The sequence below is a fragment of the Rhinolophus sinicus genome, chromosome 18 (assembly GCF_057876585.1).
Source record: "Rhinolophus sinicus isolate RSI-liver-muscle chromosome 18, RSI-T2T, whole genome shotgun sequence".
Lineage (NCBI taxonomy): Eukaryota > Metazoa > Chordata > Mammalia > Chiroptera > Rhinolophidae > Rhinolophus > Rhinolophus sinicus.
In genome coordinates, this window is record NC_142518.1 from 67,305,190 (window position 1) to 67,375,915 (window position 70,726).

The window sequence follows — 70,726 nt, forward strand, 5'->3', positions numbered from 1 at the left end:
AAACACCCTCCCCTCCCATTTTTATTCTGGCCAAATTTGGCTTTCCTCCCCCCAGGCTCTAATGCCGACCCAAAGAGCTGTTGGACCCTTTGTGAGGCTATTTACATCCCTCCCTCCCCAAAACTGTTTCCATTCCAATTTCAGTCTGTCTTAATACTCTTGGGAAATTTCCTCTCTGGGGGACAGAACCAGGCACAACAATTCCTTTGCTCAGAAGGTACTATCCCAGGGAATCAAAAAAAAGAGGCAGTCCTAGATGTAGAGAGGGCCCTTTGTGTATTCAGCGAGAGCACAAAGGCTCCAGGGCCGGTAGCCTGGGTTTTCCTCCTAGAAAGTGAAATTGGGGCTTGTGGAGGCGAGTAGAACTGGGAAGCTTATTGGCGAGCTCAGGATTCTTCATCCATGACATCTAGAATATTGCTCAGAAGAATTTTGAAAGTGGGACGTTCATCTGCTTTCTAAAACCAAAGAAAAAGTAAGAGTGTTTAGTGGGCTAGAATCCAGAATTTCAGGGAAATGCAGTGAGTAAGCAGCAAGTGTTTAAGTATATACTCTATGCCCAGTAACATAACCTGTCGATTACAAAAAAGGAAAAATAGTAGTGCTCCATAAAATCCTTGTGCACTTTCCATCTTTAGTAACTCAGGTCATTAATGTGATGAGGACAATTTGCAAATTAAACTGACAAACATATTGATTAAAACAGGGCAAATTCGTTACATAATTGTACACCAATGCATTCTTATTTTGGCTCCTCAACTGAAAATGGCTACCAAAAAAGTTTAAGTGGTCGACAACTGAAATCCTATAAACTCTGATAATTTTTAGTTTGGTTTCAAACACTGTTTCTATCATTCTCATAGCCAAAGTTAACAAAAGAACGAACATTTCAAGACCACCGGCGGCATCACTGGGCAGGGATCCTGAGTACCTGGGACCTTTCATTACCACTGTCTGGTCTCCAGACTAAGGCTCTTTGTGACAGCCATAGTCCATAAGCCCCTGAGGTATGTGGTGATTCAGGGCATATTCATGCCAGAAAGGTCTCAATGCATCAGAATCAAAAAGCCATCAATTTCTTGTTCCTTTGAATCAGTGGTTCTCAAACCTATCTGAGTATCAGAATTTCCTGGGAAATTTAAGAAGACATTTCTGGGTCCCTCTCCAGATACACCTAATCAGAATCTCTGGGGATAAGACCCAGTCATCTGTAGTTTTAAGAGTTCCCCAGGGATTCTGATGTGCAGCCAGTTTCAAGACTGCTACTTTAAACAGGCCGTGGAGAAAGTGCCCATCTGAAACAGCTGACTAGCAGAGTGAGGGTACCCTAGTTTGGAGGGAGCATAGCCAATCACCCTGAATCCTGAGGAGAGAGAAGGAAAATGGCTCTATGGGGTCCTCCCTTTCTCTACACTTTCTTTGGGACCCCCGTCACTTGTTGAAGGGAAATGTGCCATGCTCTAATTCAGATCCTCAATTTTTCATGCCACCAAAAGGGCTCCAGATTCACATGCGCTTCTTGGACACTTTTCTTATTTTAGAAGGGCAGAACTAAGAGCTGAACATTTATTTCCTACGAGAGATTTAGGTTGCCAAATTAAGGTTGCCAAGTAGCTACTGAAAAATGGAGAAGGCACCATTGGAAGAACCCAAGGAGAGAGCAGCAAAGCATTTTAGTAATAGTGGGACAGGCTCCTTATTTTCAAAATACCGCATGCCCCATATTGCACCACATTTTAAAAAAATAGATCACTACCTACTTTAGTTTCCTTTCAAGTCATAGGGTTGTTTTTGTTTGTTTGTTTGTTTTTAAATCTCACTTAGGACCACAGCCAGAGAAGGTTGGCAGTTAGTAAAGTAGAAGAAAGGGTCAAAGACTCCCAAAGGAATCAACACAAATTTTAATGACTTTTCTTTTTTAATGTCTATATATGTAGTTGTCCGAGTGCCTTTGGCTGCCTGGGTAGGCTAGGTGACATGGTCTCAGGGCAACACCTCTCCCTAAAGCTCAGTTGCTATTGGGGTCTGCTAATAATACTCTAGTGAGACTGGAGTGGGCCTGGGAAAGCCTCTGGCTATAAAAGGATTGGGGTGCAGGCAGAGGTCTAAGAATGTGTACAGCTCCATGCAGCCAGGGAGAGTGGGGACTGGGGGCCTGACCGGCTAAATGGGAAAGGAGGTTCAAAGAAATAATTTAAGAGGTCCCAGTAAAACACTTACTTCATGCCAACAGCTGTACATGATGGTATATACCCGCTCTGAAGCTAGATGAGGCCTGTAGAGACGCAGGCCTTGGGCAATGTGTTCAGCGGTTTCACTGTTAGTAAATCTCTCATATGGCATCTTCCCCAGAGAGTAAATCTCCCACATCAAAACCCCTAGAAAATGGGGGAGAAAAGTATTAAGTCAGTTTGCAGTCTTTTTTGGTAGTAGAGATCCTAGTCTTCCTATAGCAACCTCAAAGATTAGACTCAGCTGATTCCCCCCTCTGTGTGTCTTGCATTTTGATCAAACTTCTGCTATAGTACTGACCACACTGGAGGTAATCAGGGTTTGCACTGCACCATTAGATCCTCCAGGAGAGAGACGGCATCTTATTTGTCTTTGTGATTGTAGGGTCTGGCAGAGTCCCTGGTACATAATCAGTATTCAGAAGCTGTCGAATACTGAACGGTTGGTTCCCGTCAATATACTGTAAGTTCTAAGAAGGCAGGGATCGTGTCTTGTTTACTGGTTTTATCCTCAGAAACCCTGTGGTGCCTGACATAGTAGGCATTCCCTAAAGCTTAGGTGAATTAAAGCAAGAAAAAATAATCTCTCTGTGCAGGTTGCAAAGTGTCAGTTTCCCCATTGTGTTCCTCCTCCTTTGAGCTGCATAATCTGTTTAATCTTATCCACTCACCAAAAGCCCAAATGTCAGATTTGCTGCTGAACTTGCTGTACATAAGGACTTCTGGTGGAGACCACCGGACTGGAAATTTGGAGCCTACTGAGCTTGTGTATTCATCATCCAGAACATACCTACAAAGGATTCAGGACTTGTTATGGTTCGGATTTGAAGAGCTTGATATTTGCTTAAGTTTTCCTGGCACAGTCACAAGAGTTGTACAAATACATACATGCCTACAGGCCAGCCAGTGTCTTTTACAAATGTTATTTTTAATATATTCCTATTTTTATGTCTGATTTAGCTTTCCTGATTAACAATATAGTTACAGCAAGGATTGAGTGAAATAAGATGTAATACGTAGTCCCTTCCTCTTCGTTTTCCTTTCTCATTTTTTCTCTTCCCCTTCCTTCTATTCTGCAATTGTCAGTGGTACTTACACTGATTAGGAAAGAAGGCAGGATGGAGTAAAGTCAACAGGATTAACAGATCACAATAAGGTATTGGGAAGATTCACTTAAAAAAAAGAGGGGTGGGGAAAAAGGAGAAGAAAAGGATATAACAATAAAAAGGATGAAAGAAGTGATTTAAATCATTCAGAGAAAGAAAAGGTATAGAAAAATGTTGGGAAAAGACTAGAATGAGAAAAAAGAAAGGGAGAGGATTGAAAACTATAACGCCTCCTCGTGTTTGTACTGTGCTATTTGTACCTTTAGAGGGAAAGATGAAAAAGGCACACTCACCTGGACAGGCCGAAGTCAGATACTTTAACAACTCCTTGATCGTTTACCAAACAGTTTCGAGCTGCCTGTAGTGCAACGGATAGCAGTGAGACTCCATCCCTGGCACATAGGTTAAAGGCACAAAGCTTCTGCCCACCAGGGAAATGAAGCCAGGACGGCTTCATCACCTTCAATTAGAGACACCTTGCCACCTAACAGGAGTCACATGATGCCACTGAGCAATGGTGATGCATTTCCACCACATGGAAAGCCATGTGCTGTGAAGTCATAAGACACTGAGGACGTGAACAATGATTTCATTCACATTGACAATTCCATGACACCCCTTCCTGCACTGAAATGCTGAGCGAATTAAGGGACAACAACAGAAGACAAGTGTGTTTTCTTTTTCTGCCAGTGGGACGAGGGCCCTTTGAGCTTTGGCCTGGCTGAAATAAACAGGAGCAAAAAGTCTGATGCCTCCAGAGCAGGCAGGCAGTGATAGAGTGAAGGGGGGTGGGCGGAGGTTGCGAGAAAGTGGAGAGCATGCTGCTGGTGTAAGGGAGGCAGCTGCTCCTCAGCTCCAGCCCACTGTTAGATGGCCTATGAGATTGTGGATCCAGGGTTACAAGATAGTCTAGATTTTCAAGAGAAGCTGGACATTCAGGGTTTTTTTTTTTAATGTGAAATGTTTCTTTTTGTTTGCTAACTAATATATAACATTTAAAAAATCCATCCACAGGTCCCCAGTTTGTGACTGTGATGTAACCAAATGATGGCTCTGTGCCAGGAGCAGTCCCATTGGGAAGCAGTGTTGCCCGTCTGCCCCTGAAAGACCCCCCCATTTCCTTGGTGTGGCAGGGGGCTGTGAGTGACTGCCACCATGGCAGAGCTCATGGTATTGAGGCTGGACATCCTTGACTGGCTGACCACTGGGGCAGAGGCTCACCTAACTTTTAGTGTTTTGGTTTTTTTTTAGATAAAACTGAAATGATGGCTCCAGCAGCCCTCCTTATCCACGTATGATATGTCTTCCTCTGCGACTTCCCACCCCCTGAGCCCTTGGTCTCAGGCTAATCCTACTGAGGACCCACCAGGTCTCGGTGTAGGAACTGCTTTGACTCCAGGTATTCCATGGCTTCACAGACATCCTTGCACATCTCCAGCAGCTGCTGAGTCTGGAAGCGGCGCATCTCCCTGAGGTAGTTCAGGAGGCAGCCATTGGCCATGTACTCAGTGATGATGAAGATCGGGCGCTGTTTGGTGCAGACGCCATACAACTGCACCAGCTTCGCATGGGAAAGATTCCTACAGGAGAGGCAATGAACCAGTCCTCCCCTTCTGGCTCTGCATTCCAGTCAGAAAGGGACTGGGGTGAAAAGGGGTTAGCCTGGGCGTAGAGTGTCAGATAAAGGACCCCAGTAGCAAGCTGACTTTCCTCCTTCCCACCCTAAACCCCAAACATGCCTAATATATGAGGGTGAGCAGGGACTTGGAAGCCATTAATAGATCAGAAACAACCCCAGAGCTGAATAAACACTAAGGCTAAATCAGAATCAGTCTTCCTTTTGAAAATCTCATTTTTTACAACTACCCCAAATGCTACTAAGATGGTAAACACCCATGATCAACACTAATCTCAACCAATATCTAAGGCAGATAAATGATTACCTTAACAGTTAGGACTCCCACCTGTCAAAGTTTGAACTCAAGCCCTGGTCTCAAATCTCTCTCACTGAAAGTCACCTTAAACCACAGTGAGTTGTCCTCGTAATTCCTAGACTCCCTCAACTGGATTGAGAGTTGAGTTGGATTGTAACTCACATCATGACTTTGGCTTCTTCAATGAACTCATCCTCAGACATGGAGCCTTCTTTGATCATCTTGATGGCCACGTCATACTGGCCTCTCCATTTCCCATACTTCACTACCCCAAATTGTCCGGTCCCCAGCTCCTTCAAGAAGGTCAGATCTTTTGGATCAATTTCCCATGATCCTATAACAACAGAGCCTTGGTGTGAGTCTTTGGGAGTCATGTATGTATAATTTCTACAATAGATAAGAATCCCTACTGGGTGTAGAAATAGGCAAGCAGTAAAACGGAAATTCTCAAGAATACTAATCCATCTTTGCTCAGGTAAATCTCAGGGACAAGGAGTTACTTGTTGAAGTAATCTGGGAATTTTAGGTGCAAGTTAGCCATAAGGCAAGAAGATAGATTAGACGACCTCGTAAAACCCTTTATGATTATGTTTTCTTTTTACCACAATTAAACCTTTATGAATCTACATTCTTGCAGTCCCAGTAGGAGCCACCAGAGGGAGAAAATTATTAAATAACCTGTTGCACTCTGTCTTAACCTTCCTGGAGTCATCTAGTGCAGAAGAGTGTGCTGCAAGGACTCTGGTGAGGCAAGTCTAATTGGATCTGCCAAAGGTAGTCCTTGCAACTGGCCCGTCCACCCTACCCCAGAGAAATAAGCAGTTACCGTAGCCCAGGCCTGCGGTGGAAGGCGCATTCTTGTTTTGTTGAGACACTGGATATTTGAGCCTAGATATGAGTCCTGAAACATACAGAGAGAGTCATGCTGCTAGTGCAGTGTAGGGTGTAGGCGGTGGGACACCTCACACACCCTCACTTAAAACCTCACACTTCCGATGTCCATTTTTCTAGTACATTTTGAATCCCAGAAGATTTCCACAAACCCAGTTTTTTTCTGGAAGTTTCTCCTCTCATAAGAGTTTTCAGGGACGAAAAAAGAAGAGAAAACGCTAGTGGAAAAAGACTCCCCAACTAAATACATCCCCAGCTCCCAGCCCAGGCTTAACTCACATTCTACCTTCTCACTGAAGCTTTTCCCCTCACCAGTCTCCCAGTTTTTAGAATGTCTATACTAAAGCAGGTCCTCAAATAACGTTGTTTAATTATGTTGATGAGATGCCCTAGGAACTTAAATCTTGTTTATCTCAATTAACCTATGGTAAAGTTGGTTTTATTATATGTCATTTTACTTAAAGCCATTGAACTTATCAGCAACGTTAAGTGAAGACTTAACTGTACTTGAAAACTGTCTTGTCTCGTCTGATGTTTTCTAACCTGTATATTCTTTGAGAGGGCAAGGATCTCAGTTAATAATTTTCCTCTAATACCAAGGAAATTGCTGACTACACAGTAGTAACTCAGTGAATACTTGCTGATTGATTAATCACCAGTCTCTTCTATGTCTTCCCTTAGCACTGAGCATCAATCATCAAATAAGAGATCAGTCCCTATGGGTATAAGGTTTGCCTTTGACCACCTGTGTAGTTGACCTCCGGTTGACTTGCACAGCTACGGTAATTCTTACTGCCCTGTGAGGCTTATTCTTTCCCTCACCACCTTGTCCTCAATTGCTTCTCCTGGTTTCTTGTTACACCCTTCTTCTCTAGTGCCACTGGTACTCACCTGCAGAGTTATGCTGATGGTAGTTAATGAGCTCTGGGATGGTGCTGAAAAGGTGCTTCTCAGCCAGGTAATACTGGTTCTGAGGTGTGGAACACACAACATAATGGCGTATCACCCCTTGAGGGTCCCTGAAGAAGTGGATTCTGAGTCAGCAACTTGGGAACAAGGGTCAGTGGAACCCAAGAAGTGAAGTGAGATAAGTTTAAGGGACAGAGGAAATAGGAGGGTCAGACCATTAAGAAGCTGTTGGGTGGGCACCCCTGTCCTTTGTCCCCAGGGCCTTGGAACAGTAGCACTCACCCTGTAGATTTAGCGAACACAGACACAGTATATTTTCCAGCTTTGCTGGAGTCTCTGACAATGAAACCTCCTTCCTTCCCCTGAAACAATGAAAAAGAAACTGATTGTAAGGAAGCGGTGCTCACACTTGTGTCCTAGTTGCCCAAACCTGGGAGAAATTAGAACCCCTGATTTCACTGCCAAATGCCATGTTTCAGCTGCAGCCTCATTGCTTTTGATATTGAAAAGTGTAATTGGGACTCCGTAAAATGATGTTCGTGACACTGCCTTGCCCAAAGGTGGTGGACAGCAGCAAGCCCTCAACTCAGGAGCCTCACTTGTGGAAGGAGAATGCTGTTTGCTTGTGGCCACACACTTACCTCTTGCTTTAGCAGTTCTTCAGCTTGACTCCGAGTCATGTGTTTGGAATACCACCTGTAAAGAGAGAGTGCTTGAGTGACTCCTAGGCCATGATGTAAGTGACTCCAAGATTAAAGTGCCCTCCAGGGCTCATCCATGCCAGTGATTCAGTCAGTTCACTGAACCCCTATATACTGAGTTCTTGTCTTGTGGGTAACACAACTGCTTCCCTTTCCCAAACCCCGGTTGGCACTGAAAACTCATGGAAATGGAGAGTGGAGGGCAAAGGTAAGTGGCAGAGGTTGCAGGGAAGGATTCAGGGACAGGGCACTCAACAATCCACTTCCATGATTAGGGAGAGAGGACAATGGCAGAAGTTTGACATAGTCACCCTTTCAAATGTTTTCTATTAGGTTGTCAACTCTTTCTTTGAGTGTGGTTCTTCTGGATTTGGGGGGCATGGCGATCTCTCCAGCTCTCATAAGCAGATGTTGTTTGGGATGAGGATAAGCTGAAGGTACTAACTTGGGGTGATGGCATCATTTGACCTAGTTGGCAGTGACTTTAATAAAGTATCTTGAAATCAAAATTTTGTTGAAACTACAAAAAAGTATACACTATATTTTATTTCTCCTGGAAGATCATGCACTGGGAACATAAGCATACTCACTCATACATTTCAATGGAGTCTTCTGCTTCAGTGACATAGTTATTAGGGATGTAGCCTTCCTGCCTGTAGAGGAGACATTGTGGTAGATCATCCAGCACTCCCCATCCTGGGGGAGAGACAGAATCATACGCCCGTATCCCTGCACTCAGAACCAATCTCCAATGGAGGTACTTAAGCCACGCCCCTCCCTCGAAATGGATCATATCACTAACCCATTGCTAGGCCAGTGAAGTATGTAGCTTCTGCACGTGCAGCATTGATTACATGTGTATGACAACATGTGGGCCAGACCCTACAGGCTCAGAGAGGTTCCTAGGTGTAGGGCTGGTGTGGACTCACCCATTTTTATCTCGTGCTCGCCACCAGGGTAAGTTGCTCTCCTCCAGGATAAAATATTCATCGCCTTTCCGCAGCTGTAGATCATTTGCATTCATTGGCATGTAATCATAAAGGGCTACAACCTTTTTCAGTTCACTTGAGATGGGCACGGCTGTTGGCTCGGGGGGCAGTGGCTTTTTCAAGATCTGTGTAGGTAGTAGAAAAAAGTAGGGTGGTTTGGCTAGACATCAAGTACTGGCTCCCAACTCTGGCTTCCTAGAGCTACCATTGTAATTCAAATCAGGCATAGTGTTCAGCATCCATTTTTTAAGCACTTACACAGGAGTTCTCAGCCTGGAGTGCACATCAGAATTGTGTAGAGAGCATTTAACAATCCTGACACCCAGGCAGTTTCCCAGACCAATTACATCAGAATTCCTGGGGATGTCACCCAGACATCAGTATTTTCTTCCAGGATAAAAACCATGTACAGATATGATCGGGAAACCTATTTGGCACTAAACTGGTACATGGGTCTACTAAGTGGCTTTGAATCTCAGTTTTCTTATTTGTGAAATGAACATAATAATTCCTGCCCTACTTTATCGCACTTTATAAATGTTGCATTTTTTTACGAATTGAAGGCAAGACCCTCCACCAGCAAAAATATTACAACTCGCTTTATTGCAGTGGTCTGGAACTGAACCCGCAGTATCCCTGAGCTATGTCTATATATGAGGAAGGGCTTTCTAGATCTCAAAAAGTTACCCAAAATATCAAGTTTTAAAGTAATGTATTAGTGGTAGGATCAAGGTATTGGGTATATGGGTGTTTACTATTAAATTCTTTCAACTTTATGTTTGAAAATATTTTTCATTTTAAAAAACTGGGCTTTGTTTTGTTTTAAACAGGCGATTGGATTAAATGGTTGCCAAGAGCTTCCTAATAGCCCTCTCTCATTCCACTAAAGAGGAAGTCCTAATTAGAAGGACAAATTCCCTGTCTCAGCAAGAACACCAATTAACAGTGCCAAGTCCCAGTGGAATTCTAAGACTCTGGTGTGTTTTCCCTGGTGACTGTAAGTTTCTGTTTGAGCAGTAGTAGCACCCAACTTCCCTGTATACCTGGTCCTCCTCAGGCGTAGGAGGAAGAGGCTTTTTTGTCTTCCTGTGAGAACTCCCAGGTTTTAAACCTGCAAAATAAGAAACCGGTGATGATACAGAATGTATCCTAAGAAAGGGCCCGGGGACAGGTTTGGTCAGGGACTTTGCTCTCATCCACAGTGCCTTTAGCAAGTTAGGAAAAGTCTGGGTGGATACAGCCCCATGCCAGGTCGCACGGCTTGGAGAGTCGGGCACTGGCTGAATTTCGGCCCCCACTGATTTCCTCTCCCAGGACCCTCTGTGCAGTAGCCAAAATGTACAAACCTGGGTTTGATAGACCCTTGTGAGTGGGTGATAGAGTCAAAGCAGGGAGAAATTATATTGATCAGATCTCTTACTTCCATTCCTGTTCTCCAAAATTTGGCAGCCCATAGCATTTTTGGCTGTCTGAGAGCAGCAAAGATACTGCCCGTCGATCCAGAAGCAAGGGTGGTATTTCTGTACGAGATCACTGTTGTACCGGATTACTGTAACAGGAGAGAAGAGAAGAGAGGGAGGTCACATCTGACATGTGGGAGAATCCACCATTTCCATTTTTTCCTCTTTGAGCTTAGTGGTGAGCTTCAAACAACTGCCCTGAAGAGAAGCAGACAACAGGGCCAGTTGGCTCACATGTGTGGCCCTGGAGAGTTCCTGTGCAGTTCTCTTCAGTGGTCAGTCATGATGACTATCTCCTGACCAACATGATAAGAATATCTGATGTCTCCAGAGCTCAAGAACAAAAATATGTTATCTATGTTTTCTCGGTAGCCATTACAATCTTCCTGTAAGGCAGTTGTTGATTGTGGTGTTCTTTTCCAGATAAGGGACACAATTTGCTCAAGCCAAACTCTCACTCCAGCTTTCAATACACCAATGTCCCAGCTCCCTGAGTGATCTTTTAGAGATATTTGCCTTAGTGAGAACTTCTGCATCAGGCTTTCTGTATTCATAGAATAGTCAACAGAGAGAGCTCAGGGGCAAATGAAGTGATTCTGCCTCTAGAATAAACATGGTTTCAATCTTAGGGCCATCAAGGTGGGTTGTGCTCATTGCGGGATAAACACAGCAGCTCCATTTCCCTCACAGGGTTGTGAGGCTCAAAAAATCTCTTAGAAGACAAAGTACTTTGAAAAGAATAGCATGGTCTGTAGGAAGGAGGAATTGGTCTTACGGTTTTTAATACTGATGTGCAGGCATGTTAGGCATCTCAAGAACCTCAACATGAAGTCAGACAAGTCATCCTGGGATCATGTTTTCAGACAACAGAAGCAACGACAACTGAAATAATTGACAATAGCTAGCATTGGGGCAAAGACCTAGGCTGGTCTAAGAATACGCACATTGTAGGACATACACATTTCAGCCTTTACTGATACGAAGAAGCCCTGCATAACTTTTGTAAAAAGATAGAAACAAAACAAAACAAAACCTTCCTCTATAGATACCAACTCCAGTTCTTAAGAGCTTGCAAGTCACACTCTACTCACTTAAGGTTTTGGGGGGAAGCCTAGAACCTTCTGGTGGCCAGGTGCATTTTAAAGGCAAAGGAACAAAAGTGCTGTCCTTTTAAAACATGCTATCTTCATGTTTTCTAAACATGGATTTTAAGATTTCTAACCACTCTACCTTGTCCACCCTCACCCCTCACTTTTTCAGCACTCCACTACTGCACCAAGTGTAGGGTGGTGGGAGCTGTTCAGATGGGACGCAGGCTATAAGGGGCTGCATGGTCTATAGAGAATTTTAAAACAACAGTAAAACCAATCAAAATTCTGACTTTTATTATTACCAGGCACTGGGAATTCTGAATAATATTCCATATACTCCTCCCAGCAAGGACTGACTGCTGCCATCACCTCCATCCTCTTCCCCTCCCCCCATTACACTACTCTTCTCCCAGGGTTTTGCAGACCCTCCGGTGCAGGCCTGGACACCAGTAGATATGCCAAGAATTCTTGACAACTAACTACTCTGATGAACTAAGCTATGCTAATATGCTAATGAGGAGCCATAAGGCTTCCTGCCCTCCCCACCTCCAGCACACTCATTACCAAATAATGTCTGCCTCTTAAGAGTTCCCTTTAAGATGATAGTCCTTTTCTTATTGGCTAATCCAGAGCTGATATTTCCAGCTACTTAGGAGAGAATTGCAAAAGCGGAGTGTCTGTTATGGACTGAATGTTTGTGTCCCCTCAAAATTCACATTATGAAGCCCCCAAGGTGATAGTACTAGGAGATGGAGACTTTGGGAGGTAATTAGGTCATGAGAGTAGAGCCCTCATGATGGAATTAGTGCCCTTAAAACAAGAGACTCGAGATTCATTCATATCTCTTACTCTCTCTCTCTCTCTCTCTCTCTCTCTCTCTCTCTCTCTCTCTCTCTCTCTCTCTCTCCCTCCCCCCCATGTGAGGACACAGTGAGAAAGTGGCCAGTCTGCAAGCCAGGCAGAGAGTTCTCACCAAGAACCAAATTAGACAGCACCTTTATCTAGGATCCAGCTTCCAGAACTGTGAGAAATAAATGTTTGTTGTTTAAGCCACTCAGTCTATGGTATTTTGATATGACAGTTCGAGCTGACTAGGACAGTGTTTAAGTGGGAAGGCTAGGACAGACTGCTTACTTCACCAATGCACAGGGCCAGCCCTATACGGGAAGCACTAATGGTTGGTGCACGTTCTCCGAGTACTTGATGGGCTGGTGTCTCATACCCATATTTATTAGGATAATGTCTAGAATTCTGTTTCAGGAATGAATGAATTATTCCTCCCATACTGGTTGTTGGAGTTTTGCCAAGGCCACTCATTCATTTTGGTGAGGTCGCATCATTTGCTTATTTTTGAAGTTGCAGTTAAAATAGGCTCAATTGGGCTTGACTAAACAAAGATTCTAGAGTAAATATGGCCAATTACTTCCTTGTATTGTAACATAGAAGTATCCGCTGCCATGTTCAAGGAAATGGAAGGAGAGAGCCCATAGCTAAGTTCTCAGGCATACAATCTTTGCATGGAAAGTGCCACTGGAAAAAGGTGGCAGCTGGATATGAGGTACCTGAGGCCCTACTTTTTAAATTGAGGTAGAACTTACATATCATAAAGTTCCTATATCTAAGGTATACAGCTAGCCACATTTGTCTACAACCATTTAGCCACCACCCAGATCCAGCACCTCAGAAGGCTCCCTCATGCCCCTTGACATCACGAGTAGCCAGGACACTGATGAGATTCCCATTTCATGTTAGTGATTTTTAATTGGTGCATTTTACCCTAAAATGGGATAACATCACTACAATGGGATTTTATGGCTCCTAGACTATCTCACTATTGACATTACTAGCACCTGGGGCTGTTAGAACTTGTACCTAAATCTCCCAGCAATCATGGTCTTTGTTGAAGGGCACCTACTTTTTGGCTCATGTTGTCAGCCCAAGCAGGTTCAACAAGACATACACCCAGGACTGGAACAACTGGAAAAAAATGCCTTCGGTAAAACATAAGGGAAGGGAAGGCAAAATTGCATCTACCCACACTAATGACCCAACTGAAGTGGTGGTGTTTTCTGTTTGTTTGTTTTAGCTTTATTTCTACTGTAATTTTACTTACCTAATGACCTTTAATAGCTGTGCATAATCAACATAGTAAGGCTAACATCTGAGTCAATAAGCCAAGTTTACAAGCTGGATATTCTTATCCTTGGTCATTACTCATACCTTGAAGATAGTAGGCACTCAATAAATATTTGTTGTGCTGACCTATGACTGGTTTTTATTAGTATTTGAAGTGTAAAGGATATGCTAACTTGTACATGCCACATTTTCTTCCTCTTTTGTTTCTCCCTCAGCTAGTATATGAGTATCTACCTTCCCCTATTTCCAAACTAAATCCTAGGTATCCATCAATGTGGAGCACAAGTTGGTGGTTGTTGTGTAATCCCACAGAAAAGTCAATTAACACAGCTATTTATTGGTCCCTTTCTGTGTGCAAGGCACTTTATGAGGCACTGTGGAGAGAACCAAAGGAGTACAAATATATATGCCCTCTGGAGCGCCTATCTCAGCCTCTGTAAGTATTTCCCTGGCTTGGAAACAGCCTGTTCATTCAGAGCATGGAGTTCAAAGCCTGACCCTGCCACTGACTGACTGAGTACCTTTGGGCCAGTTACTTAACCTCTCTGTGCCTCAGTTTTCTCATCTGTAAATGGGGATGATGAAAATAACTGCCGTATATGGTTAATATGAAGAAGAAATGAGTTAATACACGTAAAGAACTTGAGGATCCTGGATCATAATAAGCACTACTGAAGCATTTGCTTGTTTTGTACCCCCAGAGCTAAAGAAGGCCTCTTATCTCAAAACATGCCAATAACTGAACTGTGTGGTGCAAGATATCACCTACTCATAATACTCAGCATAGGCTTACTCTAGAATACAGACTTGCACCGCTTACCAATGGGGATATATTCTGAGAAATGCGTGATTTAATCGTTGTGCGAACATCACAGAGTGCACTTACAAAAACTTAGATGATAGAGCCCACTACACACCTAAGCTATATGGAATAGCCTATTGCTCCTAGGCTACGAGACTGTACAGAATGTTAGTGTACAAAACTACATGAGATTAAAGCAAGTACAAGAAAAAATGATGCAATAGAAAGACGTGATAAGACGTATGAGGTTGCTTCTGGCATAACATGGCATACCGTTTTACAGCAAACTTCTTTTTATAAGTAGAGAAAGCGTACTCTAAAATAATAATATAAAGTGTAGTAAATACATAAACCAGTAACATAGCCATTTTATCATTACCAAGTATTATGTACTGTGCATAACTGTATGTGCTTTACTTTTTTATGACTCGTAGGCTGGTTTATACCAGCATCACCACAAACATGTAGGTAATGCATTGTGCTACGATGTCATGGTGGCTACACTGCCAATAGGCAATAGGCATTTCTCAGCTCCATTATAATCTTATGGGACCACCATCATATATGCGGTCCATCATTGACCAAAATGTCTTTATGCAGCACATGACTGTATCTTGCAGCCAACTACAGGTGCAAATTCTGGGCTTGAGAACCAAGCAGCATAAAACTATATAATAAGCTTACTCTCTGGAGTCATACAAACCTAGCGATGTGATAAGAATCCAGGCTTCCCCACTCACAAGCTGTGTGCCCTTGAGCAAGTTACTTAACCTCTTTGAGCCTCAGTTCCCTCCTCTGTAAATAGGTGAGTAATACATACTTCCTAAGCTTACTGAGGATTTAATGAGCTAGTACGTTTGAAGCACTTGGCCCAGGGTCTGGTACATAGTAAGTGCTCATTAAGTGTTAGTTATTATCGTTGTTGTTTGCTCAAGGTTGCCATGAGAATTACATGAGATAAGGTATCTAGCTTGGTGTCTGGCACATAACAAAAATTTAATAAATGACCCTTCTCTTCCCACTCCTTTCCTCTTTCAGCTTGAAACATTTGGTAATTTTTATTTCGACCAATTGACTTGCATTCAAGGGACTGAGCAAAGCTGATATAGCCAGCCACCAAGTATCAGAATCTAAATGTTTATTAAGACAAAGGGCTGTCATGCAATAACCCAACCATGCTGTTATCAGTCTGCCATCCTTCCTGTTTCTCTAGGCACTCTTTCCTGATGTCAACTCAACCAGTTAATCTCTCAGTCACTTGACATGTGGCTATATATATACACAAATATGTGTGCATGCATCCTGTGCTACAAGCATTTACAGTCAAGTTTATCTGAACACATTGTATGGTCTATATGAAATGCTGGAACTAAGTTCAGGTTTAGGTCCTCAAAGCTAGGAACATGAAATAGTTACTTGGACAATATGTATCCACCATAAAGATATGTACAGTGCTTTCTTGTGCAGTGCTTTACAGTTTTCCACATGCTTTCACATATATTACCTTATTTGATCTTTAGGACAACCTTGGAGGTAGGTACGTCAGGCATCATTATTATTCCTATTTCAATTGAAGAAACTGAGACTCGGAGAAACTTGTTGGCCTACTTGCCACAGGTCATTCAGCTTATTAGTGGTAGAAGGGGGTTTGGAAGCAGGTTCTCTACTCTGGCTCCCATAATTATCTATTTAGTTTTTTGGAACTATGTATTGCATACTTAGGATTCAAAATATTGCAATAACCGTTGAATGCCATAACATACCACCCTTATAATCAGTGTAAAGAATGGGACTTTTTTATAAATAGAGAAATGGAGGTACCTACAATTACAAAATTATACTACAGAGATAGTGGTAGAACTGGGTTGAAAGTCTAACATATGACCTTTTATTCATATGATGCAATATTAAACTCAACTGCATCACTAATATTAGAAACGTTACTTCTTTCGTCCCTCTCTCCCTTCTCTCTCTCCCTCCTTCTCTTCCACTTCTTTCTCCTTTCTTTCACTTCCCTCCTTCCATCCATTTTTCTTTCCTCCCTCCCTTCCTTTCTCCTTTCCCCCTCTTTCTTCCTTTTTCTTTCCTCTCCCCTCCCTCCCTTCCTTCCCTTCTTTCTTTCTTTGGAAACATGCATATTTTCCAAATAATTCTCACCATTTTTGAGCTGGTGAATCCAACGCTTCCTCAGTTCTTCAGTTGGGGAGAAGACATAGAGAGGCCCTTCATCATATACAACCTGGGACAATGGACACACAGACTTCAGCGGTTAGCATTCAGAAGAAAAAAGAAAGAAAGACCTTGAAGGAAATAATCTTCAGCTACAACATTTTATATTCATAGTAGAAAATAAAGAAAGGCAGAATCATCAGTCAGCAGCTGAGCCAGGGTCATGTGAACTATCTGCAGAATACCTAAGCAAATCATGTCCAGGGATATACAACTTAGAAGGTCTTAGCTTATTGAATATTCCTAGGTTCTCTTGACTTATGTTTCAATTTGTGTGTAAACTTAGTTCATGTTTTCCTCATCCCATGGTGGAGAAAGGATTTTTGTTTATCCAACAAAGGGTATTTTATGATCTTAAACCTTGACTTTGTATAGAGAAGAATTGAAGTAATGATTTATATAACTTAAGTCTTGGTTAATACATATGGATTGTTCACTTGGATAATATGGAGCACAATTTTAATTCATGGCTAATTTCCCCCTCATTGTCTAGTGGCTTCTCCTTGCCAATATTTGCCACAATAAACCAAACTACTTTAAAAAGAGTAAAGTATATATTAAGCACTGTCATCAAATTAAACAGTCAATATTTTTTTAAAACCTCACATAAAACATATAATATATTTCACAGACTTACTAAACATCACATAGTAGATTCTAAAGTCAAATGTAAATTAATTTTGAATTATCTACTGTTTAGCATCATCCACTAGCCCAGCCAAACAACGTCATCTTGTTGAAACACAGCGGTAGCAAACGTATGTCTAAAACACCCCTCCTTCACAGGTTTTGTAAACTTTGATACAGTCAAAGACATGAACAAGATCCTTTTATATTTTTCTTTTTGCTTGTTAGTCTTTCTGTGCTCATAAATCCATGACAGAAAGCCCCCTCCCCTGAGACTTTCCACTTCCTTTTCTGGCTTTCGCCGTTGCAGAGGCTGCTGTATTCATGACATGTGGCCTACAGAGTTCTCAGGACATAAGCAAGCCACACTGAAGATCGAATCTGAAGCTCCTGTTCTCTTTTATGGCTTACAATGCATCAACCAAACAGATGTCTATGTGGCTCTTCAGTTATTCCAAACTACATTCGAATTTAGGTTTATGTGTGTAAGTTTAATAAGTCTTCCCCATACCAAACTTCCTAATACTACTCCTTTCCACCCCTTTTCTGACTTTTCAACCCACATGACCACCATTCGACAGATAGGCTGAACCAGAAGGAAGTGAAATGCTCACTCAACAAACAGAGCATCTTTCTCAATGTAGTTACCATAGATAAGGCATACCATAATAGAATTAGTGCCTTTATGGAGTCTCTTTGAGGTGTAGAGACTAAAAGAAGCTATGTTAGATTGAGAAAATAGAAAAAACAAATGCTCTGAGCTCATGTCAGTCTCATTTCTCAGTCCAACCACCTTGTCCACCTCAGCTTCTGTTCCTTGGGACTTAGTATCCTTCCCTTTGTCCCACACCCCATCACTAACAATTACGTTGCAGGTCCCTTTGAGAACTGGGGAGAGAAAATGCCTCACCTGGAAGGGGTAAGGGAACCTTTCAATGATTGAGATCTGCTCCATTTCACCGGACTCTTCACCCCTTCTCTGCAACAAAGAAGAAACGGTTATTGGTCGATACATTGTTCTTTCCTGGATTTTCTTATGTACTGGGAGTGCTTTGCAGTAGCTCCAGAAGGCTGTCCTGCACAGACAATGCAAATTCTTAGTGCCTGCTGCCTATAACCAAATAAGGACACATATCCATAGGATCCAGAACATACTCATTCAAAAAAACCACAGGCAGCTTGAGGAAAGGGAGGTTACTCAATAAATGGTGCTGGAACATTTAACCACTAATATTGGCGGGGGGGGGGCAGTTAGGTAGCTATTTCACACCACACACCACAGTAAATTCTGGATGGATTCAAGAACTTAATATATGTTTAAAAAATGAAACTGAATGACTGAGAAAAAAACCTTTATTTTATATAATCTTGTGGGAGGCAAGGCCTTTCTAATATAATGCTAAAAGGTCAGAAGCTTGAAAAAAAAGGTGAAGTAGTTTGATGGTATAGATTTTAAAACCTAATATAGTACAAACACCATACACAAAATTCAGAGATAAATGAAAAACTGGAAAAATATTTTCAACATATTATTACAGTTAAAAGATTAGTATATCAAGATCTCTTTAAAAGTACTAGGAATAGGGGCGGCCGGATGGCTCAGTTGATTAGAGCGCGAGCTCTCAACAGCAAGGTTGCTGGTTCAATTCCTGCATGGGATGGTGGGCTGCACCCCCTGCAAATAAAGATTGAAAAACGGTGAGTGGACTTGGAGCTGAGCTGCGCCCTCCACAACTAGATTGAAGGACAACGACTTGAAGCTGATGGGCCCTGGAGAAACACACTGTTCCCCAATATTCCCTAATAAAATTTATTTTAAAAAAATGTTAAGAATTGGGGTTGGCCCGGTGGCTCAGGCGGTTAGAGCTCCATGCTCCTAACTCCGAAGGCTGTCGGTTCAATTCCCACAGGGGCCAGTGGGCTCTCAACCACAAGGTTGCCAGTTCAATTCCTCGAGTCCTGCAAGGGATGGTGGGCTCTGCCCCCTGCAACTAAGATTGAACACGGCACCTTGAGCTGAGCTGCCTCCCGGATGGCTCAGTTGATTGGAGCGCATCCTCTCAACCACAAGGTTGCCAGTTCGATTCCTCGACTCCTGCAATGGATGGTGGGCTGCGCCCCCTGCAACTAGCATCGGCAACTGGACCTGCAGCTGAGCTGTGCCCTCTACAACTAAGACTGAAAGCACAACAACTTGAAGCTGAATGGCACCCTCCACAACTAAGATTGAAAGGACAACAACTTGACTTGGAAAAAAGGCCTGGAAGTACACACTGTTCCCCAATAAAGTCCTGTTCCCCTTCCCCAATAAAATCTTTTTTTAAAAATGCTAAGAATTTTTTTAAAAGTACTAGAAATACCCTGTAGGTCCATCCATGTTGTCTCAGATGGCAAGATTTTGTTCTGTTTTACAGCAGTGTACAATTCAGTGGCTTTTGGTAACTTAAAAAAAAAAAAAGTACTAGGAATAAGGTAAATATGTCAATAAAAAATGGGCAAAAAATTAACAGGCCATTCACAAATGGAAAAATATAAATGAGCTAGAGACATAATTGTTCAACCTTATGAGTAACAATACGCTCAAAATAAGGCAACAATGAAATAGCATTTTTCTTGGCTGCCAAATTAACAAATATTAAAAATACCTGGTATTGAAAAGAGTGTAGAGAAATAGAAACAGTTTGTAGGAGTGTATGAAATCAAATTCCACTTTTAGAAAACAAAATAGAATAAAAAATATTTATAAAAACCAAAAGTGCACAGATTTCATAAAGAGAAGACAAACTTTACCTCTAGGAAGTTATTATAAGAAAAAGAATAACAAAAGTATGTAAAGATGCATGCAAGGATGTTCCTCCAACATGTTTTATAATATCAAGTAATTAAAACAACTTAAATGTGCAGTAATAGGAAATGGGTTAAACAAATTACAATATAGTACACCCATGATAAGGAATACTATGCAATCATGAAACTCAAGTTATTAAAGAGTATCTACTGTCACGGGGAAAAGTTTTCATATATTGTTAAATTGAAAATGTAGGTTGCAAAGCAAGATGTGTAGTATGATTTGTTTTAAGTATATAATACACATACTAGTGTGGTTGTATGTGTTGCTAGTGAAGAAAAACATCTGTAAGTCCATACAACAACATGTTAATAGATTTTTTAGCTGGATGATGGGATTATGCATGATTTTATCTTCTTTGTGCGCTTTTTTTATATTTTCCAGAGTTTTTATAATAAATACTCATTACTCTTCTAATTAGGGGGAAAATAAACGATATTTCAAATAACCAAGTCAGAAGGCAGTATGCCCCAGAGAGGCTCTGGGACATGACAAGAGAATAAACAGTGTGAGCTATTTAAAAAATCGTATGTGACTAAGAGTCCTAGGATTCTGGCTGTCAGACTAACTCAAGCATGTAAATCTGATCCTGACAACCCAGGGAGTAAAACCAATTATCTCTGATCAGTTTGAAAACTTGACATGATGTCATCTTTAAAATGGTGTTACCAAAACAAAAAATGGTGTTACAAATTTTCTAGGTTAAGTGAGTTGTTCTGCGTCTGGGGGAAAGATGCTGAGAGTTGGTATAATCAATACACAGCAGAGTGAAGAATTTTATAAAGAAGCTTTTCTGTGTTCCACATTGCACAGCATCACCAGCTTATTTACAGAGAATTGAAGTGTCCCAAGTTTCTTAACAGCTCCCCCACCCCCTCCTCTGACAATGGTCTCTTCTTACCGGAATCTGTCTTTCAGGGGGAGGATTTTTTTCAGGAACCACTGTTTCAACGCAGGTGATCTTCTCAACATCTATTGAACCCTTCTTACTGCCTCTTCTCTGAGAAAGAGAATGAGGAAGAAAATGGAGAAAGATTAAGAGTGATTAAGCAACCAGATGGTTAGATTTTGTTATCTAATCATTCTACGTAGTGAGATGACACCCATATTCTATCATCAGGACCTGTCATTTTGAAAAATACAACTTCCAGATCTATTAGTCTAACCTTTTTTGACTACCAGATGGAGGGCAAATACTGTGGAAGAGTGGATGACTGTGTGTCCTTATCATAAAAAATAAGGAAGCAATTTCCAAGTCTTGGATTTCATTCTCAACAATCATTTAATGAGTGCTCACCAGTGGCATTCTATGGTAAGACTTCCCACATGGCTTCTTAGCACTTTTGAATTTTTCTTCCAGCATAGCTGTTCTAGGCTAGGAAACATTTTGCTAAGTTTGAAATGTGCTTAGGTCCCTTCCACCTCTCTCCTCCAACCAAAAAGCCTCTACTTCTTCCCCAACGAAGATCTGAGGCCAAGTCCTTGATACTCAGGTTTCAAAGCAGAGAAACTTACCCCACGTTCAAAGTCATACTCATAGTAGGAAAGTTTGTGCATGGTCAAGAGAAAGAGGCGCTTCTTGAAGTTTAAAGGTGATGTTTTCTTTTTCTGCTGGGATCGCTTCAAAAAGATGCTCTCCAGTATCACTGCAGCCATAGCTTCTTCTTTCTGGAGTTCACTTGTTTGCTGTTGATAATGAAAGTTCTTGACAACCCAGCACATTAATCCTCATCCCTCCTGGTTCCCCCTCAGCCTAGCGACCTAGTTTCAAATGGAACAGAAACATGCAAAGCTAACAAAAGACCTTCTTCCTACTTTGCTGTCCTCCTTCCACAGCCCCCATCTCTGTTAGTTTTCATGTATAGTGGACACATTGAATTGGGAGGATTGGTTCTGCATTGTGAGCTCACGTATACTGAGTTCTTGTGTAAGGCAATGGAATGCTCTGGAAGCCAAATGACATGTACCTGTGTGCTTGGTAATAATGTCTAGAGGCAAATACATACTAACCACCCTTTTATGATACATGAAGAATCTGTGAACAGCAAAAGTCTCTGTGTAGCTGTTGACCCTGATATCCCCAGATGGGATAATGCAGGTGCCAGAACTCCACTGAGGCAGATATTGGACTTTCAGTTCCCAGTTTCCTAGACAGTGAATGTAATGTTTCAACCTTTGTGCCACTGTGGTCTGTAACCAAGGGGTCTAATAAGGATATGGAGGCTGCACCTGCAGTTATGGACGTGTACTAACTGATGCCCAACCGATTTAGCCCATCACCCACTGGTTGAGCTACAAAGGATGGAAGCTTTGTTCTAAAATTGAAAAATAATTTTTTGGGAGGGAGTTGTTTTTGTTTTTGGCTTTCCCCCACCTTTTTGCTTAGATTAGTTCTTGTAAACAGCATCATGCAAAAGATGCAACTGTCTTACTCTTATGGGTGTCATCTCTGATCATTTATGAAAAGTAACTCTCTTGGCCTATCCAAACTTACAGTATCCCAGAAAGATTCAGTTTAGGTAACTGAAGTATAGAAAGGCAAAGAAAGTTGCAAAAAGTCACCATTGGTCTTTTTATTCACACAAAACAACACTTCATATCAACCGATCTTATATTATTAATTCCAAACCTTCATTAGAAAGATAAAGTGAAAATATAAATATTGTCACAAAAAAAGGAGCACTAAATAAATACTGGGGAAAAAATCACCATTCCCCTTCAAGTTTTGTTTAGGGTAGGATTTGTCTTGGCGGGGGGAGATTTATTTTTTTAAACTAAACTCCTTATGCCTGTGGTGGCACCAAGGAAGCAGAATAAAGTCAGCAGGTATTTTTCTACTTGTGAAGCGCAGATTGTTGCTCACACCAGGAAAGCAAGGGAGTGGTTTTTATTGAAGCCTGAGGCTATCCACATTGTTATTTTGCTCTTTCCTGTGGTGTGAAAGATTCTGGTATCATACTGGGGAGACAAAAATAGGTTAAAGGAACACCAGGGATGTTCAGAATGATCCGCTATGTAGATGCCATTTCCTTGTGGTGGATGACTTCAGTGGTTTGCAAATGGTCTTTTTGAGAAAAATTGGGCAAAGGAATAAACCTTTCCCTACACAGCTCTTTTCCCTGACTCCCTAATTTAAATGGTCTCTCACAGGGGTGACAAACTGATAAGGGTTTACAACCAAGGAGAGTCCTTTCTAACATTCAGGTTCAACTCAAACCCCAAATAGATTTCTCTGACCATTGAAATTATTCATTTACCCAGAAGCAGTGGTCACCAAATAATAATACTCTATTCTCAGCAGCTTCCAACTCTTCGGGATCCTGTAATAATATCACATTTGTTCCTATGGTGAATTCCAATTAAGTACCTCTTCACAATTAGAGACTCAAATTACAGAAGACAAAATAAAACCCTAAAGGAACTGAGTAGCATAACCAGTAAATTGGATTAGAAGCTACCCACCAAACCACATCCAGTTGTGCTTCTTTTCACTGAATAAAGCACATCTAGCATTTTGCCTTTAGTTTTTCTGCGAACTCTTGGTGAATACACTCCTTGCTCAGACTGAACATCTGCTTCAGTCTTGGTCTCTGTTCTTATTTCCTATAATACAGGTCCTTCTGGAAACTGCCTTTGCTCTTTTTCATTTTTAGAACAAATCCAGTTTGTACAAGAGGAAGCCTTCCTCCCTTTCAAATATCTGTGTTGGGGCAGGGCTTAGTGTTGGTCTAAGTATGAGGAAGTAAGCTTCTCACCAGCCATTGCCTCTGTGAGCAAGGGTTGAAATGTCCTCTACCTCTAGATCATTAAGCTTGAGGATTACTGGGATTTCCATGGCCTGGTCACCACTTCTTTGACTGCTTTCCTCCCATTACTTGTGATCCAGTCCAGACACACACAGCCTGAAAATGTGGTAGTTCTTAGTCACCGCTGCTTCATCCAGTAATAGTGTGAAAAAAGAGGTATGTATCTTTACGTCTTCCTGAAGGTTGGTGTGTAAGGGACACACTGTGTTACAGGGCTGTTGCAGCTTCTTTGGGTCCTTATTGTAGCAGGTTCCAATTTTTTTTTCTAACAATTTCAGCAGCTTACAGAGGTGATTTGACCACAAAAGATGCACTATGAGGACTGACCCTGCACCTCACTCAGGGGGTGGAAATGGAAGTGACATGAATGTTACACACACACATGCACACACACACGCACACACACACAGTTCGTATAAAGAAAGAAAGAGGAGGAGGAAAAATAATAAAAAGACACAGAGCTCTTTGTTTAAACATAGAATTCCAGCATTATGACATTCTCTTTATTAAACTACAAATGCAAGGATTTTCATGTAGCCACCTTTTGCATCCTCCCAGCTCCCTATGGAGCAGAAGAATTCAGAAAGAGGATGTTTGCTAGTAAGAGTTCAGCCATCTTACAAACTGCACTATGCCAAGGAATTAGTCTAAACAGCACGCGCAGAATCAGTAAACTAAACCACCCTTGGTTCCTATCTTTCTCATGCTGAGATAAAACACTATTAGGGACAACACCAGAGGACAATTGAGAAAACTTTATAGCCTGCTTATTATTGGGAAGAATCCAGATGTTAGTTAGAAATAACCAGTCAGTCATAGTACAAATAACTGCTTAACCAGAATATCGAAGAAGCAGTGTTTCTTTTTATTTCTTTTTTAAAGCATTACTTAATTGCCCAGCACGATTCTGGCCATTACCTTTTCTCCCCAGAGAAATGGAAGGGAACTGTTTCTCTCAGTGCGGTCTACCTGTCAGGCATTTTATACACGTTATTTCATTTATTCCTCACAACAAACAGTGAGGAAAGTGAGACTCGTGAACATTATGTGATTGCCCAACCTCATCCATCTGGACTCCCCAACCCTTGCTGTTTCTGTGATAGATACCTCATTGCCTACCAGAGGGATTTTTTTTTTTTTTTTTTTGCCTTCAATGAGGTGTAATGCCATCCACCTCAACATCCTGTCATTTCCCATGGCTGTCATCAAACAGCAGTTGGGATAGACCTTCTTCATCTTCTAGGAACATTCAGCAAAAGAGGAAATGGTGGGTAAGTACAGGGGATAAGAGAGGATCATGGAGCACTTTCCTCTGCAATATTTCTCCAGGCTGGAAAAAATGATTTGTCCTTGTTAACTGTCAACTGTACTTTTTCCCACATGAGGACTCTTCTCAGTCCCACCAGGTTTTCTTACATTTTCCTTTAAATCTTCCACAAGGAGATCCTAACTAGTGGATTCCTAGTCATTCACTCTTTCCTTTTCAGGATTTTTCATTGTTGATGGGATAAAAGCTTGGGGTTTAGGTGGAACACCTACTTTATGTCCCTTGGATTGTTAATACTTACTGTTGATGTAAAACTTCAATTGAACACACTTTCTTTTATATTATGAAATATTGTGAATAGCCAAAAGTACAGAGAATAACATTACACTCAAGTATTCACTGCTAAGCTCTGTAGAGTCCTAACACTGCACCATAATTGCTTCTAGTATTTTCAGAAATACTATCCAGAGTCAAAACCTTCTTGTGTCCTTCTCCACAATCAGTCCCCTCCCTCCTTAGAAATTACCACTATCTTGATTTTGGTCTTTGTCATTCCTGGCCATGTTTTTATATTATTATTATTACATAGGTAAGTATCCATAAAAGACATTTAGTATTGGTTTGTATTTTATATTTTTATGTAAGTGGTACAGATTCTTCAGCAACTTCCTGTTTTCCCCCTCAATGTAATGTTTTAAGATTTATTTTGGTAACTCTAGTTCATACATGTAATTCATTTTGTTATATGCATAAAGTATTTTATATACTGACTACATCACGCTTTATCCAATCTCCTATTGATGGATATTGAGGTTGTTTATTTTCAATTATGAACAGTGCTGTGTGAATATTGTTTTTTTATTATTAGTTACAGGTGTACAAAGCAACGTAATAGACATTTAAAACCCTCATAAAGTGATAACTCACTCCTCCTCAAGCTACTACTCCTCTGACATCTTGTATAGCTGTTACAATACCATCGACTATCTTCCCTATGTTGTACTCACATCCTGTGACTATATATACCTATATATTTAGTTATAGTTGACATCCAATATTATTCTACTTCAGCTTCAGATGTATAGTGCATTGGTCAGGTATCTGCACAGTCTATAACGTGATCCCACTGATAAGTCCTGTGCCCATCTGGTACCTTACATGATCTTTACAACATTGTTGATTATATTCCCCATTCTGTATTAGCTACCAATTTGTATCTTTGTATTTCTTAATACCTTCACCTTTTTCACCCTGCCCCCAATCCCATTCCCATCTATCACCCTGATAAATCTAGTACCTATCTGGCATCATACCTGGTTATTACAATATTATTGACTATATTTCTTATGCTATACCTTACATCCTCATGACTGCTGTATAATAACGAATTTGTACTTCTTAATCCCTTCCCCTTTCACCCATCCTTAACCCCCCTCCTATCTTAAAGAAGTTTCTCTAAGATTCCTTGTAATACTGGTTTGGTGATGAACTCCTTCAGCTTTTTCTTATCTGAGAAGCTCCTTATCTGTGCTTCAATTCTAAATGACAGCCTTGCTAGGTAGAGCAATCTTGGTTGTATGCGATTGCTTTTCATCACTTGGAATATTTCCTGCCACTCCCTTCTTGCCTGCAAAGTTTCTGTTGAGAAATCAGCTGACAGTCGTATGGGGGCTCCCTTGTAGGTAACTAACTGCTTTTCTCTTGCTGCTTTTAAGATTCTCTCTTTGTATTTAACCTTTGGCATTTTAATTATGATGTGCCTCAGTGTTGGCCTCTTTGGGTTCACCTTGTTTGGGACTTTATGTGCTCCCTGGGCTTGAATGTCTATTTCCTTCACCAGGCTAGGGAAGTTTTCTGTCATTATTTCTTCAAGTGGGTTTTCAATTCCTTGCTTTCTCTCTTCTCCTTCTGGTACCCCTATAATGCAAATATTGGTATGCTTGATATTGTCCCAGAGACCCCTTAAACTTCTCAATGTTTTTGGATTGTTTTTGCTTTTTGCTTTTCTGGTTGGGTGTTTTCTACTACCCTATCTTCTACATGGCTTGTTTGATCCTCCGCTTCACTTAATGTACTGTTGATTCCTTGTAATGTATTCTTCATTTCTGTTACGGTAGCCTTTATTTCTGGCTCATTGTTTTTTTTTTGGTTTTCATCTCCATTTTTATGTTTCCTATCTCTCTGTTGAAGTTCTCCCTGAGATCACTGAGCATTCTTATAGCCAGTGTTTGGAACTCTGCATCTGATAGATTGCTTATTTCTTTTCACTTAGTTCTTTTTCTGGAGCTTTGTTTTGTTCTTTTATTTGGGACATGTTTCTTTGTCTCTCCATTTTGCCTGCCTCCCTGTGTTTGTTTTTATGTATTAGGTAGAGTTGCTATGTCTTCTGGTCTTAGTAGAATGGCCTTATGTAGTAGGTGTGCTGTGGGGTTCAGTGGCACAGTCTTTCTGGTCACCTGAGCCACACACTCTAGGTGTGTCCCTTGTGTGGGTTGTGTATGCCCTCCTCTTGTATAATAGTTGAGCCTTGGTTGATAATTGCACATCAATGGGAGGGACTGACCCTTGGGCTCACTGGTTGTGAGGACTGGCCTTGACTACAGTGGAAGGGTTGTTGTGCAGGGGCTGATCCTATGGAGCAGGATCCACCTCAACAGGACTCTGGTGCCTGCCCAATCTGCCCGTTGGGTGTGTCAATCTAGGAGGCGGCTGGGTGATGCTCCAGCTTGTTTTGAAGCTGGCCTCCAGGGGCGCCAGCCCCAGGACCACCCTAGAGGGGGTCCGCTGTAGGTCAAGTTCAGCCACAGTCTGTGTCCCACCCAAGGCCACCCAACAGGAACCACAAAGAAATCCACAAATGACTACCATCCATGCTGTGCTTGGAAGCACTTTGAGAGCACAAGCTGCAAACCATGGCTAGCTGCCGCTAGTGCCGGCTTAGGGTTCCTCAGCCAGAGGCACAGGGCATGCCAAGCCAGATAGTGACTGGCTGGGCTCCACAAAACTTTGAGAGTCTAGGAAAGTCTGCAGCTTGCACCAAGGCAAGCAGCCTGCACGAGAAAGCCACTGAAAGCAGCCCGGGTGTGCCTGAAAGTTGGGCAGGGTCAGGTCTCGAATCGCGGGGGTTTGGAAAATGAACTGGGGAGAGTTAGATATGGTGGCCGCTTGTGTTCGCACGCTGGGAAGGGGGAGGGCTCAACAAAGAAACAATGGCCTCCACCAGCTCCCCAATCCAGGAGAAAGACACCTCTCCAGACCCCGTCCCAAGCCAGACAACTCAATTCCCCAACAGCTGTCTCTGCTGCCCTTTCAGCTTTTGCCCCAGCGCTGGAGCTCAGAGTGAGTGATCCATTGGTGGGCAAGTCTGCGCATAGTCCCCTTAAGAAGAGCGCCTGTGAGTGCAGCCGCACTCTCACTCAGTCACAATCTCTGCCGGTTTTCATAACCAAAAATTATGGGACTTCTCTCCCCGACACTGGGACCCTGGGCTGGAGTGGGGCTGGGATCTCTCGCCCTTCTAGGGGATGGGGAGGGACCCCCACAGCCAAAATAGCCTTCCCGATCTTTAATGGTCACACACGGGTGTGTGACCAGCCCGTTCCTCGTTTCTGACTTTCCTACTTGTCTGCAGGTGGCTTCTTCTGCACATCCTTAATTGAAAGCCTTCAGTTCAGTTTGATTTTAGGCGATTCTCAATAATGGTTGTTTTATAAATTAGTTGTAATTTTGGTGTGGCTGTGAGAGAAGGTAAACACAGAGTTTACCTACTACACCATCTTGGTTGTCTCTCTGCCAAGAACATTCTTGTACATGTGATCGTAGTTTTCCACTCTCAGAATGAATTCTCAGTTATTGAGACAAAGTGGCAAACCCACGTCTGGCTTATCTGTTGGACTAGAAACTTTGTGCTATCCCTTGTTCCCTCCTCAGTCCTTATCTTCCTGGTGCTTTACTAAGAAATCTGATAGAATTATCAACTGTCTCCAATTGGAGTATAACTGATGGGCTAAATGTGGCCTACCAAAAATCTCTCCTCAGCCACAAGAAGCATCTCTCAGGTTCTGATTGAGATTTTGATTGAGAATTCCCTGGCCCTGGAAGCAGAAGAGAAGTCTTCTTTAAAACATCATAACCGTAGCAACAAAGAAACTTAATTGTTCTTGTTGAGTTCCAAGAAGCTCTATTCAGGCTCCAGTGAGACATAATTATTTGATGATAATCTTCAGGGTCAGTGCTGCAGGTAAACCAATTTGTGGCGAAGACTTCCAGCCAAAATCACTTTTCTGGCTGCATGCTAACCAGAGAAATTCTCATCTGCTGTAGTCATTTCCAAGAGATCTGAGGGCTATGGTTCTTTTTCAGTATTTCATGTTGTTAACATTTTACATTTTCTTCTGTGGTTCTGGAAACTTCTAGGTCTCTGGGATTCATCATCTCTTCCACCCTCTACTAGAGACAGTAGATTCTGGCCAAGTGATGATGCAAGGAGAGCCAGATAATCAATCCTCAAATTTACACTCACAATCAGATTGGTGGTAATACTTTCGGCATTGTCCCTCTGCCCTGGAGAGTGACTGCTGGGGTGTATATCTTTCACTCGGGACTTGTGTGCTTCTTTGTCTTTTTTATTTTTTTTTTCCAGTTTAGTTTTTTGTTTTCTATGGTTTAAATACTTTTATTTATTTTTTCCTTTGATATCAAAACAACATGTTCATTATAGAAAATGTTTTAATTACAGGAATATTAAAAAGAAAACACCAATTATAAGCTCATTATCCAGAGGCATTAATATTTGGCCACATTACCTTCCTTTTTTTCCTGTGCATTTTTCTTATATTTAAGATCATATTGCACATAGTACTATTTGTAGTTTGCTTATTTTTCTTTATATTACCTATCCATGCATCCATCGATCCATCCATCCATCCATCCAGCACACTTTTCCCCCCAAATATCTAAAATTTTTATTACTTGTGATTATTTCCCCATGATATTAGGATCTCTACATATGCATCATTTACCAAGTCAAAAAGTATGTGCATTTTGCATTTTGAAACATATTGACAAAGTATTTTCCAGAAACATTATACCAATTCACCCTAAACAGCATTTTTGAGAGTCTGCTTTCCCCATACTTTTAACTCTTTCTGCTCCATTTCTAATCAATTTTTTACTGTTTTTATTGCCGATGAATTTGTTTTCTCATTGAACCAGTGATCTTGAACTCCAATACATTCCAACATCCACCTGGTCTAAAATTTAACTTCTCTTCACTCTAGAATTTTCTTCTTCTAGGGATGAGCTACAGTGTTTTCCCAAAAATAAGACCTAGCCAGACAGTCAGCTCCAATACATCTTTTGGAACAAAAATTAATATAAGACCTGGTCTTATTTTACTATAATATAAGACTGGGTCTTGTATCATAGCATAGCATAGCATAGCATAGCATAGCATAGCATAGCATAGCATAGCATAGCATAGCATAGCATATCACATCACATCATACCATATCATATCATATCATACTGGGTCTTATATTAATTTTTGCTCCAAAAATGCATTAGAGCTGATTGTCCGGCTAGGTCTTATTTTCGGGGAAACACGGTAATAGACTATTGTTCATTTCTTTTTCAGGGAGGCTAGGCAGTGAGATGAGCTTCTCGAGGCTCCGTAGACCAAAATTAACCCTAAGGGCATCTGGGTGAGGTGATGGCTCTCAGAGAGTGAGAAGGAAAGCCTGAGATGAAGGCTTTCATGTTTCCAGTGCTCTCTGAACACCCTCAGTCAGTGCACATGAACCTCCATAGAAACTGAAAGTCACATGTGGCTCATTTGTTTCAGGGTCCTCAGAGGAGTTCTCTCTCCCCCTCCCCTGATGGCTTCATTTGCATAACCAAGCAACTTTAGAGTGAATTAGGTCAAGGTCTGTCTCTAGCTTCTTGCTGAGCACTACCACACTGAAAATTCTAGCTCTCCCTGATTCCCAGGAGTTAACAGTCAGATCTTGGCATCACTGGATGAAAAATAGGTATCTGATGACTTTGTGGAGAACACCCAAACTGGTTTTCAAAAGCCGTATCTTCTTATACCTAAGTCACTTCCTGGTATAGGTCTAGTCCACTGAAAGGAAACTCTATAGGAAATTTGCTCTAATGGAAATAGTAAATCAGAGTAATGATATTTTAAAATTGCACCAAGACCCTAGAAGTGGATGGAAAGTTGTACTACTTCTCACCACAAGGAGTTTACAAAGGATTCTAACCAAACACAGCACTGACCATAAGCAACAGGAATTTGGACTTTAACACAACAGGTAGTTTAAGTAGTCTGAATATAAAATGGGTCAGACTAGAGCAGATAGGGCTAGCCCTAAGGGATACTGTTTCAGTAAAATGCTTTAAGTTCCATGAGTATTTGCATTTTGTGGCTTATTTGGAGGGTGGCATTGTTTTACCAAATAACTGAGGCTCCAGAGAGGCTGTAGCACCTTTGGTTCAGAGACTTGGCATGCAAAATGAGAGAAGGAGCAGAGCTAGCACACAACTAACAGCACAGAGGACAGCCCCTGAGCTGGCAGACCGCTGCCTCTGGGCTTTGCTACTGCTCTGCCTCTGGAAATGCACAGCATGGGATAGAGACTTGGAGCTTGGAGAGCCAGATGGCTGGCAACCTGGACTGGGATTCTATTTGGAGGTCCAGCAACACATCCAAGGATTTCTTGGTCAGAGCCAGAGATCCCTTTTGTTCTAAATCCCACACCATTTGCTCTAGGCAGGCGCGCTGGGGACACTGGCAGGTCTCAGGCAGAATAAAAATAATAACAAACACTGAGATATTAGCACTTACTATTGCCAGGCTCTGTTTTCACCACTTTACATATATTAACACCGTTATTGCCCCCCAACAATCCTATGGGGAAGGTAGTAGCACTAGGCAAGTAAGGGGAAGGAAAAGTGAAAAGAGCAGGGGAAGAAAGGGGCAAGAAAAATGCAATGCACTTCAACAATTATTTATGAAGTGCTGCCCCTGTTTCAGGGAATGTGGTAATGAACAAAATAAAGGAGGGAATAAAGAAAAAGGGGTACAGGCAGAGAAAGGAGGAGGAGGAGAAGGGGGGATGGAGAGGAGGAAAGGAGAAATGATGAAGACAAGAGAAAAGCCGTGCACATGGCAGGCAGGCAATGGTAATAGGGAAAACCTCAGGGGTTGACCACACTGTCTGGGCTGAGGCTGAAGCTGCTTTCTTCTGCCCCAGTCTCTTACCCACTGTTACCACGGAGGCTAGTGCACACAATCCTTCCAACAAGATAGCTGTGATCCCCGTAACATGGACCTGATGCAGCCTGAGGCAGGTTGCCTGAAGGCTGGTTTAGCAGATACCTTTCCCCGGCTTTCAAAGGTCAGCGGCCTATTGTGGTGTGTGAGCTTTCACCATTTTCTCAGACAATCTACCTCTTAGAATTTCTTCTTCCAAGGACCTCAATGACACAAGTACACATTTGGGGTCTTCAAGCAATATTTGAACAAAGGGCTTATTTTTATCCTATTGCCACCGACAATATTACTTTTCAGCAAACTTTTTCACAGGCGCCCCTTTCCAACATTTGTTACCTGTTCAGATGTTCACCTCATGTCACTTTTTGCTCTTCCGGTTTCCCCCACAACTGTCCTCAGAAAGAACCCTAACAGCCTGTTCTGATCATCGGAGGGGACTGCCAGGGGACCTTCTGCTGATGATACTCCCAGCCTCAGTCATCCTCCTCCATCAGCCGACTACATGGCAGCAGCCATGCCTTCTCTCTGGCCTTCAGGATTCCCACAAAAGATATTTGCTGCTGCTGCCCAGCCCCTGCCATGCCGCAGACCCACCTTAGTCCTGACTTAGTGCAGGTAGCTTCCCAGATGCATTGAGATGCCAGGACTTTGAAGGTGGGACTCGATCTCAGAAGACACTGGCCCTGGAGACATATTCTTACAGTCCAGAGAGGAAGGACAGTCTGAGCAAACCCCACCCTTTCACAGCCACTCAGTTCCCTTTTTTCGTTTCCTGACTTAAACCAATGCCTTTTTTTTCTTCTTCTCAGCAGCATGGTATCTGGTTCCCTGCTGCTGTCCCTATTCTAACCACCCCCTCCCAGTTGTCCCCGCCCTTCATTTGCTTGGGACCTCTGACACTACTGTCTTGAGTCCTCTCTGAAAGAACCCTTCTCAACATTACTGGGGCCACTGAGGCTCTAGATGGGGCTGGATTGAGCACATGGGTCATCAGGCAGACTTCCTCACGGTAAAGGGACAACATGCTTAAAGGACTGTGGGAATGGTCAGCAGAGGTATTGGAGACTTACCGGAAGGAGGAGAAATGCAGACCACACAAAGACAAAACAAAGGGACTAAAGAGGAAGAGAGCCTTTAGAGTCTCATGTCCTCCAAGGCCAAAGAGACTCAGGATCACACAGTTAAACTTGACAGTGAAGGATGGAGAGTGCTTATGAAGGGACCCCAAAGTAAGGAGCCTGACAGGAGAGACAAGACTTCCCCCTGCTGAGTCATTTTCAAAGAAAGCATTTTTTCTACAGATAAAAATGTCCAAATGTAAGACCACAAAAAGACTTGTGACCTTCCCTATTTTCTTTCTGTGGATGTTGATTTTCTCCATTAAAGATTCTGCTGCAGAGATTAACTCCTAATTTACACTTTTCACATTAATCCTATAAAGCAATAAACCAGACTAGGTGTGTTACTTAAAGCCTGAATATTTCCTCAGCTATCTCTGCTATGTTCCAGCAGCCATCTTCTCCCTGAGGATTCTCCTAGGAAATTCAACCAGTACTGGCTGCAGACAGGATGGCAGCAGAGCCCCTGGTGACTGATCTGCTTGCCCACCTTGACACATCAGGCACTACCATGTTTACTTGCCCCAGGTGCTGTATCCTAATATAGAAACAGATCACAGATCCCACTAGAAGTCCATAAGAATTTTTAAGGCAACAGGACTTTTTAAAAAAAGCATTTGTAGAGTGGTTAATCCTCATATCTGCACAAGATAGACGGATGGCAAGTGTTGCATAATCTTCCTATTTTATTGATAATTTATATCCTTTCAACTAGTCACCTCTTAACAGCGGCTCCAGTCACCTGCCTGAGAGTTGCTCACAGACATTTGCCTTTACTCCCCTTTTCTTCAGATTCTACTTGTTGTCACATGCCCTATCCCTTCTCAAGGTGCATCTTGGGGTGGAGACGGGGAATTAATGGGCATAAAATGGGGAGGCTGGACAGGGAGAGGAGGGCAAGGAAAAGGGGAAAGTAAACCTAGGTGCTTCTTCACCTTCTGCCCATGAGTACTCCCTTAACACACTTGGCTAGATGGACAGAAGGACTGCACCCAAATAGTGCAAATAAATGCCCTAGTGTCACCTCAAGAAATTCCCAGTATAATATAAGTTTCTGTGCTTGGTGCTATCTTGTTCAACATTTTTATTAATGACCTTGGAGGAAACTATAGAAAGTAGCCTAGCCAATCAGTGAACGGCACAAGGCTGTTGTGAGTTAGATGGGATGACAGAACCAGAGCAAACAGTTTCCAACAGATCTTGATCACCTGGCGTGACAAGCCAAAGTCAACAAAATGTAGTTTACCAGGGCTAAGGGTCATGTCCCATAATTGGGCACTGACACTGAACTTCAAACGACTCCAGGTGAAAGTGAGGTAGCAGTAGCATTTGTGGAAATGTTTCAGAGGTTTTTGCTGATAGGAATCAAGAGAAATGTCATGTCAGTAATATGGCAGCCAGAAAATATAAAGTGATATTAGATTTCCTTGCAGAAGTAAAATATCTAGGCATAGGAACATGAACAGGCCACCTACTCTGCAGGACCAGGCTATATATAGAGTCCTGTGTTCAGTTCTGAGTGCCTCACCCTAGGGGAAATTAATGGGCAGGAGCTTGTCCAACACAGAGATCAGGATTGGTGAAGGGAATCGAAACCAAAGCCATGTCACATGAGATGTCATAGGAAGAACTAAGGTTGATTAAACTAAGAGGGGCCATGTTCGCTGTCTTCATATTTCCATGTTACTAACACCTAAAACCTCTAGAAACTCCTCTAAGGCCAGTGTGAGTGAGACTGCCTAAGAGCCCGGAGAGAAGAAAATGCTGTGAGACTACAGGCTAGTTGTCTGGCAAAGACAACTTTTAAGAAATGTAACAAGTAGTGGTAATGCTTTTATTATCTCATTCCCAGAGACTATCTAACAAAAAGGGGATGATCAGAGAGTCAGCTCAAGACCCATGGATGCTCCTGAAGGGTTATGCAAGCAGGAGACCACAAGCTCTCATTGTTCCTTGGCCCTTAATCCACTGGCAGCTCCTCCTACACCTCTGCCCAATTCTCTCTCCTCATCCTTCTCCACCCTGCAAATGCCCTTGCTTCCTCGGTGTGATGTTGTGGTTAAGTGCAAGGCTGTGGTGTTAGACTACCTGGGATCAAATTCCAGCTCCACAAAATAACCATCTGTGTGACTTTGGGTAAGCAAATTAATGCCTCTTGTGCCTCTGTTTCTTAACCTGTTAAATACTAATAATGGTATGTGCTGCCCAGATTATTAGGATTAAAAGAGGTAGTATATAAGGTGGTTAGGAAAATGCCTGGCATATAATGAGTGTTCAATAATTGTTACCTATTATAGTTAACAGGCCACAATTGTCATGTTGTATAACGGTAAGAGAACCCAGGCTCTGGATTCCGATTACCTGTGTTTGTATATTGGCTCCACTAAATACTGTCAACATTGGGCAAATTTTTAAAATAGCTTGCAGCCTCAATGTCCTCATCTGTAAAATGGGAATAATAGTATCACCTACCTCCTGGAATTACTGTGAGAATTCAATGAGACAATCCATTTTAAGTGCTCAGTACCCTGAAGTCTTTCTCTGCTGGACTCTTTTGAAACCTAGCACATGCCTCCTGCCAGCTGTCAATGAAACAACATCCAAACATATAGAAAAGGTTTGTTTTTTTTTAAATTAAAGTTTATTGGGGTGACAATTGTTAGTAAAGTTGCATAGATTTCGGGTGTACAATTACATAATACATCATCTATATCTCACATTATGTGCTCACCACCCAGAGTCAGTTCTCCTTCCATCATCATATATTTGACCCCCCCCCCCCAAGAAGTTTACCCTCTTCTAGGACCCCCCACCCCTTTATCCTCTGGTAACCACTAAACTATTGTCTATGTCTGTGAGTTCTTGTTTCTTCATTTGTTTGTCTTGTTCTTTTGTTCTTTTCAGTTTTATATACCATATATCAGTAACAGACTTTTTCTGTCTGACTTATTTCATCTTATAAGAGTTTATTTGAGCCAAAATTTTGAGGACATGCCCGGAAAGAAAAATCTCAACAGACTGAGAAAATGCTCTGGAGAATGGCAGTTTTACATTTCCCCTTTTTTTAAAATTAAAGTTTATTGGGGTGACAATTGTTAGTAAAGTTACATAGATTTCAGGTGTACAATTCTGTGCATTTCCTTTTATGCATTTAGAATCAAAGGGGAAAACGTAAGGGAGGCACATGAAATCCATTGGTGGTAGATTAAAGAGGCGGGAGAAAGCAAAATGGGGAAATCTCTAGGATTGGATAAAAAGCAAAATGGAGAAACACATACTTCTTTTACATTGGTGGGTACAGGATAGTTAATTAACACTTACAGCACATAGAAGTGGTATGCAGAGAATAAGATAACAACGAAGGATTCTGTGCTCTCATGCTCTGGTGTGGGTCTTGTACTCTGGTGCCTGCTGTTGTGCCTTCGAGGAGTCTACAAGAGAAAATTACTCAGACATTTCAGAAGTATGTTATCCTAGATGCATAAGAACGATGGACAAGGCTCACTTAAGGTGACGATTGACCTTTGCTGAGGAAGCTATAAGCCTGGGGCGAGACTACCCACTGTGACCTGCCCAGGTAGGAATTTTTATATTCAGACCTTTCTGTGTGGTTACTTTTGATCACCGAGTTTGTAAGGAGCTTGTCAGGTTTAGTATTTGGCTCCTTTTTTTGTTCATACAGGTATCCAGGGAAGGGAAACATGGCTGGATACTTCCTGTATCTTGACCTGATTGCCTCAGCTGAACAATTTCATCCTCATTTTTCAGAACCTAGGGCAGCCAACCAGTTCCCTCAACAAAAAGGGGCTGCTTTAATGCTGATCATTGTTCCCTTTTTACAAAGTACTTAGTCTGTAATTATACATTATGAGCATGATTATTTGATTATTGTGCCCAACACAGAATAGGCATTCAATATGCATTCGCTGAGTGGACCAACTGACTATGTGATAGATGGACTAGAGCACTGGCTCCCTCCAAGTCTTCCGTGAACCAGCAGTTCCTGCAAAAGATGTTCCCAGTGTCCTTGAGGTGGAACAGGAATGGAACATGCAGGTGGTGGGCCCCTCCACTTGCCTCTAGTCCTGCCGTCCATGGGGGGGGGGGAGAGGGAGGCCAGAGGGTCTGCAAGAGCACTGCTTCCTTCACTTAATGCTGCACCGAATCAGCGTCTGCCAAAAGTGATGAAGTGAGGAAAAGTCGCAAAGCTAGGGGGAGGGAGGAAGTCCAAGAGAATGTGCTAGCCTCAGCAGAGCCCTTCCTTAAGCTCCCGTCCCCAGCTCCGAATCGAGTCCTCTCAGCTGCCAGAGGGCGCTGCGCACAGAGGCTTAGACTCTATGGTTGCTCCCACTGCCTCCCATGAAGAAGGGCGACCAGGAACCAACTACATACTTCCGTTTCCAGCCCGGCCTCTTTCTTTCCGCGCGGATAGCGCTCTCACAAACATGGTAGGTCTTGGGGTGGGGGTACGGTACCATCCAGTTTAATCTTTCCTCCCCCGGTCAACGGTACCATCCGGAATGGGTCCGAGCCCCTTTGCGGATTCGTTGTACCAAAGAAACCCAGTGTTGATGGGATCGACCCCGAAGGGACCGGGCTTCGGGGCTAGGAATTGAAGTGGTTGGATAGAAGAGGTAGACTTAGCGGGTCTCTCTAAGTTAGGATATGCTCTCCTAACACTTTAGGGCCCGTCGGACGCAGCTGTACTTGAAGCACATAGGGCTGGACCACCTAGTCTGCGTTGTGTCTTAGCGAGGATTTTGCGAGTCGAGTCCTCGTGGACTGCCTTAGCGTCAGCTGGGTTGGAGTTGTGCCTTTGGCATCTGATAACACCACGTTCTGAACTGTTTATTAGGTGAACGTTCCTAAAACCCGCCGGACTTTCTGTAAGAAGTGTGGCAAGCACCAGCCCCACAAAGTGACACAGTACAAGAAAGGCAAGGATTCTCTGTATGCGCAGGGTAAGTCTACATGATTGGGTTTGAATGTGACATTTGTATAGTACATACGAGCTCAGACGCCCCCATCCCGCCTCTTGGGCATTGATATTTCTGCTGGAAACCTCAGGATAAAATCACTAAGAAGGATTTTTCACGTGGCTGTTGTGATTTATTGTCTTTGTTATATCGTAACAAATAATTTTCATTCTCCCAGGAAAGCGGCGTTATGACAGGAAGCAGAGTGGTTATGGTGGGCAGACTAAGCCAATTTTCCGCAAAAAGGTGAGTAGTAATTACTATTTGATGTGCTTCCCACTGACTGGTAAAGACCTTGCATTTGTTGTTAGCCCACACACCTCTACGATAAAGATGCATGTTTTCATAGTTTCAGAGAAGTTATCTTCAGTCACCTGCAGCGACATACCCAGTAGGCAGTGGAGCTGGGAGTGCAACCAGGTCTGACTGTAGTCTACAATACGGCCCCATCGCAGTGTTTGTGTTTTTTGTCCTTTCCTTTTTGAAGAGGCAAACATGTCCCCTGCCTTTCTAAAGACTGAAGTTTGAGTATACCAGTAAATCCTTTCCTTTGCCCTGTTCCTATCTCCTCATATCCTAGTGAATCCTCAGCTCTTGCTTGCAGTAAGAATTGTTCTTATTTTGCTTCTCAGCTCACCCTGCAATCGGTCTTCTACCTCATGAAGTCATAAAGCTCTTTAAAATTGCCATTTAGGCCTCCTACTGGCGGCCTGAACTCTTGTCATTCTCTGGCTGATTGTGTTTTTGCCCTGGGCGATTTGGCTACTTCTTAAAGTAAGTACACAGTGTCGGGAACAGCATTCCCAGGACCATAGAATTTCTTTAGGCACTTTGCTCTTCTGTTAGCCTGGTTGCAGAAGGTACCAAGGAATGACTTTAGTGTTCATTTAGGTGCAATAAATGATTTGATCTCAAAGTGATAAAAGGAATGCTTGCTTGCCTTTTCACATTCAGTTAATCTGTTGAGAAGATGGGAAGCTTTCTAGCTAGGTTTTGGATTTTTTGAGAGCTGTAAACTAGCAGCAGTAGAATTCTGACTATAGAAGCAGGCTTAACAAGTTGAGAATTCATGGGGCAGCTACCTTATGTTAAAATAATTAATTTAAATACACACAAATTCTAGACGTAATTGTATATAGTCTCAGAACTGGTAGGTCTTAAGTAACAGTTGTTAACCCTATTTAATGAATTGCGAAAGTTGTGTTTATTTCATAGTTGCATAGACTTGGATGACCCATTTTTGGTTGTGGAATACTTAACTATGCAGAGCTGCTGAAGGCCACACAAGTTCAAGGTGGTTTGATGAGTGCCTATTTGATAAGCCCTCTAGGATGTTTGTGAATGGAGAACTTGATAACAGATAATCTGCCACTTTTGCTATTCTCTCTTAAATCCACTGGTTTTCACATTTGTTTTCTCCCTATAGCCAAAGACCAATTGTCACAACTGTCATTTGCAAAGCTTTGCTTTAAGTAGTATTAACCCAACAGAGTCATGTTTTTTTGAAAACAGCTTTTCTGCAGTGATTTATGAAGAGTTTATTTTTTTTCCAGGCTAAAACTACAAAGAAGATTGTCCTGAGGCTTGAATGTGTTGAGCCCAACTGCAGATCTAAGAGAATGCTGGCTATTAAGAGATGCAAACATTTTGAACTGGGAGGAGATAAGAAGAGAAAGGTACATAATTTTTGGTGGAAGGTGCAGTCTTTTCTATATAGCTTTATTTGGAGAGGTGAACATTTCTGCCCACTTATTTATTGTGGCATCAGGATCAGGGGCAAGCGTCAGAATAACTTGATCCATAGCTGAAGGTGTGAGATTTTGGTGTTGGGTTTGGCATGAATAGGAAAGGGAGCGTGAGAACTTACCTTAATAAAGGATGGTGATCCAGTTAGGAATAGACACTGTTCAAAATACAAAAAAATCACTTTTTTTTTTCCTTTCTGTTACAGGGCCAAGTGATCCAGTTCTAAGCTTCATATTTTTATCGTGAAGACAATAAAATCTTGAGAATATGTTTGCTTCATGTGGTTGGTCTTTTGGGGAGGGAAATAAACTAGTGTCATTAATAAAATTTCCCTTGGGAAATTTATGCTTGATGGTTCTGGGTACTTGACTCATTTTGGACTGAATCTGGTTGAACTTAAATCAGATGTTGTGGTGGTCTAGTTTGACACTAATCACTTGGGGCTTCATGGGATCCCTTTTGCTGTTACCAAGCAAGGGTTATTGGTTATCATGGGATGTAAGTAGAGACCTGAAACTCAGAGTGAGCTCATTAGGTTATATCCATAGAGAATATTGTAAAGTTCACCGAGTGATTTTCTCACCTTTGCCACTTCAGTCATTTAATGAATTCTGGACCCGTTCTCTAGGCACAGCGTACTATGTCTCCATTCTCATACCACCTAAGCATTTTGACATGCCCCCTCTCTAAGTTCAACAAATTTTTTGCATGTTGAAATAACTGCAAAGGATATATTTCTAGTGAATTAAAATCCCCAATGGAATTTAGCAGGGATATCTCCCTTTTTTAAAATGCCTAACGGTTTCAAATTTCACATTCCTCTTTGTATATTATTATATACTTCATTCTTACTGATTTTAGCTCTTCATACTTACGTGGCAAAGTGATGGCAAAGCAAATACGCTACACATTTTGGTAACAAAGTGCATCTCAATGGGATGGAACAGTTTGCTTCCATGTTTGTATATCTGCGTGTGACTTAAGTCTGGGTTTACCAGTTTCATTTCAATTTTATCAACTGGCAATGATTAGTCTTCCAGTTTTATTGAAACTAATTGGTAATCACCCAACAGGCAAAGGAATTGTTACAACACATACTTTGTATTCTGAGTGAGCATGTGCCCTGTTTACGTAGTAAAATTTTACTCAAAGCAATAAAAGGACAGTTGAAGTGGGAATGGAAGGAAAGGACAGAAGTGGGGTAGTCACTTTGGCAACAAAACACAAAATTTTTAAGGAAGCTTTTTATGTAGTCGGGCTTTCTAGCCGAAGCAAAACAGTGCCTGAGGGATTTATACGAGTTTTTAAACGCGAAGTCCATTCATAAAACCCAAGCTTTGTCTTCACAGGGAGGAGCTCGGTGATATGGCAGGCAGGATTACAGGCCACTCCTTGACCCAGGGAAGCAATGTTAATGGTAAAAGAACGAGGTCCACCTATCTCCTGCATGTTTACCATAGCCACAGCCCAGGCTAAGTTCGAGAGAGGGCGTTCCCACACTTCAATGTTGTCTTCCTGAAAAGTAAATCAAGGAAACAGGTGTGATAGCTTGGTCGCTAGCAATAAACTGCTTTGTAACAGTCTTAGAACTATCACTTCCAGGGAAAATTAAAATTATACTGTAGCATGTTTTGGAAGTGATTCTAGCAAAAATCCTCATCATACCCAGATTTAAAAAATATTCTCAAAAGATCAGTGCATATCCTTAATATGTGACAGATTTAGGCTCAAGACAAACTTGGTACTTGGGTATAAAGCCACCTTAAAATACACACCCAAAATAAACATTTGGATGAATTGTAGACTAGAAGGCAGGGGAACATGTTCCTGGCCAATTCCTGTTTTCTCCCATAGAACATTATTTACTATACCTTTCTAAGTAGGTACCCCTGCTTCCCCAAGGGGTCCTGGTTGATTGCAATTACATCCTTATTCTGAAGGAGGGCTTTGGCTTGAGTGCTGATGTGTCGGAGGTCATTGGACATGAGTAATGGAGCTGCCATGATAGCCCAGAGGGCCATCTGAGTTATCTGTTGATCCCAGCTGAGGCCAAAGTTGCCAATCACTAACTGGGACAAAGGATGAAGTTAGAGTTCAAATGAAAGAAGACAAAAAACATTCTTAAAGTTGCCCAGAGGGCCGGCCCGGTGGCTCAGGCGTTTAGAGCTCCATGCTCCTAACTCCGAAGGCTGCCGGTTCGATTCCCACATGGGCCAGTGGGCTCTCAACCACAAGGCTGCCAGTTCAATTCCTCGAGTCCCGCAAGGGATGGTGGGCAGTGCCCCCTGCAACTAAGATTGAACACGGCACCTTGAGCTGAGCTGCCGCTGAGCTCCCGGATGGCTCAGTTGGTTGGAGTGCATCCTCTCAACCACAAGGTTGCCGGTTCGACTCCTGCAAGGGGTGGTGGGCTGTGCCCCCTGGAACTAGAAAACGGCAACTGGACCTGGACTGAGCTGCGCCCGACACAACTAAGACTGCAAGGACAACAACTTGAAGCTGAACGGCACCCTCCACAACTAAGAATGAAAGGACAACAACTTGACTTGGAAAAAAGGCCTGGAAGTACACACTGTTCCCCAATAAAGTCCTGTTCCCCTTCCCCAATAAAAATCTTTAAAAAAAAACAAAACGTTGCCCAGACACAAGCCACTTTCCACGGCACCCTGCTCTGAGTTCTTTATCACATAAAGCCTACTCCCAAGAACTTTCCAATTTACCTTGAATGTCAAGTAGGAAACAGGCCCACTGCATGGGTTTAAACAAGGCAGGTTTGGGTTCTTACCATATCTGGGTCATTCCAACCCCCTGGTCCTGCGACAGTAACAATTGTCTTCTGGTTAAAAGATACCCAGTTCAAGATACTCTTTACACTTTGCCAAGAATCATAAACGTCCCCAGTATTTCTCCAGTGATTGCAGTACTGTCGGATTTCTGTGTAATTGGGCTGTGAAAACAGAGATAACTTCTGTTTACTTTCTACTAACATTCTTGCGAGATGAAAATAGTCAAGTTTAAAGGAGGCACTTGCAGCCTTCTCTTTAGTTTACAGCTTAAAGGTCTCCATGAGGAGAGATAAATCCTTATTATAATGGAATTTCATTGTAAGAAGCTTGCTTCAGAAGTAGGCAATATAACATAAAACCCTTACTTAAAATGGCTTTAACACTATGCTGAAAATTTACCAAACAGTAACTAGGTATTGGGATTATGGTGGATTAATTTTTTTTCACACTGTGCTGTATTTTCAAACTTCTAAAATGAACATGTACTACTTTTATAATCAGAAATAACAATACGTAAAAATAACTGCTGCAAAATTATATAGAACTCATCAAACATGATAAGGCAATCTGAATCCTATGCACATAATTTGTTAATGGAATGAATACCGTGTTTACATGAAAATAAGACATAGCCGGACTATCAGCTTTAATGTCCCTTTTGGAGCAAAAATTAATATAAGACCCGGTCTTATTTTACTATAAGACCGGGTTTTATATAATAAATACATAAGACCCGGTCTCATATAATGTTAAATTAAACCGGGTCTTACATTAATTTTTGCTCCAAAAGACGCATTAGAGCTGATGGTCTGGCTAGGTCTTATTTTCGGGGAAACACAGTAAAAATCTGTAAATTTCCAAGGCTTAACATGTTGAGAAAGAGGTGAAGAGTATTTTACAGAGATTAGAAGCAAATAACAAGGATTCATTCTATAAGTAATTATTCAACACTTACCAGATGTTAGGGATATAGTGATACAATCAGACAAGGTCCCTGCCCTCCCGGAGCTTACATTCTAGTGGGGGAGACAGACAATAAGCCAGTCAACACATAATTCCATATAGTGCTAAGGTCTTAAAAGGAAACTGAACAGGTTAATGTGATAAAGAATAAATGGATAGAGGGCTATTTTAGAGTAGAGAAGTCCCATCTGAGTATGTGGCATTTGGTCCGAGACCTCACTGTTAAGGAGATGAGAAATCTTGGGGAAGAATGTACCAGGCAGAAGAAAAGCAAGTATAAAGGCTCTGAGGCAGCAATAGGCTTAGAGTGTTTAAAGGACAGAAAGAATACCAGTGCAGTGAGGGAAAGAGGGATGCAAAATAAGGTTGGTGAGGCACGTCAGGGCCAGATCAGTGGAGTTTGATTCCAAGTACAATGGGAAACTAGTTAAGGGTTTTAAGCAGGGGAGTGATATGATCCCATTTCCACTTTAACAAGAATCTCTGGTGCTCCTTGGAAAATGGATGGGGGTAAGGGACAGTAGAAGCAGAGAGATCAGGCCGTTGGGAGAAGTCTGGGTGGGAAATGATGGTGGCTTGAAAGACCAGGGTGGATGCAACAGAGATGGAAAGAAATGGGCTGATTCAGGATTTATTTTGTAATTGGAACTAAAAGGATTGCTGGTGGATAAGTTGTAAAACGTGAGACAAAGGGAAGATTCAAAAATGACCGACTTCCCAAGTGGTGGTAGCTAAGACTCCAATAATAGCAGTGGGGATGGTGAGAAGTGGTTGGATTCCTGGGAGAAATGAGGATGAGACTGTTAAGTAAGGTTGGACTTTGAAGGAGACCTTTGTCTCCTTTGCTCTCAAGTCCTGAAAATTTATCAGCAAGGCTCTATTGGATTCTGGGCTCATTAGCTCACCTTACGGAAGGGCCACATATAAAGGGGCCATTCACAGGAGTACACAATGCTTCTGCCAGTCTTGTTCAGGGCCAAGGACATGTGTTTATAACCTGCATGAAAAAACAATGGGTAAAATAAGGGAAAGAAGGGAATTTCCAGCTGTGGTTGTATAGTTTAAAAAGAGGCTGCCTGGAAGGGCCATGTTTATATTTTAAACCAGCAGCAGAGACAGGTAGCTGCACTGTGCTGAAATTGTGTCTAATACCTCCCAGACTGCTGGGATTTTACTGAGGATGTAGCGTGGGCTGGTGCACATATTAAGGAAAGGCAGAAATGAAGATGCTCCTTTTTCTGTGACTGTTTGACATTCTGGATGCTTTCTCAAGTGATGTTATGGAGAGTTAGAATTACTATTTGTAATTAACTCAGAGTCCTCTTGAATTAAAAGTGCACTATATTAGCCATGGTTAGGAAAGCATGGATTTAACATTGTATGAATGAATGAGTGCATGGACAAACTGAAAGAAGAGAAGAGGTAGGATCTCTGGCACATTGAGAATGATTATTTCCAGTATTGTGACTTGGTACTAAAAATGGGAAGATTAGTTCTGTGGATGCTCAGTTACCTGGCCTCAAAGTTCTTCTCTTTGCTCATGGCTAAATCTCTTAAATAAAACATACCATTTGCCAACTGTTCCACACTGTCACAGTAACAACCATCAAATTTTAGCAGATCTACTCCCCAGTCGGCAAAGACCTCGGCATCAATGTCATAGTGTCCAAAACTCCCAGGGTAGCCTGCACAGGTTTTTTTCCCGACATCTGCATAAATTCCTAGCTTCAATCCTTTGCTATGGACCTGAAATGAGAGGAAAGAGTCATCACAATAGAAGGGCAGTCATGAAGTAGAAAGAGAGACCCACTCCAGGCTGTCGGCAGGAACACTTACACTTCACCAGGTATCAGGGGCTTTTCTTTTTCCACAAGTCCCCAAAATTATCCAGATGAGTTTGTTGGAAGACAAAGAGCAAATTCTACAATTCTGCTGAGTTCAAACTACATATGTAAATTATGGCATAGAACTGAAGAGAAAGCTATCAGCCACTCTAATCTTCCTCTGATGGGAACCTAAAAGTTACCTTTCCAGGGCAATTTGTCTGGACAATGACTCTCTACTTGACCAAACCTAGGCTCCTCTGAGCCCTCTTCTCAAGTATAGGCCTCAATCTTGGCCTTCCGTGTTCAGTTTCAGCAAGAATCCTGCTAAGTCATCCCCCCACCCTTGATATGTGATCAAGTTCCTTATCTCCCACCCTGATGTCTAAGTCCTTGGCCTGCCTTTTGCAAGAATCCCCTTCCTCTTGATGTCTCCTCTTAGTAATTTTCCATCTACCGACCCTTCCCAATCTGTTTGTCGGCTATAAATTCCCACTCATCTTTATTATATTAAGAATTGAGCTCGGCTCCTTCCTCTACTGCAATAGTGCTGAATAAAATCTGTCTTCATTGTCCTTCACTAATGCCTGACTCTATTACTCTTTTACAGCCTCCTGAATGTGTTCCTGCTGTCTTCTAAAATTCTAGTTTATAGTACTACTACAATACTGCTCAAAGCTTATATGGAAATATATGCACACATATGTTAAGAACCAAGTTCCTTTTTCCTCCTAGAGAATTCAGCCACTTCAGCAAAAGGAGAACTCCAAGATGGGCCTCAAGAACTACTGCAAAACATGTATCTGCTGATGGGATGAAAATTCCACCTGCTAAGCTTACAATTCAATGTTTAGATAATGGCAGCTATTTTACGTTCTAAGTGTTTCTGAACAAGTTTCCATATAGAAATGCTTACAGTTTCCTGAATGAAAAAGAAAATTATCTATAAACTCACATAATTAGCTAGGTAGTGGATCCCGCTAGGAAAGCGTGTAGGGTCTGCCTGAAGTCTGCCTTTTGAATCTCTTTGGGGAGCCATCCAACAGTCATCAATGCAGAGGTACTCATACCCTACTTCCTTCCAGCCCTCTGAGTCCATGATATCTGCCATCTGCATGAAGAGATTCTCACTGAAAGAAAAATTCCAAGAATCATTACAATCCATTAACCAAATGCTTGGGTACCTCCTATTTGGTAGACACCTTGGGGTTTCACAATTTTTTTCAACCCAGTAATAGTTAGGTAGTAATCACAACCAATGCAAGGTAAAATGGACTGGGCCCTTTTTCTTCTCCTTCCCCTCCCCTCTTAATATTTCTACCCTAAGAACCCTGAACAATTAAAATAGGAATGAGAAATACATAAAATTGAAAAGGCTATTAGAAAACCAAGAAGAAACTTGAGCGAAGTCAGAAACTACAAAGTTAACATAATCAACAGCTTCCTTAGATATCAAAAATAATCTAGTTGGAGAAAAAGATACCATCGACAAGAGCAATCAAAAAAGCAACAGGAGGGCTGGCCCGGTGGCTCAGGCAGGTAGAGCTCCATGCTCCTAACTCCGAAGGCTGCCGGTTCGATTCCCACATGGGCCAGGGGGCTCTCAACCACAAGGTTGCCAGTTCAATTCCTCGAGTCCCGCAAGGCATGGTGGGCAGCGCCCCCTGCAACTAGCAACGGCAACTGGACCTGGAGCTGAGCTTCGCCCTCCACAACTAAGACTGAAAGGACAACAACTTGAAGCTGAATGGCACCCTCCACAACTAAGATTGAAAGGACAATAATTTGACTTGGAAAAAAGTCCTGGAAGTACACACTGTTCCCCAATAAAGTCCTGTTCCCCCTTCCCCAATAAAATCTTAAAAAAAAAAAAAAGCAACAGGAAAATCTAAAATACCTAGAGACCAATTTAAGATATGTTTAGAGCCCATATGAATAAAACTATGCTGTTCCCAAATGATTTGAATAAATGAAGAGACACTATTTTGCTCTTGGATAAGAAAATTCAATATTAACAAGAAGCTACTTCTCCCTACACACCTTCTGCATTTAATAAAGCCCTGAACAAATCCCAAAAGGCCTTTTTAAGGAACTTGGCAACAAGATTTGAAAAGTTCACCTAAAAGATTAAACATGTGATCATTCTGCAAAAGATAAATGAGGTTGGTGTAGTACCAGTAGCATGAGAATACACCAATCAATGGAATTAAACAGAAAGTTCAGAAAGAGATCCTTCCAGCCAGTTGGTACCATGGAATTTAGTACATATTAAATGTGGCATTCCTTATTGGAGAATAAAGTCCAGATGGACTGAAGATTTAAATATTTAAAAAATCCATAAACATACTAGTAGAAAATGTAGGTAACTATATTATCTTCAGGTTGGAGAGGACTTTCTCAGTATAATGCCAGAGTCAAATCATAAAGGAAAAAAACTGATGTTTGATGTATAAATATAAAAACCAACATAGCAAGAACCATCATATTCACAACATATACACAAAAATATGAAATACCACACACAAAAGGCAAGCCCCCCGCAAACAAACAAGAAAACATTCCAATTGAAAAATAGGGAACCAACAGGCAATCCATAAAAGAAACCATGCAAAGAGCCAATTTAACATATGAAAAGATGTTTAACCTTATTAGTACTCAAACAAATGAAAATAAAAACACCTACCATACTGGCAACATTTTACAAGAATGACAAAAATGCAATGTTGGCCAGGGTGTGGAGAAACGGGCATTCTCATACACGGTTGTTGGGAATGTGCATTTGTAAAACTTTTGGGGGAGATAGTTTGGTATTTCAGAAAATAAGCAAACCCTTGGACCCAGTAATTAGACCTCTAAGGAAAGAATCAGATGATATGCAATGATGTACAGTTTTGTTCACACTAATGAAAAAATGCAAGAGCCTGAATAGCTATCGGCAGGAATTTGCTTAAATTATGGCATATACATACAATTTGCATTTATGAAGCTATTATTCTGTGCCAGGCACTCTGCTTACATTTAGGAAGGGTAATGAATTTGCCCAAGGTCACACAGCTAAGTTAGGATGAGCCAGAATTTGAACGCAGCCAGGCAAAGTTCAGAGTCTTGTTAACAACTCACAACAAAAACATCATCTCATTTGTATGAAACATAATGAAAAAACTCTGGGTGGTGAACACACAATGCAATACATAGATGTATTACAGAAATGTACACTGGAAAGCTATATAATTTTACTAACCAATGTCACCCCAATAAATGTAGTAAATAAAAAATTAATGAAAAAAAGAAATCTGTTATTTACTAGAAAACTATTCTAAGGTTGTGCATTAACATTTTAACTACGATTATTTCTGGCTGGTGGAATAAGGGGAATCTTTCTTTTCATTATACTCTTCTTACACCACTTAGAGAAAAATGTGGACAAAAACCCCAATAAACTTAATATTAAAATAAGAAACTGACATGAAAGATGGGTACTAGACTTACCCGGGTGATCACTTCTTAAGTTATATAAATGTCTAATCACTATGTTGTACACCTGAAGCTAATATAATATTCTATGTCAACTGTAATTGAAAAAAAATTAAAGAACTATTTTATAGATCCTTCTGAGTCAGCTCTCTGAGGTAAGAGTTGTTATCCCCAATTTACAGACAAGGAATGTGTGGATCAGATAGGTTCAATAACTGTCTTATCCAGCCTTGTTGGGGAAGGTCAGCGAGAAGACGGTGACCCTCCAGTGGGACCTGGCAAAGGGAAGTTCCTCACCCATCCCCCTGTCCTTGAACTGTGCATTCTGCTTACCTTCCCCGATTCCAGAAGCTGTGCCAAGGAGGTAGCCTAGAGTTAAAAATGTGTTGATACTATCTGGAAGATACCCAGGCATGCCTTGCTTTGCTGCGCTTCACAGATGTTGCGTTTTTTACAAATTGAAGGCAAGACCCTCCACCAGCAAAAATATTGACTCGCTTTATTGCGGTGGTGGTTTGCGGGGGCGGGGAACCCGCAATATCTGCGGATACCAACTGCAAGCACAGCTACGGTGAGTAGGAGAGACAGATGACTTTTCTTCTCCTTTTTTGGGTCACTGGGTCCCTTTGCTGTAACTTGAGGAATTTTAGAGACACCATGGAGTCTCTGCGATCTCCCCACCTTCTCGCCCTTGAACGTGGCGTCTAGCTGAAAGGCTGACCTGGAGGAACTTTATACAAGCACATCTCACTTTATTGCTCTTTGCTTTATTGTGCAGCAGAGGCAGAGCAGCGGCTCACAAAAAGGGTCTAAACGGAACTGGATGGTAAATGGAAAAAATCCCTAGTTGTGTAATCCGGCAGAGATGGAGAAGCCGGGGCCGCTGGCCAGGCTCCCACCCCAGGAGTCCTCACAAGGACAAAGTTTGGGGCCGTCACCATCCGGAGCATTTTGCTGGGAATAAAAAAGCAGCAGCAGTAGGGAAGCTCTCCCTCGGGCTCAAACGTTCCCACTGAGACCCTCCATTCCTCCAAACACGGAAAGGCGAGGGAAAGAGGGTACCCAATATCTCTGATACCTGACACAGGAATCCGGTTCTTCTTCGCAGTCAGTGTTGCACATGAAGCGCTCCCAGTGCAGCCAGCCCATGGTAGGGGTCGTGGCCAGGCCATTGTCCAGGGCCCGGGCCGCAGGGACGTCCCAGAGAACCAGGACCAGGAAGCGAAGCGCCAGCACGCAACCCAGCGGCTGGACTCTGCGTGCGAGCCTCATGGTCACTGCAATCATGCATAACAGGTTTCGGCGCTAAACTGGGCTGTTAAGTCTAACCTTAGGGGCGGGCCAATCACTGGGGAGTTATTAAGTAATGACGTTATTGTTTCTCCAGCAACTGGGACGGTTATCCCCAGAGGCGAACCAATGATCAGTCACGTAAGACGCACCGCAACCAATCACACTCTTTCTTCCTTGACATTGGCCCGCCCTATAGAAATACCAGAAGGAAGTGCGGCACTTTAGTGATCCCGAGTTTAAGCCGAGAGTTGCTCACGTGACCGAGATCTCACATGACGTAGGTGCTCACGTGATCAATCGCTTACGTGAGCAGAAGTAGTTCTGGTCGTCGTCTACCGTCTCGCTATAGCCGTTTGAGGGAAGAAGGAGGAAAATTATCCGGTATCCTTAGAGGTTGGTGTGTAGGTGGGAACTGGGGACCCAGGGGTGGTGATGATGAAGACGAAAGCGGGGTCCGCGGGCCGCCTCCGCCTTTTTCGCTCCCTGCTTTCCCCTCCCCCGCTCCCCTCCTCCCCCATCTCAGTGCCGGGAAGCCGCCTTTGCTGCGCCTGGTGGGGAAATGGTGGACGTTCGTGACTGTGTATGTGTTTTTGTATATCTGTCTGTCTGTGCGCGTCTCAGGGGGCCCTTAAGAGAAACCTGAAGGTGAAAAACGTTTCAAAACTACGTCCCTGGTTTAGGAAAAACAGATATTGAGACCAGTGGTGTGAGTGCTGGTCCATCGTTAGGCACTCAGTCGCCACTGCCTGATAATCTTGTCTGTCTGTGGGGGGAGGCATCAAGTCAGTTTTATCTCTAAAATCACATACAGGCAAAAGTTAACATGCCTGACAGAGGCGCCCAATAAATTTTTACTGAGTTGAATATTTAACGTTTATTTTTCTGCTTATAACAATTGCTTCAATTTTGAACATTCGAAAAATAACAGTATACTATAAATTTTAAAAATACACATAATTCATCACCCAGAGATAACTCCTCAGCATTATGGTGTATAAAAAGTATGTGTATAACACATATAAATACACGAATTCTTAACTCACAAATGGATTCCTGGTTCCTACTTCAGGTAGCAGTTCTGGTGGCCTTCCCTGGAGACACACAGTAATGAAGCAGAACGTCCTTGCCACTACAGAGGGGATATTAAGGCCCAAAGTGCAGGGACATTAAATGGGATGGGTCATCCAAGAGCTAAGGCAGGCGAAAAACCAGTCTATAAATCTGTTGCTCAGACCAAAAGGTGGTTTATTATAGGAAGACTATTACCACTGCAGAGGAGTGTGCCAGACACATAATAGGCAATTAGTAAACGTTTGTTGAATTGAATCCTCAGTGTAATTTTATGGCAGTTATTACACTTTGTACTTTCTTTCCTAGAGGCCCACTGTTCCGAGACCATGTCAGATAAACCATCCACATACCAAATTAGAAACTTACATAAAATTTGCAATACCAAATCCCAGAAAAGCAAACATTTTAATTTGTTTTATGTTTTCTTTTTGCTGAAATAAAAGTAATTACTCTAGAAAATTAAGAATGCACACAAAAAATTAAAATAAAATTGAAAAAGCCATAAACCTGTTACTCATAGAAACCATTGTTAATGTTTGACATATTCCCCATGCATATATTTTTCCTAACATTGTTTTCTTTTATTTCAATTACAGTGATTTTTAAAAACTAAAAGTATATAGTAGTATGCAGGGTGAAAAAAATCCACTTCACTCTTCCTACCTTCCAGTTCTTTCCTCAAAAAACAAGTTTGTATTATATGCTTCCAGATCTTCTGTGCATTTGCAAACGTGTACATGCATGCTTATATTTTAAAATAAATGGGATCATACTGTGCATATTCTTTAATTCAATGTATTTTGGAAATCATCGTTGGTCAGGGCAGATCTTTTTTTAACAGCTTCATAACATTCTATTTTAAGGATAAAGTATAATTCATTCAGCCATCCCCCTATTGATGGATAGTTAGGTTTCTAATTTTCTGCTATTACTAACAGTGCTGCAGTGAACATTTGTGAGTATTTCTGTTGATTGGGTCCTGCAATTCTAGCAGGGTTGAATATGTGTTTTTTACATGGTTGAGATTATAAAGTAGCTGTGATCTTGGGTCACTTAGGATTATACCATAAGTAATATCTCATGTTATTAAATATTTTTATAATTTTAAAATATGTAATATTCTATCCTTCTTAATAAAATGCCTTTCAAAGAATGTATAGCTCCATAAATATGTCTGAATTTCAGATCATCTCCTTAGGGCACATAACCTGAGGTGGATTTACTGTATCAAAAGAAATACATATTTCCAAATTGCTTTCCAGAAATACTGTATAAACTTTCACTTCTGGGAGTGTTATTAGTTTGTGAACCCTGAATATCAGCATTGATTTATCCTGAATGTTTAGTTTTCACTATCTTGATGGGCAAAAAATGGCAATTCTGGTTTTAACGCGCATTACTTGATGATTGATGAGGTTTAAACATTTCCCAGACTCCTGTATTCTCATATCTCTATTTCTCTACATTTAATCTGTTATCAAGTTCTGCAGAGTTCACTGTTTAGAATGATCACATCTTTCCTCACTTTTTAAAAACTGCTATTGCCTTAGGTGAATCCTTACCATGTCTCTAGGAGCAGGTTTCTAACTGATCATGCTAGTGTCACCCCAACCCCCTCTGTTTGAGTGCCACACTGTTGTCATGGCGATCTATCTGAAACATCACTTCCCTCCCTCCCCCTCCTCACTCCCTTCCCTTCCCATCACCCCTCACTCACTTCTCTTCACTCCCTCTTTCAAGCCCCTTAGCGATTGTCTTATGAAATGCCTTTGGGATCTGATCTCTACCTTACCAGCCTTATCTCCTGCGTTGCCTCTTCCTATTTTTTTGCTCCATCATAATTTTTAAAAACTATTTGTGGATCCCTGAACCAGTTAGTCTGTTTCATCTAACCATTCTGTGGCAACTGATAGAATTGACCAACCAGGTCCTGCTTTATACCGCCCTTTCACCCTGCACAGAATTCTGTCATAGTGGAGATAATGTTTATTTGCCCTTCTGTTTTCAGTAAAGACAGTGCCCCTGTAGTACCATAAGTCCTTTCTGGACTTACTGATCCTTGTATGCCAGAGTCAAGTACTGGACCTGGCAGCTGAAAAATGTGAAATGAAAGCGTGAATTCCCTATAATATCTTTTCCCCATTTGTCTCTTAGGCCTTAATATTTCCCTGATTTTATTAATTTATGTGAGTTCTTTATATAATAAGGATATTAATCTACTTGTTGCAGATATCTTCTCAAGTGTATTGTTTGTCTTTTAATTCTGTTTAATCTTACTTTTGATGCGATGAAGTTTTTAATTTTTATGTAGACATATATAGCATTTTTTTTATTTGTTCATGTCTTCCACTGATTTTGTTGATGTTAATTTTTTACAACTTTTTATTTTGACTATGATGTTAATATATGGTCAATGTAGACAACATAGAACATACAGAAATTTCCAAAGAAAACATTCCCTGAAACAAAAAGCTCCCATAATCCCACCACCCACAAATAACCACCATTAATGGTATCTGACTAGGTAGTGAATAAATAATTGTTGAATGAATGAATTAGAAATGTGGTGCAGTCTTTTTGTTTATATGAATGTCTTACCAAAAAAGCTGTCAGTGTATTTGAGTTTTGCATTAGCAGTTTGCTTTTTTCTCTTACTATATTGTGAACATTTTTCCATGATAATAGTGTTCTAATTTTTTTTTTCAGCTACACTGAAATTGCATTGAGCCAAGCTTGCCACCAAGAGCCTAACAGTCATCATGATGCTGAGCACAGAAGGCAGGGAGGGGTTCGTGGTGAAGGTCAGGGGCCTACCCTGGTCCTGCTCAGCCGAGGAAGTGATGCGCTTCTTCTCTGATTGCAAAATCCAAAATGGCACATCAGGTATTCGTTTCATCTACACCAGAGAAGGCAGACCAAGCGGTGAAGCATTTGTCGAACTTGAATCGGAAGATGAAGTGAAATTGGCTTTGAAGAAGGACAGAGAAACCATGGGACACAGATATGTTGAAGTATTCAAGTCCAACAGTGTTGAAATGGATTGGGTGTTGAAGCATACAGGTCCGAATAGTCCTGATACTGCCAATGATGGCTTCGTCCGGCTTAGAGGACTCCCATTTGGCTGTAGCAAGGAGGAGATTGTTCAGTTTTTTTCAGGGTTGGAAATTGTGCCAAATGGGATGACATTGCCTGTGGACTTTCAGGGGCGGAGCACAGGGGAAGCTTTTGTGCAGTTTGCTTCACAGGAGATAGCGGAAAAGGCCTTAAAGAAACACAAGGAAAGAATAGGGCACAGGTACATTGAAATCTTTAAGAGCAGCCGAGCTGAAGTCCGAACCCACTATGACCCTCCTCGAAAGCTCATGGCTATGCAGCGGCCAGGTCCCTATGATAGGCCAGGGGCTGGAAGAGGGTATAATAGCATTGGCAGAGGGGCTGGGTTCGAAAGGATGAGGCGGGGTGCCTATGGTGGAGGGTATGGAGGCTATGATGACTATGGTGGCTATAATGATGGGTATGGCTTTGGGTCTGATAGATTTGGAAGAGACCTCAATTACTGTTTTTCAGGAATGTCTGATCATAGATATGGAGATGGTGGGTCCAGTTTCCAGAGCACCACAGGGCACTGTGTACACATGAGGGGATTACCTTACAGAGCCACTGAAAATGATATTTACAATTTTTTCTCACCTCTTAACCCCATGAGAGTACACATTGAAATTGGACCAGATGGTAGAGTTACTGGTGAGGCAGATGTTGAATTTGCTACTCATGAAGATGCTGTGGCAGCTATGGCAAAAGACAAAGCCAACATGCAACATAGATATGTGGAGCTCTTCTTGAATTCTACTGCAGGAACAAGTGGGGGGGCTTATGATCACAGCTATGTGGAACTCTTTTTGAATTCTACAGCAGGGGCAAGTGGTGGAGCTTATGGTAGCCAAATGATGGGAGGGATGGGCTTATCCAACCAGTCTAGTTATGGGGGTCCTGCTAGCCAGCAGCTGAGTGGTGGTTACGGAGGTGGTTATGGTGGTCAGAGCAGTATGAGTGGATATGACCAAGTTCTTCAGGAAAACTCCAGTGACTATCAGTCAAACCTTGCGTAGGTAGGGAAGGAGCACTAAACAGCTACTACAGAAATAAAAGCTGTGCATTTATGGGAGTTGAATAGAATGGGAGGGATGTCTAGCATATCCAGTATGATTGGTAAAATGGGAAATACTGATTCTGATCACTCTTGGTCAGCTTTCCTTTTTCTTTTTCTTTCTTTCTTCCTTTTTTTTCTTTTTTTTTAAGAAAGCAAAGATTAAGTTTAACACTTTGCATTACAGGCTTGTGATTTATGCTTACTGTAAAATGGAAGTCAAGATTGTTTTCAGACTTCAGGCTCAGTAATTTTGAACACTGAGACATTCATCTAGGATGTAATAACAGTTCAGTATTCACCATAACTGTTAAAACAATTTTCAGCTTTCCTCAAGTTAGTTTTGTTGTAGGAGTGTACCTAAGCAGTAAGCGTATTTAGGTTAAAGCAGTTTCACTTATGTTAAATGTTGCTCTTATACCACAATACATTGAAAACTTTGGATGCATGTTGAGAAACATGCTTTTTTGTAAAACTCAAATATAGGAGCTCTGTCTATGACTCAAAGTGAAAACATTTGGCATGTTTGTTAATTCTAGCTTTTTGGTTTTACTATCCAGTAAGGCACGTAAGCGTACACTTTTCCTTTTTTTTTTTTTAAGATCTGGGTCTGGGACAATTTTGAGATGTAATACCAATACTTCAGGAGTTTGGTCATGTCATTTGTATGAAATTCTGGAGCTTTGATTTAAATCTTCCTTGTATTGTGATTTCCATTAGATGTATTGTACTAAGTGAAACTTGTTAAATAAATCTTCCTTTTAAAAACTGGAAAAATAATTTTGTAAAGCTTGATTTTTATTATGTCATATGAATCATTTCTTTTACACAATTCTCTGCTGTTGAAGTTTAAGTTGTTTTCAATTTTTTAATTATAAACATTTATTAACATCTTTATACCTACATTGTTGCATATATCATTATTTCTAAGCTATATTCCTAGCAGTGGAATTGCTGAGTCAAAGGAACACACTTTTTTAAGGCTTGATTTGTATTACCAGAAAGATCATGGTACTTCGTGTTTCTACCAGGAGTGTGTGTGTTTTGTTTTAATTTTTCCCCCATAATGTCGATACACATTCTTGATCATGGCCAATTTATTAGTTGGAAAATGGTATCCCATTGCTATTTTAGTTTGTAATTCTTTGATTAATATTGAGGTGGAGCAATTTTCTGTTTGTTTCTAAACTTATCACCATGTCCCCAGGACTGTTGGGGCTACTCTGGAAACTATCTAAAGACAGCATTCTCCAAAATTCAAAGAAAAAGCAAATACGCAATCTTTCATTTAACTGTAAATGAGAAGATTTAAAGCACCTTTGTATGTTTTGAAAAAGAAGTAGGCCTGTGTTATAGAAATAATTCAGTCTCCTCCGTGAATTCATTAGTAGTCATGAAACACCCTTTGAGGTTTTCCAGGGCATTTAAACCAGTGGTTCTCAAACTTACGCATGCACCATTATCCTCTGCAGGGCTTGTTACATCATTGATTGCTGGGACCCACTCGTAGAGTTTCTGAAATGCAGTAGTTCTGGGGTGGTGCTTGAGAATCTGCCGATGGTGCTGGTTTCACAACTACCGTGTTTCCCCGAAAATAAGACCTAGCCGGACAATCAGCTCTAATGCGTCTTTTGGAGCAAAAATTAATATAAGACTCGGTCTTATTTTACTATAATATAAGACTGGGTCTTTATAATGTAATACTGGGTCTTAAATTAATTTTTGCTCCAAAAGATGCATTAGAGCTGATTGTCCGGCTAGGTCTTATTTTCGGGGAAACAACGGTAAGTTTTGTGACCCATCACAGCTCTAATGGCTAAAGGCCTGCCTAAACCCTAAAACAGCAGCTTTAAGAAGCAGCTTCCTTCATGATCCCCGATTGCCTCCCCTTGTTCTGGTAACAAGCAGTTTAAACTTTCTATTAAACGTACAAATTGCATATGCTTATTTACAATATCTTGCATCTCCCTTTAGGAGTTTGAACGCCTGTGACATTGGGGTTATCTTACATTTCTGCCCCTATAATGGTCAATAAAAATTAACACCTCTCAATGATCTTCAGGCCTGGATGCCCTCAGGTCAGTACCAGCTGCATCTGAACTTATACAGGTCTCTTTATAGTTTGGACTAGACTGGAAATGAATTGTTATCCATGGTATATTTAGAGCTTGGGGCCCAGAGAAACACTAAGATGGGAAGCAAATACCAAATTGGTATTACCTCAAGTACACTTTATTGAGCACCATTTCTAGAAAATCATTTACACTGAGGATACAGTGGGAAGAGATTTGAAGTTCTTTGATGAAGTCTCATTTCTGACAGCTGCAAGAGCAAGAAATCCATTTTGACTGATGTCGCATTGAGCCAGTCATTCTCAGCTCTTCAGGAAACCTTTCTCAGAGGGTTCACAAGTAGCAGTTTTTGCTTTCCATGCTGCTCAGTTAATTTTCTCTACGAGCAAAGATTCTCCAGTTAGCCACTAGATGTCACCAAACCCCAGGAAAGGACAGGCTGAGCGCTGAGATCTATAAGGTAGTTTGCTTCCCTTTTTTGCTGGATAAAAAACTCAGAAGGGCCAGAGACAGCAAGCGGTTCTGGAAATCAGCACTAGAAGTGTGGAAAGGGATAGAAGTACCTGTCGGGACCGCAGCACAGATGCACGCGCTGGGGGACGCTCACGTGCACACCCTACCCTCCCTCACCACTTCTAACAGAATTTCCTGGGAGGTAAAGTGGGCAACCAACCCATATCTCCCAATCATCAAGGCAGGGAATTCATTTTAGAATGCACCCATGAGCTACTTGGCAGCATTAGCCAAAGAAGGTTCCAGCCACAACACTCATGGCCTAAAGGGGTCTCTACTGATGAATTACTCCAGTGGATCTCAGAGTGGGAATCCTGGACCAGCAGCATCAGCATGACCTGGGAACTTGCTGGAAATGCAAAGTCTCAGGCCCCATCCCAGGCCGACTGAATCAGAAACCCTGGGGATAGGGCCCAACAATCTGTGTTTTAACAAGCCCCCCAGGTGATTCTGATACTCAGAACCACTGGCTTCTGCATGGATTTAATTATCCACCCATTCATTTATTCCTGCATTCATTCATCCAACCATAAAGGAGGTTCCTAAACCACACACCATCTTATCTGTAAGCATGGCACATCCTCTGTACCTCCCCGCTCCCAGCAATTGATACGAAAATGCATTGCAAATTCTTTCACAAATCAAGGTCCTTTTCCATTAGGGAGAATTCCTAAGCTGTCAGCAAAAAGGAAAATTTCTCCAAGATGGGCCTCTAGGACTATTGCAAAAGAGATAGCCGCTGATGGCATGAAATTTCACTCGCTGTGCCTGATACCAAGTTGGGAGAGTCACAAGGGCCATTTCACAACCTGCTCCCTCACCTGACTGAATTTCAGTCTTGTGAATGTAAAGCGGGCGTGTCCCAGGGGTCACCAGGTTAGCGCTGTGCAGGACCCCACTCAGGAGGTGAGGGGTTAGTGATGTAGGTGATGTTGGATCCGTCGACAGTTTCTAGGTGTGGGCCGGGATCGTGTCTCATGAAGCTGAAGAATGGAAACACGGACCAGGGAGAGGCAAAAAGTTTTAAAAACAGGATAGTTTATTAGAGGCAGGAGAAGAGGTTGCAGCTCCAGAGCGGGAGGGGATCCAGAATGGGGGTGCCCCCTGAGTGAGGCAAAAGCTCTTACTTTTATACCTTCCCTTGCCTGCTTGGGGAAGGGGAACTGTTTAAAGAAGGGAACTTGTTTGAAGAAGGGAACTGGCGCCTTCTTATGAAATTCATCTACTGGGTTTGTTCTGCTTGCCCATCCTGAAGGAATTAGCAAAGTAACCCACTCTTTATCTATCAGATCTGCTCCATTTGTCAGGCCAAAATGAATTTTATGATTAACCTCAAGTACTTGTTACATTGTGTCCTGAAGCGAAGGAGTGATTTCAAAACCTGAAGTTTTAGGATATGGCTGTCTTGTTTATTCCACCAGGGACCTCCCTGTCTACCTAGGGACATGCTAACTCTCCTGTATCATTAGGGTGTACCTGGAGCCTGTGTGTGGAAGCCCCTGCCTCCCAGCGGTGATCTGCACAGGCAGATAGATGCATGGAACACGCTACCGGCCAGCCGCCAGCCCTTCAATGCTAGGTTTCTGAAAGAAGAGACGAGTACTGAGAAACAACATCTGAGAATCACTGTAATTTATTCAGTAATTATTTCTGAACCATTTTCCTATTCCAGTGCCATGTCGGACCAATACACTAATTAGGACATTTACCTGCATATTGTGAGGACTCTTTTTCACGGTCCTTTTTCTTATTCCCTCTCTCCCTCTTCTTGTCCCCTCCCTCCTTTGCACTGGGCTTGTTTCTCATATACGCGATGTCCTTAAGTGTCAATGCTATCCCCACTTTAGAGACGAGGAAACAGTCTCAGAGAGGGTGAAGGATCAACTCTGTCTTTGGGAACGAAGCGGGATGACGGAGGGGAGGAGGAAATGGTCTGGCGAGAGAAAGAGAAAGTCATGGCTCAGACCCGCATGGGACGAGGTAAGGGTAGCCAAGCCGTGGGACCTGTGTGGTGAGGGTAGCGGTGACCAGCGCTCGGTCCAGCTTCCCCCCCGCCCCCCACCTCCAGCCCAAAGTCACGTTTCCCTACGGAAAGCCCTCTGATAATCAGGAGAAAAGGTCAGGTAGTGGGGGCCTCAGGAGGGCGGAGAGAGAGTTTGATAAGAATCACCCTTCCCTCAATCCGCCCATCCTCGCCCTTAGTGTATTTGGTTTCCGGGGATGGAGGCGGAAGAGGCCTCCTGGGCAAAGGCGGCGGGCGGCTCCGGGCTGGTGCGGGCGGCTGGAGAGGGGGCGTGGTCAGCGTGGCGAATGGCGGATCTTGTCGAGGGGAAGAATGGGGAGTAGGGTGTCAGCGGAGTTCTGAGAATGGAGACCGCCACTTTAACTGCGGCGGGGCCTGATAACTTTAGTCCGGGAACATCACCTGCCCTCCCAGGCCCCTCTCACTCCTTTCGATTCATCTGGGATCCGGGAGCGGGAGAACCCAGGCCAAACCCGGCTACAGGGCAGGAAAGGAAGGGCTCCGGAACCTCCTTGGCGTCCCCTCCCTGGGCTTTCTCGAGATTCTGGAGATTAGCTCTCCGTCTCCCCAGGGCAGCCGGGAGAGCAGGAGGGAAGGGGAGCTGCTTTCCCCTGCGCACAGTAGGCACTCAGTACGTGTTTATTTTCAGTTGAGTGTTGATTCAACTTTTATGGCTTGTGATCAATCCTTTTTCTTCTGTTGTCAAAACTCCCATTGCCTACTGGATCAAGGACAAACAGCTCCCTAACTGTCAAAATACCATATTGGAACTTTAAAAAGTTCGGAAAACATGTGGGTTATTTTGTTTGAATATTTCTCAACTCATTTTATTCTTTTGCATTTCTTTTTTCTCTGCAACAAAGCCCTAAAATGTTCTACCTCTTCCTTGAAACTGCTTCCCACTCCTCAGTTCACACTGATTTGTCTTCTAAATCTTTTTGAGCAAGTAATCAGACTGCACAATTATTACGTGGTTTTCAAATTATTTCACGTGTGATAATGTAGAGTTTTGCTTGTCTGCCTAGGTTGTATGTTTTATCCTAAGGCAAATATGAGGAGCTTCAAAAGTGCCTATAGGGTAGGGGGCAAGAGGAGTGACTGCAAATGGACATGAATTTTTTTTCCTTTTTATAGAGATAATGAAAATGTCCTACACTTACACTGTGGTGATAGTTTGCACAACTCTGTAAATTTGCTAAAAACCATTGAATTTTAAATGGGTGAAATTTATGAATATAAACTTTTACCTTAAAGAAGCACTTACAAATCCTATGGAGTAATAAGAATAGTGGACATATATATTATGGAGAGACTAGCAGGATAAACAAAATACAACTTAAGGAAATGACAGACTCTCCTTCACCAAACTTTAGACAGTCTCTTCTAAGTCCTCTTTTCAGTTAGGCTTCATCCTTGGGCACTTTCCTGGGATCCTGTCCTACACATGCCTAGTCCAGTTTTAGCAATAACCTTCCTCCTGCCCTTGATACCTGATCACCTTGGCCTGCTTTTACCAAGAATCTTATTAAGTTGGTTTAGCAAGAATTCCCCTCCTCTGTTACTGGACAGTGGGCTCTTCTTGGCGCGGTGTCCAGGTTCTTGGCGTCTCCAGCAAAGAATTGAACGAGACACAGAAACAAAGTGGTGAAAGAGTAGTTTATTAGAAGAGATAGTACACTCCAAAGAAATAGGAGCGGACCCATGCAGCAGAGAATGGCTCAGGGGCTCATTATTAAAAGAAAAAGGACACTCCAAAGGGTTTGGAGCGAGCCCCTGAGCAAAAGCAAGGCTCAAAAGGCTCAAAGGGCGTGGACTGGTGAGCACTTAGAGTTTTTATCCTTTTTTCTCTAGAATGGGCTGCTCCTTTCCAGGAGTGGGACCACTTGATTGACACCTGTGATTGACAAGAGGCTATTACCTCATCTTTTTAGACTGTGCATGTTCCTTCCCAGAATTCAGTCTGTTATAATGATATTAATAAACTTCTGGGCATATGTATGATATTATAGTCATTGGTATAATGAGGCCCAGGTGAAATGAAAAACTTAAAGTTTTTCAGTGGAGGGGCTACTCATTGGCCCGTATCACCTCCAGGATGTCTCAGTAATTTTCCATCCACTGACTCCCTCACTCCGTTCCTTGGTACAAATCCCAACTTGTCTTTGTTGTATTCAGAATTGAACCCAGTTCTATACTGAAGTCTCTTTTTCCCCTATTGCAATAATACTTAAAATCTGTCTTTAACAGCTTTTAACTAGTATATGGCTGTTTCTCTTTGACAGAGGCACTTTCAGACAGTGCTTCTGGTAGTATACATCAGGCTGGCTTTCTGGGGGGGGGCAATTCTTTTTTAACAGACTACTGAAAAGCACCTACTCATTCATTCATTCATTCATTCACTCACAAAATACTTATTGAGGGCTTACTTATCAGGCACTGTGCTGGGTGCTGAGGAAACAGATGTGAGCAAAAAACATCTACAAGGAACTCTTCATGGAGCTCATAGTCTAGTGAGGGAACCAAATAGTAAGCAAATAGCCATACAAGTGTGTACTTGCAATAAGGACAAGTACTAGGAAGAAGGGGTCCACGGTGCTATGAGAACCTATAAAATAGGGGGATTTGACTAGTCAAGGTGGTCAGGAATTCTGCTCTGAGAATGTGATTATTGAGCTGAGAGGTAAAGGAAAAATAGAAGATTATTAGATTGGAGATGGGGGTTGGGGGAAAGGCTTAAGGCTATATGCTAAGAGATAGCATAGTGAGTAAAAGGGGCTGAAAGAATGTCAATACTGCTGGAGTTCAAGAGGTAGTGCAAGAGCAGTGTGGTGGGAGTTGAAGATGTGCTGGTATATAGGGGCCAGAACATGTGAACTGTCATGACTGGACTGTCAACACAAGCCAGCTTAAGCCATTTTGTCTATATCCTAAGAACCATTGACAGTCCTGTGTGTGTGTGTGATGGTTGTGGTAATAGATTGGATTTGTCTTTTGAAAATATCACCCTGGCTACAGTGTGGACAAAGGAATGGGAAGGGATCAGAATGTATTGGGGAGTCTTATTAGGAATCATTGCAACAATCTAGGGTAGAAGTGATGGTAGATTGGACTGGGGTAGTTGTGGTTTAGATGGAGGAAATTGGTATATTTTAGAGTGACATAGGAAGTAAAATCCACAGGAATTAGCAATGGATTGGAGTTGGGAGTGAGGGAGAGTAAGAGGTCAAGGCTTGTACCACTGGATATTTGGGGGTGCTGGTCAGAGACACTGAATACCAAGTTCAAGGATGAAAATGGTGAGATTGGTCTTAGACATGTTGTGTTGGAGATGCCTTTTGATGTAGGTGATGTTGGATCTGCCGGCAGTTTCTGAGTGCGGGCTGGGATCATGTCTCGTGAAGCCGAAGAATGGAAACACGGACCAGGCAGAGGCAAAAAGTTTTAAAAAGAGGATAGTTTATTAGAGGCAGGAAAAGAGGTTGCAGCTCCCGAGCAGGAGGGGGTCCCGAATGGAGGTGCCCGTGACTGAGGCAAAAGCTCCTAATTTTATCTTTCCTTTGCCCGTTTGGGGAAGGGGAGCTGTTTGGAGAAGAGAACTGTTTGAAGAAGGGAACTTGGCGCCTTCTCATGAAATTCATCCACCAGGTTTGTTCTGCTTGCCTATCCTAAAGGAATTAGTAAAATAACCTACTCTTATCTATCAGATCTGCTCCGTTTGTCAGGCCAGAAGGAATTTTATGATTAACCTTAGGGCCTTGTTACATTATGTCCTGGAGCAAAGGAGTGATTTCAAAACCTGAAGTTTTAGGTATGGCTGTCTTTTGTTTATTTCACCAGGGACCTTCCTGTCTACCTAGGGACATGCTGACTCTCCTATATCACTTTGAGAACACCAAGAGAGCCATATAGATAATTCAGTGGCTGGATCTGTAGCTTGAAAGAGGAATCTAACCTGGAGATACAAATTGTGAGCTCTATGCACATAGGTGGTAATTGAAGCCATATGTGGGGATAACATTGTCAAAGTCAGAAGAGTATCAGAGGGAGAATGTAAAAGAACATAGGAAGGAGCCTTGAGAAACTCCAGGATTTAATGTGGAGTAGAGGATCAGCCTACAAAGGAGACAGGGAAAGAGCAGCCAGGGAGGTTTAAAAGAATGTTAGAAGGGATTCATGTCATTGAAGGAAAAGAAAGAGAGTGTTTCAAGAAGTAGGGAGTGAACTGTCAACGGTGTCTATTGGTGCTGAGGGGTCAAATAAAACGTGGACTGGAAAAAATGTGTTGCATTTAGGAATATAGAGGTCATCGGCAACTTTAGCCAGATCAATTTTCATGGAGTGACAGTGCCAGAATCTGGATTGGAGTGGATTGGATTGTGGTTAGCTGAGAGGGGAAGTCAAGGTGGTGGAAACAAAGAATATAGGCAACTATTTGAAGCAGTTTGACTAAGAAGGGCACAAAAATGCCAGGGTTGCAGCAGGAGTGGGATTAGGGGTGCAGAGAGGCCTTTAAAAAAACAGAAATAAATGTTGTGGATGTGTAAAGTTTTCAATAAAGGGTCTATTGGGAGTGAGTGGTTCAAATACAGTAGAGAGAAGGGATAAATTATATAGTGTACATTTTCTGGGAAAGAGGAGGGCCTGGGACTCAAAGCACAGGTGGAGGACATAATGTTCAGTGGGAGAGAGCATCTTTCTAACAGCTTGTGTGCAGGTGTCAGCAGGTTAATGTTTGGTGTTGGAAAGATGAGGAAGTTTCCTTCTGAAGGCTCCCCCCATTTTTTTTTTTGTAAAGGGGAGTGTGGTCATTTCTACATGTAGAAAGAATGAGGAAGAGAAGGAGTTGGAAGTTTGAAGAGATTGGAGAGGTTTAATTAGTAGTAAAAGTGAGAGTGTGTGTGAGGAAAATAGGACTGTGGAGTAATGTTGGTGGGCCATTTGAGGTTGTTGATGGTTAATTTGTCATCAACCAAGCTTTACTTGTTCTGAGTGCTTTTCTAAGTGTCCCAGATTTTTATCTTATTTAATCCTTAAAGCAGTCTCACAGGTAGGTATTATTATAACTCCCTTTTCACAGATGATAAAATGGGGAGACAGCAAAACCATGTCACTTGTTTAAGATCAAAGAGCTTAGGTTGGAGCCAGGTTTTGAGCCCAGATAGACTGTCTCCAAAGCCCATGATCTTAACCACTACATTACAATATGTCCCCAAAACAGGTCATGATCACACTTGACCAATTCTACATATAGAGCTACCTAAATATATTTAATGGTGCACTATATTGTATGGATGTGGTACATGTTAGGATGAAATCTAAGTATTTTTTTTATAGGCACAAGTCAGTTGCCAGGACAGGAAAACACTGCATTGTATGTTCCTTTGCCCTCTTGTGCTGTCTTGTAAGAAAGCTCAGGAAGGCTGGCGGAGAACATGGAGTTGTTTGCCTTTCTGGGCCTGACTAGAGGCTCTGTCCAAACTAAGCCGCACAGTGTACTGGGCCCTGACTCTTTCATAGACAGTCTCCATGGCTTTGTAAATTGGTTTTATGCTTGACAGTCTGCTCAGTTAATTTTCCAGAAACTCTCTAGCTGTGGTTCTGCATTCTCAAGTCAGCCACTAGACAACACCTAGCTCCAGAAAGGAGAGAGCTTATTTGAGGCTGGGTTACATTTAGGAAAATGGGGGTCATCGATGTAATTTCTCTTCTTTCTCTTTTGCTGTATTTTCCAATTTTATATAGAGAGTATATGTAACTTCCATTTTGTGGAGGAAAATGAAGTTACCTTTTCTAAATAAAAAGCCAGGATAGGCAAAGGGCAGACATCTAAGAGTCTATGCTTTTGAATCTACTATAGCTAAAGATGTACTTACTCTATGATCAAACAATTCCATCTCTAGGTATATGCTCAAGAGAAATGAAAGTGCAAGTGTGTATACAAAGACTTGTACACGAACGTTCACAGCAAGTTTACTCATAGTTGCCCCAAATTGGAAACAACTTTAATGTGCATAAGCAAATGAGTAGATAAGCAAACTGTGGATGTGATACATCCATACATTGGAATACAACTTAGCCATAAAAAAAGTCTCAAAATAATTATGCTGACTGAAAGAAGCCAAACCAAAAAAAAAAGTATACACTGTATTTCTTCATTTATATAACATCCTAGGAAATACAAATTAGGTATATTTACAGTAATCAGATTAATACATTAGTGGGTCACCTCTGGGGGGTGGGAATTAATGGGGAAGGGGCCTGAAGGAAACATGAGGTGATAGAGATGTTCTATATCTGTTTTTTTATTGACCATTTTGACCATTTTTAAAAAAAGATTTTATTGGGGAAAAGTATGTACTTCCAGGACTTTTCTCCAAGTCAAGTTGTTGTCCTTTCAATCTTAGTTGTGGAGGGTGCCGTTCAGCTTCAAGTTGTCCTTTCAGTCTTAGTTATGGAGGATGCAGTTCAGCTCCAGGTCCAGTTGCCGTTTTCTAGTTGCAGGGGGCGCAGCCCACCATCCCTTGCGGGACTCGAGGAATCGAGCCGGCAACCTTGTGGTTGAGAGGACGTGCTCCAACCAACTGAGCCATCCAGGAGCTCAGCGGCAGCTCAGCTCAAGGTGTCGTGTTCAATCTTAGTTGCAGGGGGCGCTGCCCACCGTCCCTTGCGGGAGTCGAGGGATCCAACTGGCAACCTTGTGGTTGAGAGCCCACTGGCCCATGTGGGAATCGAACCAGCAGCCTTACGAGTTAGGAGCACGGAGCTCTAACCACCTGAGCCACCGGGCCGGCCCCGAGATGTTCTGTATCTTGATCCAGTTACATGGGTGGATATATACAAAGTGTGATCAAAAGATATGGTGAATGTTTAAATAAAAGAAATTTATTACAGTAAAAGACACATTGCCATTAATCCCCCTCAAAATACTGCCACTCGCTTCAAACACACTTATCCCATCATTCTTGCCACTTTCTGAAACAGTTCTTGAAGTTCTCTTTCGTGAGTATCTTTACTTCATCCTCCATCATGCTAATGCTCTGTGTCACACATCACTTCTGGCATGGCAATTTCTGCCAAATAAAAACATTACGCTGTGTCCTCATCCACCTTACTCACCGGATCTAGCACTGTGTGACTTCTGGCTCTTCCCCAAAGTCAAAATGTCCATGAAAGGTAAACATTTTGAATCAATTCAGGACATCAAGGAAGCCATGGCAGTGCAACTAAAAACACTGACGAAAGAGGACTTCCAGAACTGCTTCAGAAAGTGGCAGGAGTGATGGGAAAAGTGTGTTTGAAGCGAGAGGGAGTATTTTGAAGGGGATTAAAGTCAATGTGTCTTTTACTGTAATAGTTTTTTTAAACTCAAACATTCACCGTATTTTTTTTTATCACAGCGCACATATAAAGTTCATTGAGTTATACATTCAATGTCTGTGCACTTTACTGTGTGAATGCTGTACCCAATAAAAAAGTTAAAAGAAGATGCAACTGCTTTAGTCAGTCTCTTTCTTCCTTCCTTTAACACTTTCTTATCTTTCTCCTTCTCTCCACTCCTTTCTCTTTATTGCTTATATCCTTTTGGGAGAGAATTGATGGCACATCCAGGCACTGAAGCTGATTCTACCGCCAATTCTGCCAATCAAATGTTCACATTCCCCTCAAATGGAAAATGCAGAGGACAATTTATTCAGGAAGTAGAATCAAAGAAGTCTGTGGTTAAAGATGTCTTCTGGGAGTGAACATTTCTTCCTGTTCTTTTGCAGTTGGATTAGATATGTATAATATCTTTGGGCTCTCACTTCTGTTGTGGTTATTTCTCTAAAAGCTGGTATCTTTGGAGTCAGACAGATTTGCCTTTGAATCTCTGCTGCACCACTTACTAGCTATTTGACCGTAGGAAAATGACTTAACTTCTATGGTCCACAGTTTTCTCATTCAGAACATGGGTGTATAACCCCCACTTCCTAGGCTTGTTTTAAGAATTCAGTGAAAGAATACAGGTACAGCACTGTGCCTGCCACAGAGAAAGTATTTAATTTTGGATGACTCTCTTATTTCCCTATAGGGTTGCAAACCTGCAACCTTTGAATCTCAAGTAACATTCTGTCCCTGATCCATTGGATGTTAAATAGCCCTTCCTATCATTACCACTACAACTATAAGGACGATTTATATTTGCAGTATCACTCTTAGACCCATCCTTGGATTCACATAGCCTCTTTCTTACCAAATAAGAACGGAGGGGGCTTTTTCACTGGCTTCCACAACATTCCTGGGTGGTCTATTTGAGAGAGATAGTTGTTGTTCTCCTGTTACAGAAGTGAAGACAAGAGAGGCATCTTGACTTTGCCAAGATCCTATAGTTAGTGATAGGTCTAGTACTGACAAATATTCTGTACCTTGCCTTGTGGGGGCATAATAAGACATTGCAGATACCTACATAAATAAAAATAGGATTATGATTTTTCTTCTTACCTGAGACTCCACCAGACACCTCATTCCTACAACAGGGAAATGACCATGAAAGCCAACCATAACACATATGCCTTTATTCCCCCTACACATGCCTATTTATATTCCTGTTTGCTGACCCATTTTGGAGAGATTTTTATGCTAGCTATGCTACTTAGTTGCTCTCAAAGTTGTCTCTTTTAGGGAAGGTTCAGTAGAGAGAGAACGGATGTTTGTTGAATGACTGCTCTGTGTTAAACACCGGCCTAGTTGCTTTATAGGCGGTCTATGAGCAGTGATTATATCTAATAACACTGTATTATAAATTTGAAAGTCGCTAAGAGAGTAGATTTTAAATGTTCTCACCACTGAAAAGAAATTGTAATTATGTGACAAGATGGAGGTGCTAGCTAGTGCTGTGGTGGTAATCACTTTGTGATATATAAATGTATCAAATCAACAGGTTGTATACCATAAACTTCATGTTATATGTCAATTATATCTCAATAAAGCTTGGGGAAGATTATATATTCAAGATTTTTTTTTAAACTGGAGAAAAATATGCCAGAATGTCAACAGTTATTTCTTTTGGCATATGTATTTCTGTACTTTCATAAATTTCTACAGAGAATATTGTTATTACTTCATGATCAGCAAAAATAAACTATTTGCAAAACTAGGGGAAAAGTGATCAATATATCTGCCTTTAAGGAAGTTGGTACATAAACTTTGTTCTCCAGGCTTTTTATTTCTTATATTTTTAATTTTTTTTCAATTAGAGTTGACATTCAATATTATATTAGTTTCAGGTGTACAGCATAGTGGTTAGATAGTCACCTAATTTAAGAAGTGATCCCTCTGGTAAATCCAGTGCCCACCTGGCACCATATATAGTTATTACAATATTTTTGACTATCAGGGGTGTAAAGTACAGCATAGAGACATAAACTTTTATAAGACCGAATGTGGGGCAATTCCTTAACTTTTTATCAGTGGTTTAGGCAACATTGTGAAATTCTGGGAGGAAAGTACAGAGTTGTTATAGAGCCACAAAACAATGCGCAAGACTGAATATAGAAAATATGCATTAAGGAAAACTTCTGTGGAAGGCACAGTTAATCTTTAATCCAAACCTCAGTCATAGTGATAGATTTCTGTACTTGTTTTGGTTTGCTTTACTCAGGGAAGGGAGACCTAACCCATTCATTCTCTCAGAAACACTGTATACTCATATACATAGCCCCTCTAAAGTGGTGAGGAGTTCCAGTTTCAAGTCTGACCATCCCACGTGAGTAAGATATCCTTATAGCATGGGAGGAAATAAACATAGACTAAAAAGTAGGGTTTGGATACAGAGACAAGTATGACCATCTGAAACACAGGAGTACAGAGAGGAGAGGAGGAAACTGAAAGGGGCACATGTGAGCCTCAGACCCCTCAGAGCCCCACCTGCAGGGCAGCCCTCCAAAATGCTGCTGCCTTGGGCTGAGAACTAGGAATCCTCTTGGGGGTTAATTAACTTCTCAGGGTTCCATGGGTCTGACACCATCCATTCTCAGTAAATGTTTCTTTTCTTCCTTCTGAGACTATATCCTCAACCCCAAAGCTACTCACACCTAACACAGGTCCCTACAAGGGTCATGCTTCATTTGTGGAAGATAAATGGTTCCAATTCAGGGCTAACAGTCACACTTCACATGAGGCCTAGCCCATCGTCAGTACTCAATAAATACTTGTTGAACAAATGAACAAATGGATAGATAGGTAAACGGATATTTGTCCAAAGCTTTATCTAGAGATTATTGGCCCAGTGTTCGATGTGCATTTATGGTGAAGCCCAATGGTTTCGGTTTCAGGCAGACAACTTGGATGTTGGTGACTGCAATGGGGCTGAGACAGAGAAAGGCTGATCTATTTATCATACTCGTATTAGATTCACCAGAACTTGTTTATTTTATAACTGA

General features: G+C 41.9%; 4 protein-coding genes across 6 annotated transcripts; 2 read left to right on the plus strand and 2 right to left on the minus strand.

The window, feature by feature from the left end:
• Positions 1-261: 261 nt before the first annotated feature.
• Positions 262-33,035, minus strand: BTK (Bruton tyrosine kinase). Of its 2 annotated transcripts, XM_019716678.3 has the most exons (19): positions 32,898-33,035; positions 21,470-21,640; positions 20,856-20,954; positions 18,017-18,085; positions 16,408-16,489; positions 10,182-10,310; positions 9,805-9,872; positions 8,702-8,886; positions 8,363-8,425; positions 7,713-7,767; positions 7,354-7,433; positions 7,054-7,181; positions 6,098-6,172; positions 5,434-5,605; positions 4,704-4,917; positions 3,631-3,695; positions 2,903-3,021; positions 2,221-2,378; positions 262-458 (listed from the first exon to the last, which is right to left on the minus strand). In XM_019716678.3, the coding sequence occupies exons 2-19, from the start codon at positions 21,608-21,610 to the stop codon at positions 387-389; spliced, it is 1,974 nt and encodes a 657-aa protein (XP_019572237.1). In that variant the 5' UTR covers positions 21,611-21,640; positions 32,898-33,035; the 3' UTR covers positions 262-386. The 2 variants fall into 2 exon arrangements, 1 of the variants encoding a protein (XP_019572237.1); XR_012493263.2 differs by lacking the exon at positions 2,903-3,021.
• Positions 33,036-37,721: 4,686 nt separating this feature from the next.
• Positions 37,722-40,411, plus strand: RPL36A (ribosomal protein L36a). The gene is made up of 5 exons (XM_019716667.3): positions 37,722-37,869; positions 38,277-38,382; positions 38,576-38,643; positions 39,951-40,073; positions 40,349-40,411. Exons 1-5 carry the CDS (start codon positions 37,759-37,761, stop codon positions 40,367-40,369), a joined length of 429 nt encoding a protein of 142 aa, XP_019572226.1. The 5' UTR covers positions 37,722-37,758; the 3' UTR covers positions 40,370-40,411.
• A 760-nt stretch (positions 40,412-41,171) lies between these two features.
• GLA (galactosidase alpha) lies at positions 41,172-50,539 on the minus strand. The gene is made up of 7 exons (XM_019716666.3): positions 50,268-50,539; positions 46,671-46,845; positions 45,461-45,638; positions 44,798-44,889; positions 42,929-43,090; positions 42,015-42,212; positions 41,172-41,658 (listed from the first exon to the last, which is right to left on the minus strand). The coding sequence occupies exons 1-7, from the start codon at positions 50,474-50,476 to the stop codon at positions 41,389-41,391; spliced, it is 1,284 nt and encodes a 427-aa protein (XP_019572225.2). The 5' UTR covers positions 50,477-50,539; the 3' UTR covers positions 41,172-41,388.
• A 199-nt stretch (positions 50,540-50,738) lies between these two features.
• On the plus strand, positions 50,739-56,477 carry HNRNPH2 (heterogeneous nuclear ribonucleoprotein H2). 2 transcript variants are annotated; one of them, XM_019716668.3, is made up of 2 exons: positions 50,739-50,875; positions 54,260-56,477. In XM_019716668.3, exon 2 carries the CDS (start codon positions 54,313-54,315, stop codon positions 55,660-55,662), a length of 1,350 nt encoding a protein of 449 aa, XP_019572227.1. In that variant the 5' UTR covers positions 50,739-50,875; positions 54,260-54,312; the 3' UTR covers positions 55,663-56,477. The 2 variants fall into 2 exon arrangements, with proteins under 2 accessions (XP_019572227.1, XP_074179654.1); XM_074323553.2 differs by having other exon boundaries at positions 50,775-50,887.
• Positions 56,478-70,726: the final 14,249 nt, after the last annotated feature.

Excerpts from the sequence above, each read along its gene's own strand:
- GLA (XM_019716666.3), bottom strand. The coding sequence starts at position 50,476 with ATGATTGCAGTGACCATGAGGCTCGCACGCAGAGTCCAGCCGCTGGGT. Across the intron at positions 45,639-46,670 it reads TCCACTACCTAGCTAATTAT|GTCCATAGCAAAGGATTGAA; the intron begins GTGAGTTTATAG and ends CTCTCATTTCAG. Across the intron at positions 41,659-42,014 it reads AGGGGTACCTACTTAGAAAG|GAAGACAACATTGAAGTGTG; the intron begins GTATAGTAAATA and ends TTTACTTTTCAG.
- RPL36A (XM_019716667.3), top strand. The coding sequence starts at position 37,759 with ATGGTTGCTCCCACTGCCTCCCATGAAGAAGGGCGACCAGGAACCAAC. Across the intron at positions 37,870-38,276 it reads ATAGCGCTCTCACAAACATG|GTGAACGTTCCTAAAACCCG; the intron begins GTAGGTCTTGGG and ends ACTGTTTATTAG. Across the intron at positions 38,644-39,950 it reads AGCCAATTTTCCGCAAAAAG|GCTAAAACTACAAAGAAGAT; the intron begins GTGAGTAGTAAT and ends TTTTTTTTCCAG.
- BTK (XM_019716678.3), bottom strand. The coding sequence starts at position 21,610 with ATGGCTGCAGTGATACTGGAGAGCATCTTTTTGAAGCGATCCCAGCAG. Across the intron at positions 18,086-20,855 it reads CCCCTGAAAGACAGATTCCG|AGAAGGGGTGAAGAGTCCGG; the intron begins GTAAGAAGAGAC and ends TCTTTGTTGCAG. Across the intron at positions 3,696-4,703 it reads AGTTCCTACACCGAGACCTG|GCAGCTCGAAACTGTTTGGT; the intron begins GTGGGTCCTCAG and ends GTTGCACTACAG.
- HNRNPH2 (XM_019716668.3), top strand. The coding sequence starts at position 54,313 with ATGATGCTGAGCACAGAAGGCAGGGAGGGGTTCGTGGTGAAGGTCAGG.